The sequence below is a fragment of the Ylistrum balloti genome, unplaced genomic scaffold (genome assembly GCF_031769215.1).
Source record: "Ylistrum balloti isolate Yb309-2 unplaced genomic scaffold, AGI_CSIRO_Ybal_v1 Utg371072, whole genome shotgun sequence".
Lineage (NCBI taxonomy): Eukaryota > Metazoa > Mollusca > Bivalvia > Pectinida > Pectinidae > Ylistrum > Ylistrum balloti.
The window spans coordinates 670110-742198 of record NW_026782592.1 but is presented as its reverse complement, the minus strand read 5'-3'; the positions used below and the strand labels follow the sequence as shown (position 1 = coordinate 742198).

General features: G+C 33.9%; 4 protein-coding genes across 4 annotated transcripts in view; 1 reads left to right on the top strand and 3 right to left on the bottom strand.

The window, feature by feature from the left end:
- The window catches only part of LOC132560507 (2-amino-3-carboxymuconate-6-semialdehyde decarboxylase-like), a 12078-nt gene extending 11251 nt beyond the window's left edge, over window positions 1-827 (bottom strand). Inside the window, exon 1 of the mRNA XM_060225172.1 lies at window positions 749-827. Within this exon, the coding sequence (XP_060081155.1) occupies window positions 749-805 (57 nt within the window). The 5' untranslated portion in view covers window positions 806-827. The remainder of the gene's footprint in view (window positions 1-748) is intronic.
- A 3288-nt stretch (window positions 828-4115) lies between these two features.
- On the top strand, window positions 4116-6430 carry LOC132560511 (large ribosomal subunit protein eL27-like). Its single transcript, XM_060225178.1, has 4 exons — window positions 4116-4201; window positions 4566-4735; window positions 6050-6160; window positions 6361-6430. The coding sequence occupies exons 1-4, from the start codon at window positions 4121-4123 to the stop codon at window positions 6407-6409; spliced, it is 411 nt and encodes a 136-aa protein (XP_060081161.1). The 5' UTR covers window positions 4116-4120; the 3' UTR covers window positions 6410-6430.
- A 6745-nt stretch (window positions 6431-13175) lies between these two features.
- LOC132560512 (ATP-citrate synthase-like) lies at window positions 13176-44613 on the bottom strand. The gene is made up of 30 exons (XM_060225180.1): window positions 44464-44613; window positions 43582-43704; window positions 38541-38603; window positions 37327-37425; window positions 35953-36044; window positions 35042-35121; window positions 33765-33895; window positions 33090-33208; window positions 32506-32642; window positions 31558-31619; window positions 30827-30944; window positions 30101-30246; window positions 28161-28175; window positions 24235-24479; window positions 23495-23547; window positions 23026-23141; window positions 22517-22621; window positions 21844-21935; window positions 20225-20329; window positions 19625-19706; window positions 18829-18939; window positions 18176-18303; window positions 17945-18038; window positions 16920-17074; window positions 16213-16363; window positions 15560-15703; window positions 15108-15221; window positions 14658-14740; window positions 13888-13964; window positions 13176-13709 (listed from the first exon to the last, which is right to left on the bottom strand). The coding sequence occupies exons 1-30, from the start codon at window positions 44611-44613 to the stop codon at window positions 13591-13593; spliced, it is 3309 nt and encodes a 1102-aa protein (XP_060081163.1). The 3' UTR covers window positions 13176-13590.
- A 23178-nt stretch (window positions 44614-67791) lies between these two features.
- Window positions 67792-72089, bottom strand: part of LOC132560501 (uncharacterized) — a 13558-nt gene continuing 9260 nt past the window's right edge. Inside the window, exons 5-7 of the mRNA XM_060225165.1 lie at window positions 71893-71993; window positions 68011-68079; window positions 67792-67887 (exon numbers count right to left, since the gene is read on the bottom strand). Coding sequence (XP_060081148.1) covers window positions 67792-67887; window positions 68011-68079; window positions 71893-71993 — 266 coding nt within the window. The remainder of the gene's footprint in view (window positions 67888-68010; window positions 68080-71892; window positions 71994-72089) is intronic.

The window sequence follows — 72089 nt, the reverse complement described above, 5'->3', positions numbered from 1 at the left end:
AGAACTTTTTATTCTACTAGATTGTGGTTTTGATCACTGTAGTTTATTAAAAAAAAAAATAAAACATCCTCAAACCAAAAAACAAAACGTATCCAATGGCATTTCTGTCTCATGTATCTTGTCACCGAGATTTCTTACTGTAGTATAAAATTACTCTCTTAGAGAAGGTTTCATGTCCTTCAAAATGCTACAGGTGTGTTAGTGAAGAAGAAAATATTTGGCATACCAAACTTTTGTTGGGATTGTTTAGGAGAGATAGTGCTGGATTCATCTTTTTTAATGTTTAATGGAAAACATTGCCTTCAACCAGATTCTCCCAATATTCTTGTCTTTTTCGTTTCTGGATTTGGTGTTTCAGTTTGGATAACTTAATTTTGTCATTGTTTATATGTGTCGGTGCACTTTGTATTGAATACTTCCCCGCCGAGTTACCGTTAGACCTATTTTTCGTAAAAGTGTGATCTATGTCAGTCAAACAACTTCGAAATGTAAACTGGGAAGTTTTTCTTTATAGTTTCACCTTGCTAGCTATATTCCTATTGGTATAAGTATGGACGTAAAGTATATATATCATTATACGTCACTGATATAACTTCTCGACTTCAAGTATGTTGTACAGGATCGCATTCGGCCATGGGATCGATCAACTTTTAAAGTTCAAGTAAAATGGCCAATGACAGAAGCTGCATCGATGCATGTGTTTCAAAAAACTTCTTAAGTTTAGTATTTCCTCTAAAAATCAACAAACCTCTTTTAAGTCGGGCCAAGATTCAGGTAAAATATGAGTGTGCAAGTCGATTTTCATTGCTGCAACTGCTAGTGTCTGGAAGAGGTCGCAAGGTCAATGTGAAATATATCAACCAATAAATTTGCACGAGGCTGGAGGTGTGTCTATTATAGTCTGTTTTAAATAACCCAATCAAAGTAAATGTTTTCTAAAGCCTATTCCAAATTTGAATAAGATTTTATTAAATACTCAACAATATTACTCGTAAATATAATTCATGTCGGAAAAAGGATTAGAGCTTATATCAATTCTTTGACATGAAACACCTGCAAGTCAGTTCATTAAGGTGAGCTCTGCAAATCAAATCAAATTTCATTCCTTACGTTTTACATCTTATTGGGTGAATATAATTTTAAAATGAAATACATGATGTCAATTTAGCGATTGTACTCACCTCCAGCATCATCATCATCATCATCATCATTTACCTACATCATCATTTACCTACATAGCTACCTACATTTGTATCTGTCTGTCTGCCTTTTTTTAAATTGATGTAAATTTGATGTTTTGCGAAGAAATATCATTTGCAGTACATACAGTGTTTCTGAAGCATATCTAGTTATCTTATACTTGACAAGGGCTTCGATTTTATGTAGATGCGTGTACCTCTCTAGAGGACAGCGTGTCACTGACTGAAAGTAGCTCAATCTGACCTAAATTTGAATTTCTTTATGAAAACACTGCACTATTTCAGTCTCATTTCATCTACAATGCTTGATAGTTGATAATTCTTCAGCCGAAAATTAGAGCCTATATCATGGCCGAAGACAGAGCAAATTCGCTGATTCGGTATTGAAAGACGACTGTGGTGTAATCGACCGCCGGGCGGAACAATACATGTCTCACGCCAACGAAATATTTATGATTTATTTCTTCGAAGTGAATACAAACATAGAAATGAAGAAATGACAGAAAAAAAATCGAAGAGGAAAAATAGTGTTGTATGTTTCAACCCTAACTTCCGCCAGTACCTGATTTCAGCAGACAATCGCGCAAGTGCACATAGCCAGAGTGAAACAGACTAAAATTGATACTGTCATTTCTTAACAGTGTTTCAAAGGACAGTCATTTATAATCGACTTATTTTTCTATGTTCTATCAGAGACGTATATACGTCTCTGGTTCTACATAGGCCAATGTCTTCATCCGTCTTTCTAGTTGCTGTCGAGTTTTCAAACATTTCATCCTGGTTTTGGTTTTGGCCGACTCGGATAGTTTGCACTAATTAATATTTACAGAAATAATTTAATTTACTTTTGTTCTCCCACTTTAGACCTGTACTGTTTCATCACAAATGCGCACTTTTCGCGCGGGTTTTTACGGTAGCAAAATAAATATTTACAAACCGTTGTAAAGTTTTGTTTTTGATTCAATATCCAATAACAATGCAAGTGGTAATCTCTCGATTTGGATTTTAGCCACCTATCAGTAATTTCAGTATTATGTTGATTCATGCATCTGAACATTTTGTCCGGATTTATTTGGATATTTACAGGAGAAAGATTTTAGCTTCTATATCTATAGCAATTGGATACAATATAAATAACTTCTAATGTAAAATTGTTTAATTCAGTTAAGTATTATTCACAGTTTGTGGCGTTATTCATCCTGTTGTCTCACCTTGTTGTTTGTAGCGAAAACAAAACAGTGAGCAACATGATAGTGTAGTAAATACTACCTTTACTCTTTTTAAATTACCTGAAATCTGATCAGCATGCAGTGGAATCATGAAATGAATAATGAATAATAATAACCCACAATATAGGACAGAAAATATATACTATGGTGATTGTATATAATATTTACATATTGAAAGTAATTTCAGTGTTAATGTATTAGTTAGTCATTTATGTTATTTTTCCAATGTTCCACCGCACAATTTATCGTTCTGATCTCGCCGGTTAATTTTTCCACTTAAAACTAAAATAAGACGAAGTTATATGGCATATCGTCGAAGACATTATACGAGTCCAAAATATATATTTGGGCGGAGACCTGTGCTGGAAGATAAAGTTTAGGGTCGATCAGTTTTTGGGCGCGATAATTTTTTTTTTTATGAACTACCATCTGACTGATGGTGATTATGCACACGTTGTGTCCAGTACAATGTGCTGGTGATTAGTATCACTATACAAGTTCTTTCCGGAAAATTATAAAGAAAATGTGACAGATCAATATTGTGAGCTTATATTAAATTAAAACACATACTAACTTTGCAAATTTCTGGTGTATTTGATTAATAACACGAATGATAAATAAATGATTACCGTAAAAATAAGTAAATATCTGCATCTGCCCAGTACTCCGGCACGGTTTTTAGACTCAACCCTTTGCGCAACTGTAAAGAACTACTTCCTTTCTACTACAGCGGCCATTGCTCATAGGCAAGTGTCCAATGTGGAAATTATATCCCCCGGTTATCTCCACCATCACGATAGTAAATATATTGGAGTTCAGACAGATGTACACAGATTAAACCAAATTTCATAGATTTATACTTATTTGCCATATACTTTCGGTACATGCTGTTATAATCCACTCGAAAACAAGAAATTCGTCCATTGTATTGACGTGCAACATGACTTAAGTTGGAGTAAATTGTATTTTACGTTGATACTTTGATGACATGACAACACACACACACCTTGGGTGAGCATTAACAATCGATATGATAATTAAACACGCACAAACAGGGACTTCACACAGCTTATTGCACTCTAAACTTTGGCACTTGTGTCTGCTAGGAATGCAAGATTTGGTAGTAGTCATAACATACCTGGTACACTGTTCAACGTCATGTTGGATAATATTTATCTAGCGCTCTAGTATTAAGTTTGGTTCAAACTTTGAACTTATAGTGGTTGTGCGAACGATTGTTTAGCATAGATAATGTTAAAAACTATTGATACACAACTGGAAAAATGTTCCACACGACCCTCTCGCAGAATGTGCAGCTGGAACGGTTCGTTCGTCGTTAGAACAGCTCTTAACATTTTTTTATGCACCTTGTGAATGTTTTTCTGAAGACAACGTACAGAAGAGTGCTTACCCTTAGCATTATTTCAGCTAGATTTCGTCCATAGAATCTCGCTCAATTTTCAACTGATTTCATTCAAACTTAATCGACTTTACCATAATGTGATGGTGTTGTCTTTTATTTTGTTATTATTGTTTCGTTACCATATTTTTATTTATGATTAGAATACTAAAATGTATCTCTCATAGGTATGGGATGAGTGGTTTTCTGTCCTCCAGTGTTTTTGTATAGGATGTGTTATGGTCTGTTGCTTTTTGAATCTTGATTTTTGACTATTTTTGTTCACAGCAGCCATGGGCAAGTTCATGAAGCAAGGGAAGGTGGTGCTTGTCTTGAACGGAAGATTTGCTGGCCGTAAAGCTGTCATTGTGAAGGTGAGGTAATCGCTCGATGACAGATGGTCCCCCAAAAAATACCCTATGTATACTCTGACGACCTCTCATACATGAAAGTAGTTTCTTGATTCAATTTTGGATGAGAGAAGAAATTCTGCCCCTTGTAAAATGAAAAATATGAGATAATCTTTGTTTTTTTTTATGTGACATTTTTAGCATTCATTAATAGAATACATTAAATCGGAAAAACAGTTTTCAACATGAAGATCTTTGACGTACAATCTCTGCTGAATCAATCTGAACTACAGAGTACAATGCTAATGTCGACATGATAATATAGCATTAAAAAACCTGTTTCTTTGAACCAGTATAGTATACCAGTGAAATAACTTGCTTTTTACAGAACTACGATGATGGTACACAAGAGAAGGGTTATGGTCATGCCCTAGTAGCAGGCATTGACCGATACCCACGCAAGGTTACCCGTGACATGGGCAAGAAGAAGACCAAGGATAGGTCCAAGATGAAGACTTTCATGAGAGTATACAACTACAACCATCTTATGCCCACAAGGTATGGAGATTTAACACGATAAAGTCTTTCTGTTTTTAGTTCATCTGTCCATCCGGCATCTTTCAAGTTCTTTAAAATCCTATTCCTCCTGTAGGTATGATAAGATATTGCACAAATACATTCTGAAATATTCTTCGGTGAAAGGGAATCAGTTGTGCCCAATTGGGGAAATAAGCAAATTCCTAAAAATTCTACTTCTCAAGTATCCTTGCATGAAAGGTAACCAAGTTTGTGTCAGGATTGGTTCTCGGTTCCCAGGGTCCAGAAGGGTAGATATTGCCCAAATTTGATGTGAAGCATTCGTTGGTGAAGGGGAATCAATTTTGTTTAAACAGTTCATCTTCCCCTTTCGCAAAAAATGGAAGATGGGGCCCAATAGGGGAAATACAGCCACATAGGGCACGAGGGATGGGCCAAATTGGGGAAATGTAAATTTTAGAGAAATTCTTCTCGATACAAGGATATTGTCCAAGTTTGGAACATTGAATCTGACCCTTTGTGACCACAAGGGCAGGACCCAGTAAGGAGATGGTTTTGGGAATTATTTTGCATATTTTGAATGCCTTATTAAAAGGCCAAATTTGCCATGTGAGCAATGCATATTTTCACTCATGTACACTTATTCATAATTTGCTTCATGTTTCATTTTACTCTCTTTGTATTATATAAGGTGTAACCAGTTTTAGGCCCCCCAATCTTAAATTAGCCTTCCATGATCATGAACGAAAATTTTAAAGGTCAAATGTTGCATGTAGGCGAAAATTTCCTGGTTAGTGGTATGGTGATACTGCTATGATAATTGTGGTTTGACACTAATTTAAAGTCTTTAAGGTTGACAAAATCACATGTCGCTTGAGCAAAATAAATATTGTGTAAGTTTGGAAAACTCTGTAGATTGATATTCAATATGTTCATAATGAGACTGAAGTTGTTCACACTAAGCTTTTATCTGTGATCTGTTTTCATTTCTATGGAGAGCAATGCACGTCTCTGTACTGTTGTTTGGTCTGGAAAAGGTATATATACATACTGTGCAGTGATCAATCCATATTTGACCATCATGTTTTCAGGGTTACTTTCTCAGATTTTGGGACTGATAAAAATCTTGAGGTCTCAGAAAACGGTACATATACCAGTGCATTTTGAGACATTTGTAAAATCTCTACCTGTAAGTGTAAGTAGGTGGTATTTTTGTCAATATTTGAATTGATAGTGCAGGCTTTTAACTAGTATTGTGTAGGGTGCACAAACTAATTGATGTTAAAGACAGTCTGTGGTCAAATGAGTGATTTTTGATACTTGATATTTTTCCAGATACTCTGTTGATGTGAACTTGGACAAATCCTCTGTCAACAAAGATGCTTTCAGGGACCCAGCTCTTAAACGCAAGGCTAGGCGAGATGTCAAGGCTAAGTTTGAGGAAAGGTAAGTCTTTACAATGTGACAGCATCTTTATCTTTGATCCCAAATAAGTGTAATAAGTTCTCCTGACTGTAAAATGGCAGCCTTTCCAGTTACAATATATAGAAATGAATGTTTAAGTGGATTAGAATACATTTTTTCCAAAAACTCTATATCTTGCTTAACCTTAACTGTTACCCTGTTGTTTTTTTTTTTTTTTTCAGATACAAGACTGGAAAGAACAGATGGTTTTTCCAGAAGCTGCGATTCTAAATAAAAAAAAAATGTACAGTATTATGGTGTGGTAGTGATCATTTTACTCAATTTAATCTTCAGCTTCATCTCTTGCCCAATTGGCCAGTCGAGATGACCCGTTGCTATCATGTGTCGTGCATTGCTGTCTGTAAACCTTCCCATATATAAAAAAAACTACTACTGCTAAATGCCTGGGCGGATTTCAACTAAATTTGGTCTGAACCATCATTGTGGATGGAAAATCATTTCTTAAATCCAGGGAGTTGATTAGTCTGAACTATTAAAAATTCATTCACACCATTGAGAAAAATGTCTGGAGTTAATTTGTTACGGGTTTTTTAATTTTTCCATCTAATCAAAGCTTTAACATGGTAGCCACAGGCCATTTTGTAATAGATAGCAAAACTTTTCATGAACATAACTTACCATTGATGAGTGTTTAGGTCACCGTTGATAAAGTCAAACAAGCCGATTCCTGTATATACACCAATGTAGGTGGGAGAGAGGTGTCTAAATGAAAATGAACTAAGTAAACAACTAGAAGTTTAGTCAGTATCTGTTGAAGCAACACCGAATTATCATATTCAGACTGAAAGATGCAAATTTGTCCGAAAATCCTGGCCTCGTTAATTTTTCATACCCACTTGATTTTCCATTTACCGTGTCTTGTCCTATTTCACCATGATACTCCATATCTGAGGTTTGACTAATGTTTTTGTTGTGTATGATAGGTGTACGACAACTAGTCCAGGATTATTATAAATTCTACTAGAAGATCTAAAAAAACATAGAAATTTTGCATATTCTTCAAAGCCATTACAATATGGTTACACAACCTCAACATTCATTTCATGTACCTCAAAGGATCGCACTAATCTTTCGTCTTATCCTGAAAATGTCGCACATTGAACCTTCAATTTGCTATGAAATGTTCCAGGGATGCAGAGAACAGAAGTGATTGTAACCCCTGAAATATCAAGGATGTATTATGACATATCTCTGCATTTGCCTACCTGGAACTCTCGTCTTGTTGCATATTTCATCAAGTGAAGTAAATGCATACTTAAATGATGCTCTGTATTTCCTCTTTTGATAATATATTACAGAATTGTTGCTCCATTTTTAACATGTTTTGAATGAATGCAGTTTGATTTTCGTAAAAATGTAGGTTCCTTTTTATTATTTAAAAGATCCATATAGTTATTCACAGAGACGTTGAAAGAATATAACGGTAGATTAAAATATAAAGTTTTTTCCTGTAGTTTGAGGTAGTGTTACAATACTCTGGTATTAACGTTTGGCCAGATATATTGATATACATCTCGAGATTTAAGAATTTTCCTGGGGACTTCAGCGGCAACAATGGACCCAAAGTCGTGAGCACGAGCATGGTGGTGGATACCTCGGTTCATGGCAATTCTGGGGCTGCATATCACTATGGAGTTGATCCAGAACTATTCTTTAGGTTGTACTGGCGTCATTTTGTCACCCCCAACAATAGGTTTCAAAACATTCCGTAATCTTTTCACGCAATCAACCATTACAAAATTCCAACTCAAATTATAATCCATCTTGACAAATTCAAACATTTCATAAATCATCTTTAGCGGAATTTTATTCCCGCTTAATTACCTGGTTAGGTAATGCATAATATTATTAGGTGTGCGGTATAAAAACAAGACATTTATATGTTAATATGGGTCCCTGATAGAAGTCGTAACATGACACTGAAATGAAGTTTGACACTAGGATAAATTTTCTCTTATAATCCTAACAAGATTACTGCTCCGCTAGTCTCAAGTGTTACCTTCGACGATCAAGGGTAATCTTCGTAACTTGAAAAAAATTACAAATATCAACATAAACCTTGGATTAAGGATTGATTTGAATCATATTAACAATATCTCTTGGTGTCGCTAGTTTCTCGCAGTAATTAGGTAAGTGTCTTGGGACGCTTCATGATTACCATGCATATGCAAGTATTTCTACTGTATATCATGTGTTACGTCCCCTTAGCGCTTATAGAGTTGAAGGCACGAGAGCCCACATGTAGGATGGGGCCAGTCATGGGTGAGTGATTTTATCAAACTACACTCTGCTAATAAGAACTTAGCTGGTTTTTGTTACAGGGTCAAAGTTCAAAAACGCTATCTTGAATAGCAAACTTTAAGAATCTTCTTCTGAAGATGTACAAGGTTTAGAGTCTTGATGTTTGGTTTGTAAGATGCCTATATATGTAAATGACTATCAAAGTTAAGAAAATGAATTATCTTGATCAAATTAACAACGTACAGACAGCCATACCATAATACATCCTGTCAAAATCTTGGACAAGGATAAAAACTTGTCAGCATATCATGGCAAATGAAAACAAAAACATTCTTTTTCGTCCTAATTTTATTGTACATGCACATGTGTTTGTAATACCCTCTTTGTTTACTTACAAATACTAAGTACAAACCAGTGGTGAAGAGAAGACCCTGGTACAGAGATATTTAGACAGATCTAGTGGATATAAGACAACGACATACAGGAAATAGTTCTGGATGTAGCAGAGGACATCTTCAGTATCAAATCTACCATTTCTGGACAAAAATAAAAAGTGGGCTATAAAGATTGTTGTTAAAAAAGCTGAGATGCATGTTTTTCGGATGTTGGGACAAATTTCATACAGGGAACAAGTTAATTTAGCATTAAACAGTTATTGAACTTATGGTCCTCAGAGTAGGTGCAGGGTTGAATACAAATTTTGCTGATTTGTCAGCAATTGACTACAAGGACCATAAACATGAAGAAATTTACCGTTTAAAAGCCAATAATAACAAGAAATCTTCGACAAAACATTTATCATTGACTTTCAAGGCTAATTAGTGGAATAGACAGGTCGATCAAGTCTCCTTTGATTTTCTTTGAAACGATATCGATATAAAATTTAAATATTCATTGTATATTTGCAAAGACTTTAAGGAGTCTATGGTGGTCATGTTTTGAACATTTCCAAAAACATTGGATGGAAAAACAAAAATGAAATGAAAATTCTGAAACCATCTTGTTTGTTCATTCTAACATCACAGAGGTACTCCTACAGAAGCAATATCAATAGGCATGTTTATTTCGTCTGGTCTCCGATAGAAGCAATATCTCCTAACCTAGAGAAGAATTTACCAGGTTTAGCTTTAGATACTGCAGCAAATGTTAATATAAGGATATAATATCATGTTACTGTATAAAATTTCATATTATAAATAACATTAGAGACAGAATGTTCAGGATGACAAGATATATTGACGTGAAAAATTTACACTTGTGTCATATTATATGTTCATTCTGGAAAAAACCATTGAATTATAGGTGTTTTAAAAATCCTGTTAGGAATTTACTACTGTATACCGGAAACATCCCACTTTGAATGAGATGTATATATATATAGAAGGTTATATGAACATCGCTATACAACAAATCACAGATAATTTTCCGTTTAATATCTCATAAATAATTCATGTACATTGATTTGACAGACAAATATTTGCATAATTATCTATGATATAATTATAATCACAAATAACGAGATAAATATTAGTAGTAAGCTTTATATAGGTGTAAATGATAAAAATAGAAAGATGACAATGTTTTAAACAAGATCTGCTATGTCAACCAAAACTCTTTAATTTAAAACTATAAATGTTATCTGGGAGGTCTACTCATTAATACCTAGATTTTCTCCATTACACGTAGTTAAGATTCAATCTGAATAGCCTGAGGTACTCGGTACCTGATCCTCACGAAATTGGTTAAAACCTAATCTGGATCATGTCTCTCCTTAAAACTGACAGTGTTATTTTCATTCATTAAAGTAAATCTTTCAAATTATCCCAGTCCTAAATAGCCTACACAATCACTGACAATAGAAGATGAAGGTCAGTTTACTCTGTTCCTACAAGAGATTTACCTTTGACTGTAATCCAAAGTTCTAGGTGCCAAGGACTTAATTATTTTCACTAGTACTTTGTCAAAAATACCTCGTGTCAGTTCAAAGTTAAGGTGTGTTTTAGATTACGAACATAGTATTTGTTAGGCATAAAGATGTAAAAAAGAAAAAGAATTCCTGTTAAAACGATTTTTTCAGTTTTTTTTTAAGGAAAGTTTTATGTATAAATTGAACTTCAGTATTAGGAATTCACTCATACTGAAATGTGTGATTCCAGGTTTTTTTAACTTCAGAAAGTGATGCCTGGTAGCAATTATGGAAAATGAGAGCAGGTATATTAAAGATGTATATATAAATAATGATAATTGCACAAAAGATTATTGTCATTTATGATATGTAGGAAAAGTAGCAAAAAAAACAAAATAAAAAAAAAAAAAAAAAGTGACAAACAAAAAGGTAAATATGATATATCAGAATGTTGCATTCTATGAGATAAATAAGAAATAAAACAACAATACTGTTATCATTCTTAATCCGTTCACATCCAATCAGGTACCACAGTATATTCTAGTTCATATGTTATTTATGTCACCTTAATTCTGATGCCTCAACACCTCATCTCAATTTACTATACTCAAAATGATATAGAATCAACTGCCACATCTATTTGATAAATAATTTCTCAAAATATCTGACAAACCATATTTGTATGGCAATAAGCCCCTGGATGAACAGTAATAAGCTTGTTTATTTGTCTAAGAAGTACCAATAATACTGACACAGCTGTTACCTGACTTTGAGGTAATGTGCTAGTCTTCTGGACCTAGGGCTCAATAAATACAGACATTTGTACGAAGTAAAAATGCAATCTATTGTTCCAAACAAACAAAAATGCATGAGACATATACAGACTCTCTAAATTCACAATAATAGGTAAAATCTTTGCAAATTTCCCCAAGTAATAATTTAAAGTGGGTAGCACTCTTGACTCCTTATCAACTTTTTCTTGCACCAAAAGTTTCATGAACTTTCTTTCTTACCAAAAACAGAACATAACAATCAAAGTGTGATGACACTATAGTGAGTAGAGCATACATAGGGCTCAATAAATAGACATTTGTGCGCAGCAAAAATGCAATCTATTGTTCCAAACAAGCAAAAATGCAATCTATTGTTCCAAACAAGCAAAAATGCATGAGGCATAATGGGTGAAATCTTCGCAAATTTTCCCAAAGAAATAATTTAAAGTGGGTAGCACTCTTGACTCCTTATCAAACTTCATATATTCCACTTCATTATTGCTGTTGTACAGTTTATTTCAAATACTGAAATGTTTCCTGCAACTAAAATGAATCTCTGATACACTACTCTGATAACAAGAAGGGGATGGATTTATGACAAGACAACAATATCACGACTATTCCAGTAAAACATCTAATTTCCCTATCCAGGACTCAAGGATTTGTTTAGGGGTACTGCCCACAAAACTTAATTGATAACTTCCTTAGAAGTAATAGACAGGAAACTGTACCAGGGTTTAACTGTAGAGTCTTGAGATCAGACAGATATTTGGGATCAGGTAGATATTTTACTGGAATATAACCAAAACATGTGTTTGCATTTCTATTGAATCTATAATAAGTATATGTGGACAAATTACCGGGCTTATTGACAAATACAACGCTTGTATCTTGTTGTTATTAGCACCAAATAACATGAGACTGAAACAATGGTATTATATACTGTAATATAATATATTTGTGGGAATGAAATTTTGTGGTTTGCCAAAAATATACATTTCACAGTTGAATCTTACTCATGAAATCCACTAGCCATATCATTTTTTATTCCCTTTATAATATGGTGGGCATATAAATTTGTGTATTTAAGGTAACTGCAAATCTAAAGAAAATAAATCTCCCACAAAAATTCATGATTTTGAAGTATCTGTACAACACTTACTGAATTAAAAGGAGGTTGTGATTTGATATTTCAAGTTTTTTTTGCTTATACTTTTAATGGAACATTGTAATATCATTAAAAGAAATACTCAAATTTTGTAATCTCGGCAAAAAAAACTGATAGTCATAAATATTTCACTTCAATATAAACTTTTGATATTAACTTACAACAAGAAAGTCGGAAGAAAACAGTTGCAAAGAATGTGATTTCCAAACACTGACGAAGTTTTTATTATCAGAGATCAAAGGAAAATAACATCACAAACAAAATACATACCAGATCAACCATTTGTCACCTGACAGATCAAACGAACAATACTACATATTATACTATTGGTCTTTCTAATAACAAGATGCTATTTCAAGACACCCTGACTGATGATTCAATCTGGATTGCTTTTGTTTAAACAAAAATCTCAATAAAGGTCCCCTATATGACCTGCTTTCAGAATATACACAAAATCTTTTATAAAATTTCCACACTCTCATTTTAAAACAAAATCTTGAATGCTTTTTCATACCTTTCTCATTTGACATTAGTATTTCAACATCAATTTAAAAAGCAGCAATCTACTTTTAGCAACAGAAAAAAAGAAAAAAAAAATTGGCAGTCTTTTTTGCAGTGTTTTCCCCTCTTAAATATATATTTACAAAACAATACCATACCAGTATTTACAACAATAAGAGATTATTGTTTGTCTAGTAAAAATTAAACACTTTTAGCAACTCAATGGCAACTTAACAATTATCTATACCAGTAGGGGTGAGATAGATCTCAACATCTGGGGAAAGATTATTAAGTTGCAGAGCCTGGTGATTGGTTGCATTTGAATCTTCCCTCTGGAATTCAGAAACAATCCTATCAAAAATTTATAATTTTTTGTGGTGGCTTCAAAACAACTGAGAGTATTTCATGAATAAAAGTTGTACTCTCGAATTCTACTAAAATTCACATCAACTTTTAACGAGGTTACTTACACATTAACATATGAGTTTATGGATTCAGAAACTTGGGAAAAATTAAAATCTGAGGAAAATCAATGATTTTACATTACCTAGCCAATAACTATTCATACAATAGTAGCAGAGATTATGTTACAGGCCCTTTTAGTCTTCATCAGGAGTCCACATCATCATTTTTCAACTAATTATATCTACACCACAAGACACCATATTTCTTTGAGTACAGTATTTTAACTTGTCAAGTTTTCACTTGAATTTATTTTTGTTGCTAATAAGGTTTTCCATCTTGTTCATTCATATTAGAAAATGTTGTATTTTTTCCCCATTCATCACTGCCAATGACCTGTTTACACATTATCTGTGCGATCACCCATCAGTCCCATTGTTTCTGGCATGATGTAGGAAATGTCATCCCATGGATGGCGATATAGCCCTTGCTTTAATCGTTTCTGGTCCAGGAAGTGGCCTGAAATATTAACCAATCAGAATCAATAGGAGGACAGAGGTCTGAAATATATTATCCAATGAAAATCATAAACGAAGGAACCTTCTATATAAACCAATCAGATGGCAGTTTTAAAAAAAAAAAAAAAAAAATTTTTGTTTTTTCCATACTGAATGTTTTACCTTCTGTGGTGACTTACCAATAAATCCCATACTGCGTCCTAAAACAAATAATCCGTTGAGAGCCCCAATGTCCACAAACTCTCTCGCCTCTTCACTACAACACAAACCAACAGATGTAAACATTAAGTGTACCAAATATTGACGTAGGGCAAAAAACAAACCCCTAAACAAATGCAGTGCCCTCAATAGATTCAAGAGGGGATAAAAAAAAATCCAATTCTGTGACACATGTTCTATAAGCTGAAAAAATGATATTGAATAATGTTTACTATTGAGGTGACTGACCATTCAAAATGAGGCAATCTCATTACCTTGTAATAAGTCCAAGGTAAAACAAAAGTTTAAGATCAGGATGTAGGTTTAACAGAGGAAAGCAAGACAGACTTTATTGGAAATTCTACTAAAGAGCAGTAAATATGGGTGGGCTTATCATTGGACATGGGCTTATCATCTCATGAATAAAGTATGTTGGTTATGAATAAATAGGTCAGACAATTATTGCCTAAAATGAAAGCTAATATAATGTCTGTAATCGAATTATGATATAGATGAAATTAATCAGATATCAAAACAGGAAGACTGTATCACTCAATGACATATATTGTGATTGCATATTGGACAGGTTTTATCTTGTGATTACATAATGGTCAGGTTTTATTGGCATTTTGCAATGATTAAAGTTATTTTTGTATAAGTTTTATCTTTTCCAAAACACAGATAGACCATATTTTCATGAAAAAATCAAACTTTTACTCCAGTTTCAATGTGAGTGATACGTTAAACCTACCTGGTGAAACAGCCACAATTTGACAGTAAGTCGACAAAGGCTACCCCAATGAACCCATCAACATTAAGGATGAGATTCGGTTTCTGAAAGATAAAAAATAGATGATCAGTAAAATCATTAATTCATTAAACATTTAATTTTTTTCCAAAATAAAATTGATTTTATCAACATATAAATCTGAAGCCCCAATAAATGGGAAAACTTTCATCAACTCCAACATGTCTTAATTACCCTTTTTGCACATACTTCCTGCTAAAATTTTTACAGAATTTTTTAATTTACTTTGTTGTTTAAAATTTTCATTCAAAATAGCTTAATTGTTCTGCAAAAAAACGTCCACCATTGTTTTTCAAAACAAAATTAACACACACATTGAATTATGTACCAAAATAATGCAGGTTTTAGACACTGTAACATGATGGAAGACGGTAGAGCTGATATAAAGCAAACCTTTGATGTTGTGATTTTCTCCACTTCAATGGCATAATCCAGAAGAGGTGTGGCTGGGAAGTTCTTCTTGGCGTAGTCCTTCAGGATCACAACACGCATGTCCGGGTTGTTGATCTGACAAGAGAGATAACTTTCACTTGTGATCTCACTCTTGTTACTCTGATCTTCTCACTGATGTTAGTAACATTTAAACCCTGTCCTTTACATTACTTTTTGAGCAAGTGACTTTACTATTTTGAATTAAAAAATCTCAACATATATTTGTTTTGAGATTGACCACACTTAAATAGAGACTTTGAGCATACCTTAACTTTATCTTTACCATTTTAAACTTAAAACTGATGGCATTCTTATCTTTTGGACAGTGTAACCTCAACAATTAAGAGAAGAGATCAATGACCTACTCACTCTGTAACTTCAGTATTTGACTTTGTGCACTATGACCTACTCACCGATTTGACCCTGTGGCCGATGCCCATGATGAGTTTCCCCTCCTTTCTCATTGTGTTTACGAATTCCATGGGAATCATTTTACTGACATGTGCGTCACTGAACTGCTTTGCTGCTGCATCAAGGGCACCACCAAACCTGTCTCCCTGACAGCAAAATACAAGTCACAAGAAATGTAAACCTGTCTCCCTGACAGCAAGAAATGTAACTGATGGATTCAATTCATATGTGTAATTAAGTTATATTAATAAGTTTTTCAACTGGATAATATAATTATGGATATAACTGGATATGCTGAACAGTATATTGTTGAATATACACATTAAAACTAAAAAATATATTTCTCTGCAAAGACTGTGAAAGTTGTTGTTATTTCATTCTATCCTTACGTTATTTTTGAGGACAGAATAAAATTTCATGAAATGAATACCATGACACCAAAAATTCATAGAGAAAATATTGTCCATTTTATGACCCCTTTGAAAAATACATCCTATTTACTGTGAGCTTTTAGCAAGACTTCAAAAAAAAGAACACAAAAAACCAAAACAAAAAAAGAAACAAAGGACTGAGAGCTATTCTCTCTGTCTATAACTGTCATTCCCATCATTTTAAATAAAAACATACATTGACTTCTTCAACCTTATCAACTTACAATGGTCAGCAATCCAGAGGCAAGACAGGATACAAGATCTTTGCCTGCCCTGGCACACACAATGGTGTTGTGAGCTCCAGACACTGCTGGACCGTGGTCGGCGGTTACCATCAAGCACATCTCGATAAACTTGGTAGCATACTTGGGTAGTCTTACAATGAAAAAGGAGATTAGTACAAATTTTTTTTATCTCATTCATAACAACATGTAATTTCAAAGATTTCATTGTTTCATTCAAAGATTTTACAAGGTATATGTTTTTTTATTAAAATAATTTTTGCAGAATAAGAATTTCTTTCTATGCCCTTACTTTGAAGTCTCAAAATGCACTGAAATTCAGGAAATGATAAAAATTGACTGATCAAGGATATCTTGTTTTACAAGTGTGGGCTTGTCAGAAGACTGAAATGGTGTTATTTGTAATTCTATTTAACTGCAATAAGTATGAGTAGACTTATCATCAGGCATGGGCTTATTAGTGGATAAATACAGTAATACAATGGAACTTCTCCAAACCAACCAAACATTGTTCGTATTTGGAACTATAGAGGGATCAATGCAAATTTTTTTATATGACAAAGAGGAAACCATTCAATACATCAGCATTTTGTACAGCATCATGAGGTAATTGATTTTGAGTAGGGTCAGTTAGGGAAGTTATACTATATAAATTTATCTAGACGTGTAACAGAATCTTTGGTAACTACCTGCGTTGGAACCACAGCAGACTAAGGACACCTCCTATACCCATGTCCTCCTTGAAAATGTCGGTGATAGGTATCCCAGCATACAACAGCTCCTGGCCACGTTCGTCACAAATACTTGTCATGAAAGATGCAGGCTTCCTAATCAGTCCAAGCTCCTAAATGACAGAAAATAAAACCTGACTGACGTTATTGACATCAGAACCAGTGAACTCAATATTAGAAAATAAACAATTTATAAACCAATGAAAGTAGCATAGCTTGAATTTTGGAGTAGGAATGCCTGTATCAATGATACTTAACCTGGACCAGGTAAAGTCCATCAGGACAATAGAAGGAGTCTGTTATAAGCCATATTTAAACTGACCAAGGTGAAGGTCATAGCAACAGCAGATGAAACCTGATATCGGTGATACCTACCCTTGCCCAGATCTGATATTAGTGATACCTACCCTGGCCCAGATCTTATATTTGTGATACCTACCCTGGCCCAGATCTTATATTAGTGATACCTACCCTGGCCCAGATCTGATATTGGTGATACCTACCCTGGCCCAGATCTGATATTGGTGATACCAACCCTGGCCCAGCCCTGATATCAGTGATACCTACCCTGGCCCAGATCTGATATTGGTGATACCTAACCTGGCCCAGATCTGAAATTGGTGATACCTACCTTTGCCCAGATCTGATATTGGTGATACCTACCCTGGCCCAGATCTGGTATTAGTGATACCTACCCTGGCCCAGATCTGATATTAGTGATACCTACCCTGGCCCAGATCTGATATTGGTGATACCTACCCTGGCCCAGATCTGATATTGGTGATACCTACCCTGGCCCAGATCTGATATTGGTGATACCTACCCTGGCCCAGATCTGGTATTAGTGATACCTACCCTGGCCCAGATCTGGTATTGGTGATACCTACCCTGGCCCAGATCTGATATTGGTGATACCTACCCTGGCCCAGATCTGGTATTAGTGATACCTACCCTGGCCCAGATCTGATATTGTTGATACCTACCCTGGCCCAGGTGAAATCCATAGGAACAGTGGGTGGAGCCTGTTCTGGCTGTGGTATGATGATTCCATCCTCAACAAGACTTTCATACACTTCCCTTAAAGTGGAAAGTTTGAAAAGTACATAAACTATATAGGACAATAAGTTTTCATCGTTATAATGTCTTTGAAAGTTGAACAGTAAACTGAAGATGTGTATTTCTATGATCTTTGTTTACATTTCCTTAACACTCACTTGATGACTGTCCCCAGCTCATCAAAACTACGAGGTACAAAAGCTCCTGCTGCCTTCAAGGCTTTGTTCTTAGCATCAGCTGTCTCTGATTCAGCATTAGCACATGCTCCAGCATGGCCGAATTGGACCTGTAGATGAAAAACAATTAGAGAATCAATTCTGATTGTTGGTTTATTTAAAGGAAACTACAAGAAAAACCAAAAAAAAACCCAAAAAATGAAAACTTACCACAATGCTACATAAATGTCATCTGGTGTTATTACTAAAATACAATACTAAGTGCCAGTACATCATCAAATGGGCGTATTCCTAATATATGTTCCATATACCTGTTGTTTATGCTTCATGTTTTCACTACACATCTACATGTATGCATGCCGCATGTGTCCAATCACCTTCATATATATGTATGCTTCATATGTGTTCCATACACTTCTAAATTTTTTCAAGCCCCATGTGTTCCCTTCATTTCTATATGTATGTTTAATCACCTTCACATACGAGTGTATTCATGTGCATGCCTCATTTGTATTCTCTACATATCATATGTTCAATCACCTTGACGTATGTGAATGCATCCTGTATTCCTTACACCATCACATGTGCGCAAGCTTTGTTTCTAATTACCCGACCGCTAGACATCAAACACTCACCTCTGACGTGAACATCTTTGCACAGGTTCCTATACACCAGGCAACCACTGGCTTGTTGACGCGACCCTCTTTCATAGCATTGATCATGTGATATTCCTCTGTTCCACCAACCTACAGAAAACAAACAATACAGAGGATGATACTCAACACCAAAAACATCAATGAAATAAGAATTAATGACACAATAATGATATTCTTCATTCTGATGACTTATATTAAGATATGTTTAAGCCATTTTGCTTCGTTAATCATTTTCAAAACGAACTGCACACAAATAAGAACAAAGGAAAACATATACATCAAGTATAAGCAGTATTCCTCCAGCACATCTCATGAAATAGCCATAACAATGATAATGGACCACAGACAAAGGACGATTTGAAGAGCCCATCATCTGATGATTACATGCTAAAAACAGGATCTGATTTGATTGGTCCAAATTTAGTATGTTTATACATGTGTTATCATGGTAAGTATCAATATTTGACAATTATCTATCTATAATAACTTTGACCTTCACTATTCAACCTTGTAACACAAAATGAGCCCTGGTCGACCTTTTACAAAGATAACTTGAAATTCCTGATGAAATTAATTCACTGGTAGAGTAATGAAATCCATTTGGGATATAACAGGTTGAGACAAATATGGATTACACTGTACCCACTGCTGTAAAATAACAGGTCCAAAAACGTAAAAGTGGTATGGTCTAGAAACATGAGAATTACTTTGATAATTCAAGAGTTGTTTTTAATCATGTACTGTTAAGAATTAATGACATTGTGTCATTTCTTACCTCTCCCAAAAGGACAATCATTTTGACCTCTGGGTCATCCTGATATCGCAGTATGTGATCCATAAAGGTTGTCCCAGGATATCTGTAGGAACAAAGGAAGTTAGATTTCAATCTTGAAGTGTACAGGAAATTTAGGACAAGCTTTTTCATTCCTCAAGATAAACGTTGAATGTTGTTCAAAGCTCATAGTGCTATTATCATCATTAAGACTGGCGTAGACCCCCCTCCTTCATTAAGAGTGCATACAACTAGAATTCCAGCAAATTATAATACTTTGTTTGGAATTTATCAAGTACTATCAATCACAACCACAATAATATGAAGACAGACAAAACAATTTATTCTTATCATTCATTAAGTTTGAATAATCAATTGATAATTCAAATTTTAAAATGTGATAATTTACATAACGTTCATTTTGGTAGATTGTATTCCATGGGTTTTTCAACTGTCAGGAAACTTAACTCATTATCTTTATAATAAGCTAGTAAAATAATCTATTCCATGTAGTATAACATGTTTGTGTACTCATTTGTTTTGACATAAAATAAGATCAATATTACAAATGTGTCAAATTTCTTGACTTCACTGACCACCGACCTGTCCCCTCCAATAGCCACTCCCTCATACACGCCATTTGTGTTGAGTGCCATGATGTTGTTCAGCTCATTGGACATTCCACCAGATCGAGAGACATACGCCACACTAGAGAAGGAATACATTTGATATAACTGTCACATCATCAGGTAAAATATAACAGTTACACTCTATACCAACTACACAGTTAAATCTAAAAAATACCAAGGATTTTTTTTAAAGAAAACAATATTAAGTTGACTTATTTACTGTTTTGAGAATTTGTCATATACAAGTTTGACTTCAGAAAGACATAAGAAATATTTGTGTTCGGTTTCTTGGACATCTTCTCATGGATCTGTGTTAAAGTTACAGCAGTACCAGACCATCAATAAGCCATTGCCATGGTAACCTGACAATCAAGTCGTTATCATAGTAACCTAAGAATTAATAAGGTGTACCTGACAACTAACTGGGCATACAGTTTTATGAGTATTCCCAACTCTTAAGTCAGATGTCATTTCCTTGCTCCCCTCTCTCCCCTTCCATGTTTTTATTATTCTGTGGTGACCCAACTTCCTACGTCAGAGGTAATGTGTTGGCCCCCTTGGCTTATTGCCCTGTAATGACTCTAACTTCCGGAGTCAGAAGAAATCTGTTGAATCCTTTGGGTTTATAGTCCTATATTGACCCAACCTCCTACATCAGAAGTAATGTCTGTCTTGCCCACCAGACTTATTGTCCTGTAATGACCCCCATCTCCTGAGCCAGAATTGGTCTTATTGTCCTGTAATGACCCCCATCTCCTGAGCCAGAGGTAATGTGTTGCCCCCCGGTCTTATTGTCCTGTAATGACCCCCATCTCCTGAGCCAGAGGTAATGTGTTGCCCCACGGTCTTATTGTCCTGTAATGACCCCCATCTCCTGAGTTAGAGGCAACGTGTTGCTCCCAAGACTTCTTGTCACGTGATGACCCTCATTTCCTGAGTAAGAGGCAATATGTTGCCCCCTCCCCCCAGACTGAGTCAGAGGTAGCAGTTGGCCTCCTGTGTTATTGTCCTGTAATGACCCCAACATGGATCTTTGACTCATACTTTAATTTAGAAAGATATTTCCAGTGCAAAGTTGCAAGGGTTATCTGTTTAGTACAAGTTTGAGTACTAGGTAGATTTTCTAATGACTCAGTATGGAGTAACACAGAATGTCTAACACATGTAAGTTTCAGTTGCAATAGATGTTTTACTAATTTGAATTTAAAAAGAAAACTCACATAAACAAAATTAAGGAGAGTTATCTGAATTTCATCAGTTTAAGTTTGAAATATTTTCATTGATCAGCGTGGGAGTAAACGAATATTTAATTCAGATGAGAAATAAGAAATAAGATTTGATTCACATGTTGCAGATTGAATACTTGACCCTTCTGAATCTGAACAAGATATCGAGAAACAATATTATTATCTATATTGATGATTAAAATATTCCCCTTAACATGCCTGATCATTGGCATGGGTAAATTACTCAGATGTGTGGGAGTTAATAGAAAAGAACATTTGTGAGAATTCTGATGGCTGAGTTGCATCTTGCTAATGACGGACACTGAATAACTGGGTTGGTGAAGTATATATATCTGCCATCACTTACCTGCCTGGTCTGTACAATTTAGATGCTAAAATGTTGTCCAACATACCGCCAGTGTTACCAATCTTAAAACATCCTGGCTTCACACCACCAACCTAGGACAGGAGGCAAAGAGTTACACATGAAGGGAGATAACCCAGAACTATTGTAATTTTATTTTTTATTTTTTTGGTTAAAAAATTGAATCATGCAATTTGATAACTACCATTTTAAAAACTTGGATACAATAATATGAAAAGTTGTTCCCTTTAATGGTTTTGTTTTAAATTTAAAGGTAGCATGGTTGGATTGATTTTGAGTTAAACTTCCTGTCTAAAGCTATGGTAATTTAAGGATTGCCTCCTAGTGTATGTAAGCTAAGTACACATGCTGAGTGAATTTACTTGTGGAAGGCTGTGATATTTTCATATGATCCTTCTTGGCACAAACCAGGACATCACATTAAACTAACAACAAACAAGACATAACCATAAAGCTGAGCATTAAACAAGAACTAGTACTTTCAATTTTTATTGACTGTGGTATGTCTTAACAAAGGGAAAGAAATGTTTCTCACACTACACAAGGAAAAACACTCTACTAAAGACCTAAAGTGACCTACAATGTAACATAATGACAATATGTACTTGTCATATGATTACACACAATCACATTTAAGTGTTACAACACTACTCACTGTGGCAGGACCAATGATAGACACACCATTCTCAATCGCTTTCTTGACAAGGTTCCTTGTCAAATTCTCTGGGATTCCCTCTGCAATGATGGCTATGGTTCGAATCTAGAAATAAAATTTGTATTTCACATCACATATCATTTTCAGGGATTGTGATACAACAATTTATTAGTATCTAGTGATGATTAGTTCTACAAGATTCTCTCAAAGGCAGATTGAACTGGAGGGTAGTTAGGAGTTTCAAGGGCATTCTCCTATGCTGATCTAACCTGAGGATATTTGAGAGTTTTCATGACACTCTTAAATACAGATCTTACCATAGAGTAGTTAAGTGTTTCCATGGTGCTTTAAAACACACATCTTCCCAGAGGGTAGTTAAGTGTTTCCATGGTGCTTTAAAACACACATCTTCCCAGAGGGTAGTTAAGAGTTTCCATGGTGCTTTCAAAGGCACATCTTACCAGAGGATAGTTATGAGTTTCCATGGTATTTTCCTTGGCAGGACTTACCTGAGGGTAATTGAGAGTTTCCATTGTGCTCTCATAGGCAGATCTGAGTGATGCAAAGCTGACCAGGACATCTGCTTCTTGATGCTTTGCCATAGCATCTGCCATATTCTTGTACACTGAAAACATAAGATGTTGATATTTCTGAAAGAAGGTCAAGGTCATATACTGGAGACCCAAACTGTGATGTAAAAGATTAAACAATACCATTAGTGTGTTATGTTGTCATATTAGATTCAGTATCATGTTGACTTCTCTGATTTATCATAATCACATTTTATTCTGCTCTTTTACACAACATTATAGTCCACCATTACCTGAGTTTGATGCAACATTGTAGTCTCTATTACCTGGATTTTTACACAACATTATGGTCTTCCATTACCTGGATTTTCACACATTTCAGTCCAATTATCTGAATTTTTAAGCAGCCTTATAGTCTGCCATTACCTGGAATAAAGGTGAGTCATACCTGGTACGAGGATCTCCTTGTGTCCCCAGTAAAACTTCTGTTTGTGGTCTCCACTAAAATCCAACAGAAAAACTTGCATGTTATATTTATCAAGCTATAAGCCCAGGGGTGGACAGGTGGGGATCAACTCATCCACATTTTCTCAAAGGTTGGTTGATGGGCTTATTACAGGACAATAGTGTAGCATTTGCTTACTACTGAAAGTATAATAGATATTGGTGGACTTGTTATCAAGAATAGATTTATTCAGCAAAATAACTACAATACATAATGGGTTTTTTTCAAGATGAAAGGTACCTAATCCAGAAAAGTGTTTCCTTTCCAAAAGGTTTCTGAAATACTATAAAATGTGTTTCCTTTCCAGAACATTTCTCAAATATCATGAAATGTGTTTCCTTTCCAGAACATTTCTAAAATATCATGAAATGTGTTTCCTTTCCAGAACATTTCTCAAATATCATGAAACGTGTTTCCTTTCCAGAACATTTCTCAAATATCATGAAACGTGTTTCCTTTCCAGAACATTTCTCAAATATCATGAAACGTGTTTCCTTTCAAAAAGATTTCTTAAATGATTACGCCATGATTGTCCTGAATATTTTTTTATAGATATTTGTAGTAATTTGACTGTAGGACGTAATTAACATGCAGTGGTTTAAATCTACTGTGAAAGTCATAGAAGATCAGGGTGCATCACACTGAATTAGAGACACTGAACAGATACAAGTTGTAGAACATACGTGAATGGGTAGATCATGGCAACCACAGATGGCTCCTTACGCGAGCAGACATAATCGAAGTCCAGCATACCCTGAACAGCGCGCTGCTGCATACCCCATACAATAGCCTTCGTCTTGTATGTAAACAACGGACCTGTGTTGCTCTGCTTGGCTGATGTGTTGGTTGTATCACCTGCAGAGTCGGCTGATTTCGATGGAGATTTAGGGTCTACCACTGAACTTCTCCGACTACTGGAGGGGGACTGCTGTAAACATCAAAACATGTGAGTTTACAATCTTCATCCAAAGTTGATAAATTTGATTCTGTCAAACAAGCTTGAAACAAGCTTCTTGGCTTAGACTTGTATTTATATATATACATCCATGGAGAAACGTATTAACATGAAGGTGAATGTTCCTTCTCTCTTAACATGACAATGTAAATTTTCACACCAGAAATCAAAAAGTCTGTGAAAAAAAATCATAAGCAGTTTGGAATATGGCTTACTGAACCAAGATTTTTTTCTGAAAAAAGCACAAATATATAAAAAACAATATATGACAATTTTAATCTTATTCAAATAACACAAAAACATAAATATTCTCATTAAGTTGTCCATGTCATTAAAACAAATGGAAAGCACGCCTATTATAATGATACTTTTCTATATATTTCACAGAAAATCTGTCAAAACCTTCGTATATTCCCCTTTACTCTAACCATGAACTATGTCTATAATTAAGTCTTCTTTCATCATTTCTACAATATGACGATTGATCAGAAAACTACAACACACTATCTGTACAATATTTGACGAGATGAAATTTGCTGTCCATTTTTTATCTTTTCCTGCATGAAATTTTATATCATCTTGTTATAAACCTTGTTGATAGAATAAGGAAATTCCTTACTGAATTCGAGTATTTAAAGAAAAGAAAATAAAGCAAAAATCTAAGAGCAAATGACTTTAAAATGAATATAGAATGGTGTAGTGTTTATTCATAACATATTGTTAGTAAATTTTTTTAATAGTATGAATTTACCAAGTATGGCAGTCATACACAAAGAGATCGAAGGTGAATTTATGCTAAACACTCCACTTGCAGACACAATACTTGTCCAAACGAAATAAGGAATTCCTGTACAGCGTATAGCATTTCAGTGGACAACAGAAAAGAAACTAGAATAATTCACTTGTGATGATATGAGAGGAGCCCTTTAGAGCTACAACAACTTACAATAATTCACTTGTGATGATATGAGAGGAGCCCTTTAGAGCTACAACAACTTACAATAATTCTCTTGTGATGATATGAGAGGAGCCCTTTAGAGCTACAACTTACAATAATTCTCTTGTGATGATATGAGAGGAGCCCTTTAGAGCTACAACAACTTACAATAATTCACTTGTGATGATATGAGAGGAGCCCTTTAGAGCTACAACAATTTACAATAATTCTCTTGTGATGATAGGAGAGGAGCCCTTTAGAGCTACAACTTACAATAATTCTCTTGTGATGATATGAGAGGAGCCCTTTAGAGCTACAACAATTTACAATAATTCTCTTGTGATGATATGAGAGGAGCCCTTTAGAGCTACAACAACTTACAATAATTCTCTTGTGATGATATGAGAGGAGCCCTTTAGAGCTACAACAACTTACAATAATTCACTTGTGATGATATGAGAGGAGCCCTTTAGAGCTACAACTTACAATAATTCACTTGTGATGATATGAGAGGAGCCCTTTAGAGCTACAACAACTTACAATAATTCTCTTGTGATAATACAACTGAGCACCTTGGGGATTAAGGTTTAATCTCTGATAAGTTAATTTCCTCAGTTTCTGGTAGTGTGTTTTTCGTACAATATGGAAATCTTTAGTTCTGTGTTATATAACAAAATGGCTATCAGCATTTTTTTGAGGTTAAAAAGAGGATTTGTCAACTTTTGCTATTCTCTGAGGCCACATCCTGGTATTAACCATAAAAAAGTTTAAAAATGTATGTTGTACACCTCCAGGGAATATTTATTATATCTTAAAAATAAGGGGGGGAAATGAAAACAGGCAATATGAACAGCTTCTCATGCAGCATTTCGTGCAACACAACACCCAAAGCATACATATAAATACATATTGATCATAACAGTAATCCATTCCAGCATTGTGTCACAACGCAAGGCTCTCCCAAGACTGATGCAGTGTACTTGACTAATGGTTAATTTTATCTTTAATAATCCTGCAGTCCACCATTTTAACATTTACTGAAATAGCTTAAATTTATTAGATATTCAGTTTGTTAATTTAATAGATATAATCAGTATATTTCAATATGGTCAAACTATGTATTTTCGACTGCAGTTTTCTGTGGAGTACCTAGCTGAATAAATGAAATGATACCGTCCAAACAGTATGATACAACAATTACAACACAGACTTTATCCACAGCAGGCAGAGGAACATCCTAAGTTCTTGGAGATAGATAAAAATGATAACACACAAAGCTTCAGTAAACTCCAGAATTGATATGAAGATGGGCTGAGTTTCACTAAAATTTTTGTTGAAGCGACAAATATTACCACCCAATTTTCTTGGCAAAAAATTCACATTTCTTGTTTATTTTTTAAGTTTTTAACTTCATTACAAAGGAAATAATATTATCAGGTAAAATTGTCAATAAATTTGGAGAGGAAATATCATAGATCCTTTGTGTTTAATAAAATTCATGAAGTGTTTCATTTGAAAACATACAAAAAAAGAAGAAAAATTCTTCAATTCACTTCAGATTGGGTTTTCCTGAACTTCATTTATCTTTCCTATTGAAAATATTCCCTATGTAAGACATTGCTATCTAGATATGCTTCATTCCATGATAAGAAAAGGGTATGTGTGATTTTCTAAGTTAAGTATGATCCTTGACCCTTTAACCTTGACTGATGACCAGAGAAATCTATAAATGTATCAGATGTAGATCTTGATGTTTTGCTATGAACCAATAAACCACTTTTAAAGTCAGATGTGAATTTAATCAAATTTTGGCACATTTACAGTGGACTTAATTTAACAAGTTTTGAATTTTTTAAATATTCATTAATGATAGGGTTAGTAAACCTCCCACACTCACCCCTTTTCTTAAACCCAATATTTGTTTCTACAGTTTTGCATTTCAAGATTTACACACGTAAGGCCCCTTGCATCACTGACAAGTCCATGTATGAGGAAACAACTGATGCAATTTAATTTATTATTTAGCTCTATTGTATCTAACTCTAATTTTGTATTAACAGGTGTTGTTCTATTGTGTATCTTTTCTTTATTAAATCCATTTGTGTTTAACTACGACCTGTCCCCTGTAATATGTATTATAACAAAGAAACTGGGGTCGGCTGGGGTTATTTCTAGACATGGGCTTCTCAGTGGTAAGTTAAAGATAAATTTAAAGGCATGCCCATGTTAAAGAGCTAAAGAGTGCTATATACTAAAAGCTGATGGTATACCTGCACAACCTGCAAAACAAACAGGGTCAAAGGTTAAATGTTAATTAAATCTAATCACAATTTACATTTCAAAACATGAAATTTGAAACATACAATTTTCAATTAAAATACAATAGAATGTTGATTATTCAAATAAAAATGAATCCTTTCAATTGATGAAATTTTCTTTGAATTTCACATTCCTTTCAGAGTCAAATATTCAAATTTCAATTACGTATCATATTAAACAGCTCTGTGTAATACTACTAAACCAGGCGCCAAAACAACTATACTTCAATTTTCTAAATCATTTACAAATCTTATCATAGTGGTGTTCAAATGAATCAACATTCCATTGTAAATCTAAAGCTAAATCAGTGATCAACATTTACCAACAACATGCTGGTTTACATCTCAGTCAACATAACTGAACACTTCTTTTTTAATTTCTGGTTATTAGCCACTTACTAGTGAAGCTTTTGACTGAAACGGAGATAATAATGATATATAATATAATAGACAATCCAAAAGGAAATTAAACAATTTGCTAATGTTTGACATTCCTATTTTTTTCGTTTTTTTGCTTTGTGTGTAGTAGACAATTATTTTGTTCTAATCATGTAAAAGATTTTGTTCTTTCACATGTTTTGCATTTTCCTTCTTATTAATAAATTGTGTAAGTACTTTTTAATACGAGATGTACAGAAATACTTGTCACATTTCAAAGATTAGGAATTACTCTATTATTCATCCCTGAAACAATTCTATCATAAGAAACGCAAAATTTAGTGTTTTGCAGGGTGATACTTGCACAGCCTATAATTGCAGATTTGTCTTGTTTTTAGTTTCAAGGAAAAATTTCCAAAATAATCTGTAATACATATTTTCCTTGCTTTTTTAAAAATAAATTTCAATTTTTTTCCATGATATAATGATGTTATTTAAGCTAAGACAACAAACATATGTTTTTGGTTTTTTTTGAGTAAGCAATATCAAGAAGTTTACACACTTAATAACATTTTCACACATTGTTATTCAACCTTCTTCCCCTTATTTTGTGAACATTGGTTGTTCTAGTTCACAAAATCAAATCAGGTCCATTGTTTTTGTGGGTAGTGAAGGATGTTAGACAGTAAATCAGTTAAGTAAAAGCTGCACAGTCACACAGTCTTATACAATGTTAATTTAAGAACACTAAACATTATTTTATCAGTATTAATTCACTGAATACTACTTTATCTAAAATCCACACTGAACCTTGCCTAAATTCAATACTGAATATTACTTTGCCTAATTTAATACTATTTTCCTTAATTTAATACTCAATATTACTTTTTCTTAATACAATACTCATTATTATTTTGCCTGAAGTCATCACTAAATATCATTTTGTTAAAATTCAGCACTCAATATTATTTTGCCTTCTAAAATTGTTTTCTTGTTTTTTGAGTAATTTGAGATAAGTGTTTTCTGTTCAAATATTCCAAATTTCCTGTAAAGTTCATATGAAGGATTTTAAACAAGAGTCATATTGAATTTAATAATCATATTGAATAAGCTTTTAGTCAAGTGTTATAGATATCAGATCAATGAAAACAGGACCATGTGTAAAAGATTCCTACAAAATGATTTATATTCTGCAGAAAAAGGTGAAACTCTCCACTTAATTTTCCTCTAAGACTTATTCTGTTTCCCAGAGTAATATTTTCACTATCCAAACAACTTGTGACAGTTCATTCATCTACTAGTTATACAATTTAAGACATGGACATATGACATGACACGCAAAGTTAATGAGGAATCACCATACATATAAATATTAAACTCTATGTGCTTGTCAACACCAATATGAAATCCCTCATAATCACCTTAAACTCTATACACTATTAAAATTTCCTTCCCTGATATTGTTAAGTATATATGATGGATTTACCATATTTTCAAAATTCCGCACTGAAATATGAAGGAGACTTAAGATTTAAACCAATACTGTTTAAATCTGCATAGGTACTTTGCCAATTGAGCCCTTTGTCAGCAGCATACATATTAACCATCCCCAAAGAAATTATCAGTTTTATGGAAGTTTTTGAAGGATTCTACTAATTTCAAATTAAAACTGTACCAGAGTTGTCTACAGAAAAACTAGATATAACAAAGATTTAGAAATAAAATAACACAATAACATCTCACATGATCATTTTTAGGAAGAAGTGTGCAGTCTCTGCTTGATAAAGGAAAGTGACATTTATGAAAAATCACAAATACAGTTTTCAATCGCTGTACATGATAAAGACTTTGATGAAGATATTGCTCAATCACACCACCTCTCATTTAATCTAGACTCATTATATGACCAAAAGAATAACTAGCTGTCTATTTTTAATGCTGTTGTTATGGTAACTACATACCCCGCCAGTAGGTAAGAGAAAGTTGGCTGTGGTCTGCATAGGTTTTGGGTTATCTGGGATTTCTCGTTTCCCTAATGCCATACTGACAATGGATGTCATATGAGTTTCTGGTCCAAACACGTGGATTTTCACTCCTAGAGTGTTACCTGGAGGTAAAATATACAGAAACATTATATAGAGATGGCAATGATATGAAAATGTGATAAAGCAGAAATTTTCCCAACTCCAATTCATCTAAGTGTTAATATCTGACAACATTCTATATAAAGTAAGACTACACTTTACTTACAACCCTGAAACACAAAAATATAAATGGCATAAAATTTCATTAATTTCTCTTCAGAAAAATAGAATCAAACAGTTCATGACGAGAGTAATAACAACAATTTCTGGCGAAAAAAGACAGGAAGGACACAAGTAATACTGTATATACCAACCATCCCCACCATGAACTGGTAAGGGTAAAATTGAAGTCATAAAGGAACATTATCATATTCATATTGTCATAATGTGAGTAAAAGATCACGCTACATTATACTCTTACTACTGATCAATATAAGGCAAATATCCTGAAACACAAAAATATAAATGGCATAAAATTTCATTAATTTCTCTTCAGAAAAATAGAATCAAACAGTTCATGATGATAAATATTTAACCAGAAATCCTTTAAGAAATCCTATACAGCCGATGCATAACCTAGCATCATCACAACTTCACCCTTACCTAATTCTCTCATGATCCTCAGACCCTCTTGGTAATTGGGCCCCGCTCTCCTTACATAGATACTGGTGTTTGTTTCAATCAGCTGTTGTTGAAACTCGCGTAATGCTCTCACAATTCCCTGAAAATGAATTTTTCACTCTCCTTAATCAACATATGATCACATACAGCTGTCCATGACATTACAGTACAGTCTCTGGTTACTTTTCAGGTAAGTGTTATCTCCCCTTAACATCTATGATAATTTGGTGATATTTAAGTCACATCCCAAACTTGGAATTAAGTCTGTACATATGTATATATGTATAATAAACCGTTATAAAAATTGATGCATTCACTTAAAGCAAATTAATATGGTGTTACTTTTTGTTGTTTTTGCCTTTTATTTTTTTTATTTTTCTGTTTTTTTTTTTTTTAAATTCAATTTTTTTTTTAAAATTTGAACACCCTACAACCATCTCTGCTGTTAGAATGTATGTAGCTCTATTCACAAGAAATAAAACAAAGAAAGGGTAACAACTGAATAGAGAAAATCTTTAAAATGACTTGTAGTGTTTCAATGGTGTTAGTGAACAATTCCTAACATGGACAGGATATCCTGAAAATTTCTCAATCTGCTAAGGTCTCACTCATCATAGTCAGTTCTACCAGTCATAAAGTAGAATGTAAAAGATTTATTTTTCTTCTGTCAATCTACAATGACTGAAATTCTCAGGACTGATTTGGTAAACTACCTTAAAGGTGGCTGCAACGTTTGTAAAATTTGCGATCCCTCCTCCGACAATCAGGATCTTACCTGGAAAATAGCACAATAACAATCAGCAATAAATGTTTACTACAACAATAGCTTTAGTCTGTATACTGTTTACAATAAATTTCATGGGTAAGAATATTAATGATTAGGTGTAACAACAGTACAATTAACAGAGGAAAGTAGGGCTTACATGGATGGAAACAGGAAAAGGTTGTAATGTTGTTTGTGTTTCTGAAGAAGCCGAGAAACAAACAGATTTAGTGTGGTTGTAGTTATGTTCATGGTTAAGAAACTTTACCCTAATCATTGTGGATGATTTGTTTAGTGAAATAGTCACCAGCTAATGCAAGGCAGCCCCTGCCTCTCCCCTACCACCACCACGAACACCACCACCACAATCACCTTGGCTGTTTTTAGGGTGATAATCTTGCCATACAAACATGTTTATTTAGATCATATTTATCGAATACCAATATAATGACCATCCTCGACACTTCAGGGGTTATGATCACTTTCGCTCTCTGCACCCCTGGAACATTTCGTGGCAAAATCAAAGGCACAAGCAAAGTAATTTGTTTGGTTTCAGAAGTAAAAACCGACCAATCACAGGTTAATATGCTCCTTTTGAAGATTACAAAGGAGCAATGCCCAACTTAAAGGCCATTACAATATACCATTATGTGACTTTGAGATTCATTTGATGTACATCAATGGATCAAACAACCACATAGTCTTTTTGTCTTGTCCATAAGGTATTACACATGGAACAATTATTCCATGAAATGTTTCAGGGGTGCAGAGAGCAAAAGTGATTGTAACCCCTGGAGTATTGAGGATGTATAGTGACATCTCTAATCCATCTGCCATTGTTCCAGGTGTAATCCTTTACGTTGATCCACTCACTTGAACTATTAAACTTCAAACTTACCATCAGGATGTGTTTCTTGTGTCATCAAGCCAAGAATTGTTTTTGCATACTCGTAAGTCTGTTGCTCACTAGGTGCACCAGAATATTCACCATAGTTTGCTAGCTCTGGAGCTCCCCCAAGGTCACATATGGTGTCTCTGGAAATGAAGGTAAAAAATGAAGTACACATTTGTATAAGAATTTGTATATGTTCCTTATTTTTAACATTTACATTAACATACTTACCACTGATTAAATTCTGACATCAAGGAAGCAACACAAGTGTAATGCATCGTTCATTAAACAAGAGGCCCAAAGGGCCTGTATTGATCAGTAGGTTTAGTTTGCTGAAATTGATTAGTTTGAAATAAAAGAAAAGTATCTAAAACACTTGTTTCTATCTCTATTATTTGACCCCACCTCTCTGCCCCAAGGAGGTTAGCTGTGTTGTTTACTGAAAAAGGTTCCTTTCACCCAAGGATGCTTCAGATCAAATCTGGACAATATTGAATGACTCCGACAGAAGAAAGATTTTAACGAATTTGCTCTTTTTCCCTTATTTGAACCCATCTCTCCTGTTTCCGAAATAATAAGTGGTGACATACGCGAATATGACAGAAGCTCCACCACCAGCGACCATTGTCCATATACGACCATTTTTGTTGAGGATTGTCAGCTTCAGAGAAGCACCACTCTTGGCATCAAGGTCGGCAATATACGCTTCCTGTTAGAATTAACAAACACAAATAAAAAAGATATTTCAGGAATATCGGAAAACAAACTAAAAGTAGACATCTGATATAACACTGATAAAACAACCCAGCTGGTCTCAAGTTCTCCATCAATCTCGTAAATTGTAACATGACACTGGAAAGGGTTTTATTTTTGAGGGGTTATATTTTCAATCTTTTTTTTCCTGAATAAGAAAGAATAATGAAAACAGACACTATTAAAATAAAATTGACAGAGAAATTTTTGTTTAATCATTTTCTGTGAAAAATATCCCTGTTTAACTTTTGTCAAAAACAAGAAAATTTAAACTATCACTCTTGTTGGCCTAGATGAAAATGTGTAAACTATTGGGAGGAAACCAGAGTACCCAGGGAAAAACTCACAAACTTTACAGTAATTGGTTATTTCTTGTGACCGTGAATTTGTATTACAACAAAATTGAATTCTAAGCCCAGAGGCTCTTTGATATCATTGGCTTCTCAAAAGTATCAATACTTTCTTGTAGGGTTGTGAATACTGAGAAGGTACTTATGGAGGAAGAAACTTACTTCAGGAAGTGCATCCCTACCAAATGGTGGTGGGAAGGACATCTCTCCCCACTTAGCTTTACACAAGTACTCAGCACACTGGTCAATCTTCGCAGCAAGGTCCAGTATGTAAATCTTCCCTTCCGTAAACACTGTGATAGACAACATTACAAAGAAATCAAAATTTCATAAATTTATTAGAATTACTGACAAAACAAAACAAGATATGCTTATGAAACACTGGGCCCCTGGTTGCAATAAAATTCTGAAGTGGAACATTATAACTGTACTGTGTAAGGTATGTGCTAATTGCATGCACACTTTGTGAAACACTTTTGTCTTCATTGCAGTATTGATTTCAGTTTTATTTTGGTAGTTATGGCCAATGTTAAAACTTTTCAAATGTAGGTCAAAAGTCACTGTGAAGGTCACATGGTCAAAAATTTTGGCACCATTGGAAAGGTCTTGTCACAAGGAGCACACATGCCAAACATGAAAGCCATACGGGTAAGGTTAAAGTTGACAACAAACAAACAGACAGACATACAAACAGACAGCACAAAAACAATTGCCCCCTATCTTTTGACCAATGGGCATAAAAAGAAAAAAAATCTTTTTCAGATATCTTGAGAATCATGATCTTTATTTTTGTTACCCTATTTGGTTACAGACCCTCTAGGTTATATATATCACTTACATGCAAAGATTGCCTTTTACAGTGGAATCTTAACAAGTTACAATTCCACAAAAACTTATGCAACAGATTAGACAGAAATTAATATAAGCTTCTACAGGTAATCTAGATTCCATACTTTTATACAATAAGTGATTATTTCCAGAAATTAATTTCTATTGTTTCACAATAAGCCTTGATACAATTTATAATTACAATTACATTAATTAAACCAAATTACCAAATTTTCACAAATATATTTCTTCTAACATCACATATCAATGAGGATTTGAATGGGTAAATAAACCCATGGCTACTATATTCTTGTTTATTAAACAGATATCTCAATGGTTATCTTTTCTCATGAAGGAGTTTGAAACTATAATCGGAATGAAGACATAATAAAATCAACCCTCAACAGCTTCCCAACTGGAATCACTACACCTTGATTTTCTTGTGACTGTCAACATGGCAATTTAAAAGTCAAAACAATCAGATAACAATATCAAAATTGTTCACTGACCAATTTAGTTCTACATGTTCAAATTAAAATTCTTATTATTCCTACACAAATTCTGCTTTAAGGATGTTTGAGGATGTTTTCCATTGAGGAGTGGCTACTTACCGAGTGGGTTGATTTCCAAGTAGGTAAAATGTATGTCTCTGTAAGCCTCATACAGGGCCATAAGGAATGATGTGAGGGTGCTGTAGCAGACAAGTATTCCAGGGTTAACACCAGAAAAAACACATCAGGGCAGTTATAACAAAAATACAGCATCTATTCAATAACTAGACATTAATAACAGTTCAAATCCATCCTCGACTAATGTGCCATAAAAGATGACCTATGACCTTAGCGTGTGAAGCTGCCATTCTTAGACTCATTTTGTAAATCACATGTAAACCACATATCAAATAGAAACAAAGTCTTATCAATAAGCATTTTTAGGCTAAACATACTCAGTACGTATATAATAGCCTATTGCGACGGCCTTTCAGACAAAATTTACCGATCCTGGCCTTCTCATTGGCTGAAATATCGAAAACAGTAAGAGCCCTCTAGCAGAAATTTTCTGCGTAAATAATGCCGCAATCTTTCAAATCGCTATTTTAGTTTTTTTTTTAAATAATAATACGATTACTATATTAATAGTTGTATTCCAAGCCTAAGTGAAGGATGACAGTCAATCATAGCTTCCTGATATTAATTCGTTAAGATGGCAATTTTCAAAATAACAATATAATTGTTTTATCTATGATTTTGACGAGGTACAAATGTTCAGAAGTAAAAACAAAAACACAAGTAATATTGCCATAATTGGAAAAATTGAAATCACATCTATGCATCTTTAGCTTGATGAAAATTGGACCTGAAATAACTAATTTTTTTTTTTTCTATCTTTTCACAATAAAACAATATCTCTAATTCAATATATTCTGAGATTCCCTCTTTTATCACATTGCTTTTAATATCACATCTGTTTTTATTTTACTTAAACAATGGCATGAAGAGGAAACAAAATGTCCTTGACCTACCTGTGTGCTGCTGCTGGAACATTTACAAGAAGATTAGAGGTAATTGCTTCTGCAGTCAAATTCTCCCCAACTGACACGTCCAATTTGACAGCCTAAAGCAAAACAGCAAATACAGCAGATTGTGAATGCAATGCGTAGGAATGACAATTTTGACACCCAATAAAATAACTGAAAAACATGTTTTTTTGTCTGAAATACAGAAGTTGAGTAAAATTACTTCAGAACCCAGAACTAGATACTTATAACCTTTGAACTCGAATTGAAACTAAATATCTCCATAAAAAGGGCAACAGATTCTTCAATCAAACATTTTTGTTTTTTCTATCGTTTTCTTAATTTCTAGTTCTGTTTAAATGAGAAAGTAAATTGATGTCATAAAAATTACATATTTATATTTATATTCAAACATGTTTTATTCTTCAAATGTTATCAATCAATTTAAGAGAGATATTTCTAAGGTTAACCAGTGCAGAACTCTTCTGTACAAGGAGATACGTATGATAAGGCAGTATACATCATTAAAGTTGTGATTGAAAAAAACAAACTGAAAGAAAATCTGCCTTCATTCTAGTCTGTTATACCCATCAGGAGAAAAACATGCAATGTTTATTGATCTGGAGGCTTAGACGTAGCTATTCCATAGCATCCCTACAACCCCAGCACAGATTTAAAAGGCTTTGTACAGTTTTGATACATACATCGACAAAACACATGTTACATCACAGGATCCAAAAGTTCAAAGTGTTGTTCACTTGATACAATACTCAAACCAAAAAAAAAAATATTATGATGCTATTATCATTTGAGAATGAAAACAAATTTGAAGTGAAATTCTAGGACAATGTAAAAATTTAATATCATAAATAAAGAAAAAATAATTTCTCGAGATTTCTTTCATGGTAAACACGACCATAAAACCAACTCAAGTTGACGAGTCCTGAAATCAGAATAGTACTATTTTGGTGCTACTTAAGGCAAAACCAGTTTCTTCTACAGGCAGATCTGAAGAGCTAGGGATCTATTACATACAGCTCTATCATAATATTGTATCTTTCATTTAAGTGTTTGTTTTATATAAAAGGTGATTCATATTGTAAAATTTTATCTGAAACTGTTAATTTATGGCAAACATGTTTTCTAACTTATTTGCAAAAATAAACATGTTGCATTTCAATTTCTGGGGCTCAAATATTCATCAAATATTTCCCCATTAGTTAGTAATTCACAGGGTAATTGAGGACTGTTCAGATGATTGACAGAGAGAAAATTAGCTGACGATGATACATTCTGGGGTTTGACATGCATCTTAAGAAATTCTTTCTGAAAAACACCCCTCACAAAAAAAAAAAAAATTTTGCAACTTTAAATACTTACCTTGGCATCGACATCACCAATGTCGACACCCCCTTCGTGGTGGAACAGGATGCTATCTGCATGTCTGTGGGAGTATATACACACGTAGAACTCTTCATCCTAGGAAAAAACAAAATCTTGTAGGAATTCTGTCAAGTATTTACATTTATGTTTATAGGTCATATGAAAAATATTGAAATGGTATCTTTTTGATAAAGATGATCTTGTACAATGTACGTCACCAAAATATTCTTGGACATAGTATGGTAAATATTTATTTTTGTGTGTTTTTATTTTCAGTGAATTTGTGGTTACACTCTTGATCAATGAATTTACACATCCATGAAATGATAAACAAATAAAAATGGACAGAGATCATAGTACTTGTGGATTTTGTGATCAAGATTTATCCACAAAATTAAGTGCCAACAAAAATATATATCTTTGTAAAACCACGAAATTCAAATTCCACAAAAATTAATTTTATGAGTTTTCTATCAGTAAAACATTTCAGCATTAATGTGTACTTCTACTGTCAGCTCATGGTATAAAACAAAATGATTATAGTGTATTAACACAAAAAATACAAAATATTATCAAGAATGAGAGTATGCAAAGGAAACATGTTTGAAACTTTCTATAAAACACAATTAGAAATTGAAATCAGTCTTAATGTGTACTTCTGCTGTCAGCTCATGGTATAAAACAAAACGATTATAGTGTATTAACACAAAAAATACAAAATATTATCAAGAATGAGAGTATGCAAAGGAAACATGTTTGAAACTTTCTATAAAACACAATTAGAAAAAATTCTTAATGTGTACTTCTGCTGTCAGCTCATGGTATAAAACAAAACGATTATAGTGTATTAACACAAAAAATACAAAATATTATCAAGAATGAGAGTATGCAAAGGAAACATGTTTGAAACTTTCTATAAAACACAATTAGAAATTGAAATCAGTCTTTATGTGTACTTCTGCTGTCATGTTATAGTGTATTAACACAAAAAATACAAAATATTATCAAGAATGAGAGTATGCAAAGGAAACATGTTTGAAACTTTCTATAAAACACAATTAGAAAATTGAAATCAGTCTTAATGTTTACTTGAAAATTCCTTGAACCCAGTACCTGAACTTTTGTAATCTGACACTAAACTTTAAATGAAATGGTCATCTTTTATATCTGTGTTGATAATCAAGTGTTTTGAATCAACAAAGTATGTATACCTGTGTGTGTGTGATAAATGGTTCAATGACAAAGTTCCTCAGCTTACCACGAGCAGCTCCAATCTGTAAGATAGAAGGTCGACCATTAAATCATGTCTTAACTGTGTCAGGGTTGGAAACTACTGATGTCCTCACAGGGATATAGCGATGCTGATGTCCTCACAGGGATAAAGGGATGCTGATGTCCTCACAAAGATGTAGGGATGCTACGATAAGGTTGTACTTAATACCCAAAACAGTCAAAGCTCTTAAGCAATAACTAATCACATGAGAGATTTTGATCAGTCTTGTAATGTCAAGGTCAAGTTCACCATAACTATTTTTTTTATAAAACCTTTGTCAATGAATTAGTGGTTTCATTACATGGTCCAGTTCAAATGAATATCTATAAAGGACCATAATATCGGTCAAGTTCAAGTTTCAGGGTTCTGGGGTAAGGTCTAGCTGACCGTTATTATCATTCCTTGAGGGAGTTTTTTATCAAACTTAACGGTCTTCCTCTGGACTATAATATCTGAGAGGAGTAGGACTCGTGGTGACGAGGGCAAAGTTATCATTACAACCCTAATTAGATCCTTGTCATCAGTCTAGGTGCTTCATTCCTTCAGGAATTTTATCAAACTGCACATACTTTATAAAGGATTATAATAACTGTCAATTCTAAGTTTCAGCATTGTAGGATGAAGATCAAGGTCACTGTTAATATGTCTGGAAAACCTCCTAAAAAAAATTTAAAAATTAAACTTTTTAAAATTAACTTTTAATACCAAAGTATCAAAGTTTTCTTCTTGTTAAACGAAACAAAGATTGATGTCTGTTAGGTCTGTTGTTGTGATACCAAAAATACACAACACTCTAATGGAAAATAACGCTACTTCAGTGCAGACTCCCACTTGTCTCTTGATCCATTACTGCTGTTGTAACACAAATACAAGTCTCCCCAGTACCACTGAGTGGGGCTCTTGGGAACTGCTGTCAATATTTCTCAATCAGACCACACTAATGGGAAAGAATTGCCTGAACACCATATGAACAAGACGGTGTGATTGATTGAAATTGTTTTTAGCGATGCATTATTATGGATCATTTGAACCGTTCTACACAAATTGACGATAACCACTTCATGTACACTCCTATGATGTCAAAGTCATGTATTTGTCTTCCTAAACTGAATCATAACTTCACTGAAGTCACTTTCACAATATTTGTTCAATCCTACCGTTTGCTTCAGTTGGGAAAATAAATCGCCAAATGAGGTGAAATTAAGATTAAATTGAATTTTCAATAAAAAGATCTGTTTTAGAAGTAAACAAAAGTTTATATTAGAAAATAACATTTACCGCATAGCTGGTAATTTTTAATTAATTAAAATTTTGCGATATGGATGTAAAACAGATTTTATTTCCGGAATCATATTACTGTACCGCGAAAAAGCAAAATATTGTCACCACAAAAATAACTGGTAATAAAGTATTCTATATTTTACAGATAATAAGAAGTCCATATTGTCCTATTAACATGATCTGAAATGTAGAATACTAGCAGATAAAAACATGGTTGATTGAGTTGCTAATCTTGATAATCAATTTGTATTTCTGATACCTATATATTGCTTACTGCAACAATATGGGAATGTGCTGGACAGCTAGGCTTATTACCGAATACAAGATCAATCAGTTCAGAGGTCTCAATACAATAGTAGGTAATTACAAGCTCTCGACTCCCCCCGTTTCCAATGCCCAGGGAAGCAGTATTTGACTGCCACATCAATATCGCACGACAAACTTATTATGGGGTTGTGAGATCAGCTTGATACAATCGATAGAGTTCTAGCTTAACTATGGTGCAGGCCACAAAATCTTACCAAGCATTACTGAGAAAATAGTTACATTTTAGATGTAAAGAAAACACATATAGCTCACTTCACCAGAGAGCCTACAAGACACCTCCATATGTAAACAAGAGTTCCTATAGGGATCTTGGCCCCCACCATTAACTGATCTTCATTTGTTCATTAAAAGTTGGATCTTTTCCATTCTTTTCTCTTCTCTCCTGTTTTTGTTCTTAATAATACAAATTTTAAGCATTCCTCTGAATAAATAGCAATAACAATATTTACCTGCAAAATCCTGTCAGCCATTTTATTTTTTTGATTAGTCTAAAAGTCTAATGGTACAACTTGGGACCATGGGGAACTCACATATGAATTTTGAGAGAGATCCATCCTGTACTTTTCTAGAAGAAGTGAAAAGAAACTATTTCCTCTTTGCTTATTTTTCCCCCTGATCATTCCTAAAATCAAATGGGCACCACTAGGGATGAGGAACCTCCATATGTAACCTGAGAAAGATCCATTAAGTACTACTGAAGATATAGCAATAACAAACTTTCCTTGTTGGAATCAAAGATAATTATCTGTCAGCCTTTTTCTTTTTCTGATCACTCCCACATTAAAATGGAAACAATCAGGGACCAATGAAAAACTAAATATGAAATTTGAAAAATACCAATCCAGTACAACTTGAGAAATAGCGATAACAAACTATAATAGATAAAATCAAAGATGACTGTCTGTCAGCCATTTTTTTTTCTGATCAGTCCAAAATCAATCAGGCACAATTAGAGATTGACGGAACCTCCATATGAAATCTGCGAAAGATCCATCCATTACTTCCCAAAAACTAGCTATAATAATAATTGTTCATGGACAGACAGACCGACCACAGACATAGGGCAATTTAAATAGCCCACCATCAACATTGGTTAACCTGCAGGCTTTACACAGGAAATTACAGTACATAAAGTCTTCTGATTTTTTAGAAGATTCTATTCTCTAAGGCAAGGTATATACTTGCTTCCTTGACTCCATGTACCCATAAGTGGATGATAATTATCAGTCATCAGATCTAAAACCGCTACAGCATTCACCTGTATATCACAGTCCTCATTAAAACCTAATCATTGTGACACCGTGATATTGGGTCGATATTCAACATGACTTTAATACCTAGCTTAAGAAACTAAAGACTTGTCTTTATCAATAATTAATGATTCAGTGTCTTGATCAGTAAGTCAACAAACAAGATCAAACAAGATCTTACATGAAATTCAATAATTCTAAAAATGCTGTTTATATTTCCTGATAACAGACCATATACGATGCAAGACCACATACTATACAAGACCACATACCCCAATAAAACACCATTTACCTGATGCAAGACTTCATACCCCAAAAGACCATATACCTTCATACAAGACCATATACCCACATACAAGACCATATACCTTCATACAAGACCATATACCCACATACAAGACCATATACCCTCATACAAGACCATATACCCACATACAAGACCATATACCCACATACAAGACCATGTACCCACATACAAGACCATATACCCACATACAAGAAGAAATATACTCTAATACAACATACACCGATACAAGACCACTAATATGATAATGCAAAGGTATGTGCATTGTATACAGCAAAAACTAAAATATAACATTATAGATTCAAAAGACCATGTGACAGATAAATCAATAAAGATATATACAATGATAAATTGATAAACCAATATATACCTGATACATTCATAAAGGGCCAAGTACACTGATAAATTGATAAACCAATATATACCTGATACATTCATAAAGGGCCAAGTACACTGATAAATTGATAAACCAATATATACCTGATACATTCATAAAGGGCCAAGTACCCAGCTGATAAATTGATAAACCAATATATACCTGATACATTCATAAAGAAGTTAAAGGAAACAATTTTAACTTAATTTGTCATGAATGTGAGTTATGTGATAAAAAAAACCTCACATTAATGTATAAGTCAGAATAATTTTAAAAACTTATCCAATTGTTTAATTTGACTTCCTTAAAACCTCCTGTCATACAACATAACTCAATACTCAATCAATCCTCCCCTATCTATTAACAGAGAGGCGACATCTGTCCCCGGTAACAGCTGTCATCTGATATAATATCTAACAATCTACTTCTGTACATATTGTATGTATTTTGCCTGATTTCAATTAATACATTTAAAATTTTTGCAGAAAAGAAAGAAAGCAATTGCTGAAGCCAGGTTTCCAATCATTACTGTAAGCCAGGAAATTTCTGTCAATATTTTTTTTTTGTCCATGAACAGGGCGGGAGAATTAAAGATGAGTATACAACTCTGTTACACTTATATAACCCATTTATATAATCCTCACCGCGTAAAATAGTTTTGAGGTAAAAATATTCCAGTATACAATATATTCTATTTTTGTCAAAAAGTGGATGCCAACATATTTCTGAATTGTACTAAACCTAGTACATGAAAAATTATGCGCAACAATTATAAAATAAGAGGAATTCTATAGGCCAGTTATTTCCTTCTCCAAAATATAACTAATCTTAACATTCATATCATAAATATAAGATTACATGGACAGGGTCTCCTAGTAGTTATTGGCAGACACCTTACTGAACAACATATGGGAGGCACATTGTATGCCATCTCAAGCAATGGAACTAAAGTGTCCTACCAAAGGAAAAATCCAGCTTAGTAAGCAGACACAAGTCTATTTCTCAGTTTCATGGAGAAAATGAGTAATGAGCTTGGAACCAAGCACCTCAGATCTTCATTCGCAGGTGTGTATGCCAGGGTAATCATGGCCTCCTTGATGTGGGACTCAGTAGGGGATTAGTGAGTGAAGATACATGTAGCAGGGATGAGTGGGATGAGAGTTGCAACTATGATGATCCAATTCTAGCAATCAATATGACATAAGGTCTGCCACGCCCCCTCCCTACATGTACATGTCTATAGATATTCATATGACTAGGAAATACAAACATACCAACAAAGAACAAAAATATTGTTGAAATTTTCATCATCAGTGATTGGATTATTCAAACTTAATAAAATATGAATGATGAAGTCAGGCTAAGATAGGAAACATGGTCACAATTTTAGGAAATTTGTGGTGATCTGTTTCCTTATACTCAGATTTTATTTAGGATTTACCTGGAAATCCTTGCCCAGTTTGTGACTCAGCCATTCCTTTGCACCGTCTAGGTCTGTGCCTGCTTTAATTAGTCCCAGCTTCCCACGACGTTTAATCAGCTGGTCTGGTTTAACCACAAGTTTCTGTAAATAGTACAATATAGGTTGAGAGAATTGAAAGTACAATAGAAAATTCTGAATCTCGATATGTCAAAACAGAAAATACACCATATCATATTTAGAAAAAAAAATGGAAATTTTGTATACAAATATTACTGAAAAATAATATATATATTTTAAATCATTGAAGTCAGTTGATGACTGATCATGATCATAAAGACTGATTTTGTTGTCAAAATCTGCTAAAACAACATTTATATGGTGGGATACTCATGTCAGCTGTCAAAAAATAAAAATAAAACCAGAGGGACCAGAAAAATTTCTGCAGATGATAGATATCTTTGTATGTTATAATTATATCTGTAAAAGTCTATCAGAATTTTGATAATAACTGGAGTTACCATACCATATACTGTCTACAGAGAATGACAGACATTGTGAATCCTGTTTACTACGAAAATTACCTCCCCAACTTAAAAACAAGCAGTTTGGTATACTTGGGTAAGCAAACAGCTGCATATTGTAAATGTCAGTTAATCCTATCACAAGTATGGTTAATAGTAGTTCATGAACAACATTAATTGTATTCCATCAAACAAAGATACAATATATGCACATAATAAAGGGCCATAACTCTATATAAACTGAAAATAATTTAACACAAACTTATTTTGAGTGATGACAGTTTTGCAAATTTGGTCATTGTACATTGATAGCAAGTTAAGCTGAAGCAGCCTTTGGTATGAAAATATCTTGAACTACAATTTGGAAAATCCTACTTACCTCAGTCAACAGCCAGGGATGTTCTTGTGTCAGTACACTCCATGTGACATCTTCAGTTACCGTGGCAACACGGTTACCTACTGCTGTGTCCTTCAGGAACTTGTTAAGTAGTTCTTTGCCCTTGGCTTCATAAATAGCTTTGGCTGACATCCTTCATCAACTGTAGACAGGAGAAATAGTCCATAGAAATACAAGCATTAAGGTGAATTGTGCAATCTATTTACAGCATGAATTCAACATAATAGGCACACCAGTCTTTACAAGTATCATACCTCCCAACCATTTTTCAGGAACAGAAAATTGGTGTTGACCTTTGCATCTCAGTTCTGCTAATGTGTCTTTTACCTTTTAAATCTTTGCTTCCCTTGTACAAAATATCAGTTTCACATCCATCTTGTGATTTGAACTGGGAGTCACAGTCACTAGGTCAAATATTGTAGCATACTTGCTCTCTGAGATATGACACAATGTCTGATGTCTGTTCAATCTCTTTGAACTTGATAAGAATGATTTTAATATGTATTTGTAAATGATGTTTTTTCATGTTTCTTATTACATTTCCACATCTTTTATGCAATTTCATACAAAAACAGTCCGGGGCAGGTATTTATCATATTGTTATGCACCACAACATCTACAAATAACATACAGTAAAACGTTCATAGGTTAAATAATGCTTCAAATATTACTACCACTTAAAATGAAGACCACAACTGAAATTGTTGGTTAAGGGTAAAGAGTTAAGGGTAAAGAGTCATGGTAATGAGATAAGGGTAAAAAGTTAGAGGTAAAGTGTTAAGGATAATGAGTTAAGTGTTAAGTGTTAAGGAAAAGAGTTAAGGGAAATAGTTAAGGGTAATGAGTTAAGGGTAATGAGTGAAGGATAAAGAGTTAAAGGTAATGAGTGAAGGATAAAGAGTTAAAGGTAAAGTGTTAAGGAAAAGAGTTAAGGGAAATAGTTAAGGGTAATGAGTTAAGGGTAAATGGTTAAGGGTAATGAGTTAAGGGTAAATGGTTAAGGGTAATGAGTTAAGGGTAAATGGTTAAGGGTAATGAGTTAAGGGTAAATGGTTAAGGGACAAACTCAAAATGGGAATCAATCACAGCAAACTTGGGATAAGATCATTCTTTATATGTATGTCAATTAGTTTTGAGCAAAATGTGGACTTCTTCTGAACCAAAAGTCCACAGTTTTGGTGAAACAAGCAGACCTACCAACAAAGAAGTATAAACTTATAATAAGTTTGTTGGGATTTATTGATATGCTTAGTTTGTCCCTTAACTCTAATTGTCCTGCAAAAGGAACCAAACAAACCCTTATCAAAGTAACATCATTAGCTCTACCCTTATACCTGTGACATTGTTTTTTATAACAATGACTTTCAGGTATGTGAGATAACATGATACCATTGAACTTCAGTAGCTGTGATGTCCTACAATTGTCATGGCAGATTCACACTGTATGTACGATATTACACTTTGTAGATATTCAACTGTCAACTTACAAATCCTGATAAACTAAATGGTGTCAAATTAGTACACATGTACCTACCAGGTACAGTTTTATCTTCATCAAACTCAATAAAGATCAAGTTTCCTGATCAGGTATATTTTTGTGTATACTTTTTTCTTTCTGTAATATTAAAAAAATTAGAACACATTTTATAAAGGCTTTAATACATTAAAAATGTTTCCAGTATTGTTCATTTTCAACATATTTCAAAAGTAATGAAATAACGAAGTAATGATTATTTTCAAATATTTTTTGGCTTTTATGCATCATTAAATATATCAGTGAAATATATTACACAATATCTAGAAAAAAAATTAGAAGTGAAAGAATTAACACTTGTGAAGTGTAATCCCTATTAGTCTGTATATATACTAATGTCTATTGACTATTGGAGGTTGGTAGGTGGAGCTAATCACACACTTACAATACTAACACTATATTATCAAGTGTTTTCAAAGTCAAGTTAACTTGCATACACAAGTTAAGATGTACGCACTTTGAATTTTACATATTATCAGCAGCCCAAGGTCACTAAGTGCATGAATCACTAATGTACACCAGTAATCACAGACTTAAGGTCATTCAAGGTGAAGATTATGTTTACTGTTTTCCTCTGTTTGATAATCATAAATATCTCTTCAGATTCAAAGCCTCTGTTTCAAGTAAGGGTTGCTTTGATTGTTTGTACAAATGTTTGACATCCCAATAACTTATCAACATGTACTCCTAACAATAAATAAACATGAAGTGGAGTTCTTTCCCAGAACCAGCATGACTCGACGGTTGATATGAACGCCCATTATGTATACACTTACAATGCGAGAAGACTACCTAAACTGCCCCTTTCTCTTTGTAGATCTTGACGACTCCCGCAATTTTCCAAAAATTCTGAAACTTAATTTTGCATTTTTATGAAAATTATGAGAATTAACTATTGTCAAAATTACTTAAAATTAAAATATTTTTCTAAGTGACATTAAATACATCACATTAAGTTCCAGTAGGGCCTTGTTATTTCAAACTTTTAGGCATCATTTGATTTGAAATATTTCAGCGATCCTGGCCATTCTTCATACCTAACATTCAAAGTCGCTCAAATCGAATACTCAGATAATTAGAAGTTTTCCTACAGATCTGCCACCTTCGAGACAGTGAGGTTTGACTGTAAACATCTTTATGAAACAGATATGATGTGAAGGAAAATAGTGTAAGAAATGCAAAAAACAATTCCTAGAAATAACGATCTACTTGTGTGTTTGGGAAAAAAAAATTGATCAAGAAGAATTGTTAAGCTATTAATTAAATGTATGTTTATTTAGTTGAAAATACTTACAGAAAATGAAGATCACTTATCTTGAAGATAAACAATCCAATACTTTCCAGATCAATTAATATTCCAATAACCCGAACAAACAATCAGAAGAGGACAGATATTAAGACAGACAGTTAGGTGAGAAAGAACAACAAAATTGCTGACACTTGCTTAAGTCCTGAAGGTGTTGATATTACAGCATTACAGTTGTTATTTGGCTAAATCCGATGTGTGTAAAGCAGGAAGATTAATAACTTTCCCTGCTACCGACTGTTAGTGAGAGTCATTGATTTTCCCCATAGACTTCGTATCGCGTCTCATTGGCCTAATATAACGCACAGACCTTAAGCATTGGAGCAACCACGACAAAATCAATAGGGATGTCAACTGGAAAAGAATCCTGTATCTTCAAACAAGAGCTACAACTTGTACCGGAAATGCCCGTGCTCACTTAGCTTCATACATCAATCATGTGTATGTTTTAAAATCATATTCCGTCTTTAAACATCCTTACAAAATGATTCTAGGACCTTTTGGTTCGGAATGCTTGGCGAGAGATTTTGTCTTGTTTAATGCTCAAATAGTAAAGGACATCCATTGAAATAAAAATAATCTTCCTCTTTGGTTTCATTGAACGAAACAATCTTATGATACTTTGCTTCTAAATGAGAGTGAATGCCGATAGATTTCCTCAGTAAATCAATGCACATGTAATTGAAATCCTTATCTTACAACAGTGAACAGTGGCATTTGTATCCATTCAAATATTGATAATCTGAACCTACAAAATCATTTGAACAGAAAATTACCATGTTTGCAAACAAAGCAACAACATATGTGATAACGCTGATCAATTCATCCTGACAGAGAGAAGACAAACTAAACCATGCAGAGTATATATATAATCCTGAAAGCATTTTAATATCATAAATCTTCCACACACAGGGAAATGGAATCATACAGATTTCTAATCCTGTTGTGCACACTAAGGACCTGAAATCATTACTCTTTCTAATCTTTTCGTGCACAGGGAATGAAAATCATACAGATTTCTAATACTTTCATGCACAAGGGCCTGCCAAATGGCCTTTAGTTTTCCTAAATCCATTATGTTAATTAAATCTATATGTAAATCTAGTCCCTGTCCTTGAAACATTTGTCCTTTCCATTTGCTAATAATTAATTAATTTTGTCTATTTTTTAACATAAATAACCCTTTCGCATTTGCTCAAGTCAATCTTCTCTCCCATTTGTAGACAATAATTTGATTCTCATCTGTTAAGAAATGGAGGAATTCTTCATCACATTGACACCGACATGTTTTTCTTGTGTGACATGCCATTTGTCATTTACAAATTTGTATTTTTTTCCCCAGTAATATAAGTTGCTTGTGTGATTCAGTTTGCTTGTAGTACTTCGCTCATATTCAGAACAACATTCTGGTGTTCAAAGTCTGTAAGTTATGTCTCTTTATAACACAATAATGAAAAAATGATTCTTGAAAATGACAATATTGAATTAATAATTTATCCTGGACAAGAATAAATTGAATTTGTAAATCAAATCCAGAAAACCTGGACAAACTGACAATTCCTGATCAGCTGGTTAAATGGAATCTGGACAGCTGTTATCTCAGATGTACATCTTTCTCTGTGATTTTTCTATCAATAATGTCATTGATTACCAATCGTGCTTTAATTATTGCCGATAAAGATCAATAATCTGGATATCCCACAAAGGGTTACTGACCCACCCCGTGTCACCATAACGGGTCAAATTCAGTTACCATGGTAACCTGTAGTTACATATATATGTAAGTACTAGTTGTTGTCAATATAACCATTTCTATGTCACTATGTCGCTTGTCAAATAGTTGTTGTATTATTAATAGTCTGTTCATTGTAACAAGGCATAAAATCATGTGCATAGTATTATATTGTATATACACAATTAGTGCTTCAGGGCTAATGTCTAGCTATCAAGCAGCTGTACATGTCCAGTACATGTTATAGACTGATAATCAAATATCAACATTGACAGCAGATGGACTTAAAATACCATTTCTATATCATGGCTATATATATCATGCACTGCCATACAGATCAGAGAATTTTCAATTAAAAACAATAAGAAAACTAGACATGGTAACCGGGGGGTGTTATATCAGATGTAAGATATACCAGTATGCAGACAATATTTCAATAAGTTAAAAAAATTCATACAATCTGTAAAATTGTTCTTATCAAGTACTGAAAAATCTTAAATTTTCACGGGGAATTTATTATCATTGTTTTTATGGGCCGTCCTGATCCATGAATTTATATGTTCACAGATTTTAGAAATAAGTATGAAGTAGATTTATTGAGCTATATTGCAGCACAAATTCAAGTTTGAATGAAATAGCAATTTTCTGAAAAATCACAGAAAAAAAAATCATCATCATCATCATCATCATCATCATCATCATCATCATCATCATCATCATTCCTTAGTAAACGTTGATGAGATATTTATGATGTGAGGACAATGTTACATCTAATGTAAGGTAGATGCTATAAATTATCAAAGATCAAGAAAACCAGCAGCCTTACACAGATGTATTATATCATTTATATAAGCCAAGAGCATGTTCTTATCTCTCTTTCTATGATGAGAGTCAGAAGGTGTGGATGGATGATTAGGAAAATCTCAGGTGGTGAAGACATATAATGCACAACAGTATCTGGTAGAAGTGGAAAATGCAACTTTGCACAGAAATTTGACAGGAAAATGAAAAAGAACATGATATCTTTTTAAATCAATGTCAACTTTTCTCTCTCAAGGAGAAAGAAATTGACAGTTCTTAAAATCATTTTAACTCTGTCCAGAGAGAAATCAATGTTTAGTGGCCTGTTACAGCGAGCAAGTATGTTGTACATATATCAGTGAGGGTGCTCAATGGACAACAAGTTTCTGTAGTTGATAGTGAGAATGATCCACTCGACAGATTCAGGATAGTGGGAAATTGGGAAAATGAACAAATAGAAAGATAGTATTGGGAAAACGTACAAAAAAATTTAGATAGAAATGGATGAACAAAACGATAGAAAGGCTATGTTAGTTGAATATACTTTCATTGGTTTGTCAACCACAGCAGTGGTTTGATAGTAGAGAAAACTGAACTAATAGATACTGTTGCTTCTGGGATCTTTATGAGAACCATTGTGATGTAATATACCAGTTGTTGCTGAAGACAGGTGTGTTTGTACACTTGTATACAGGTGTGAGGCTATAGATTAGCTATCCGTTAAGTTTTACAATATGTCTGATTACCAGTGGTATCTGGAATCAATATGAACTTGTGTTGACTGATCGGTACAGCCTGTTCAGCAGGGTGGGGAGGCTGGTTTACTGACTAAACGACAATGTTTCAAGATGTTCACCAAATTATGGGTTCCTTAAATCCTTAAAAGGCATAATTGAATGCAGAAATAAGATTATCAATCAATCCTTAAGAGGAATAATACATCTACGCATTAAAACAGCAATTAGTGACAAATTGTACGGTTTTTCAATGTTTACAATCACATTTGTGTTTCCTTAATTCATTTGAACATGTACCAAATACAGTCAACTTGTAATATGTTCAAAACTTTGTTGGATGTATCCTTCTGTGTAGTATGATAAAGTTCACTTCATCATTATGGTATTTTGACCCCACAGTAGAAATGCCCATGGTGAAGAGAATCACAGTTCATTTCATGAAGGTTGGCTAAAACAGAATATCCTCAAAAAAGTTCACTCTATCGTATCGTTCTCATAATTACTGAAATTTTCGCAGAAAGACACAGAATAAGACAGGGAGAAAAAATATAAATGTGGTAGAAAATTGTGCGACCACAGACTTAGATCTAAGTCAGTGATTGTGGCTGAATATGAAATGATACTTTAGTGGCTTTAAAGTTAACAACAAGTTCAGAATCAGTGCCAAGATGGATACAATACGGTACACATAAATTTGCAATTTATGTATACCCTGTACACATACTTATAGCTTACAAATAACAATAAAATTAAAGTGGCTCTATGATTGCATCAATCAGGCCTCGAGGGATGGAAAGTCAATCACCATATATTGACTACACATGTACATTATGTAACCAGTAATTCTCAAGATAAAACTGAAAGTTCGTTTGAAATATGGTTATACTGGTATTGTTCCAAAAGATATTAGTCATTCAATTTCAAATATTCTGCACTCTACCTAATCTAGAACTATTCTAATCATTTCTAGCATCCACTTCTTGACATAGTTTTAAACAAATAAATATTCTAGATTTTTTTTACCGATCCTGAATTGTATGAATGTAACATATTACTCTGAATGAATTAGTATAAGTATTTTTTTAATTCATTGTCTACATAAAATGTATGTAATTCGAACACTTAACTAAGAGAGACTTAATTAATCAGCTTTACAACTGTAACTTCGAGGTCCCAGAAAGTAGGTCTACAGTTGTTACAATTAAGGAGTCACCTTAGATAGAATTAATCAACGTGTTCACAAGTCTACCTGTACAGGTAATAGACAGCTAACTATACGATGTATAGAGAAATATCCTAGCAAACATGTTATTGAATCATTGACAGTCATTCTACATACATATCCACCTGTGTTATTTATCCTAGAAATGTACTGTTACACTTAAGGCCAAGAGTAATTAAAAAAATGTTTATCAAAAACTTTCCTAAGTTTTTAGTACCACTTGATGGAAATAAGAGCTAAACTCCTTCTTTCTTGACCAGTAAAAGTAATTGATAGGTATCAATCACTTTTACTGGTCAAGAAGGAAGTAAGTAAAATATTTTACTGTAAAAACCAATGTATGCTGAGAAAATCTACATGGTTTTGCAGCCTTCAATTAGCCATATATAAAAACAACAATATCTGAGTAAGCTCAAATGAAACCAAGATATTTTCATTTCTCTTGATGTTGCTTTCTTGTTTGGTTTTTCTTTTTATTTGGAGGGGGAGGAAGGAAGGGGGAGGGGCGGGGCAATAAGGATACAATTTATTGACAATTTTTTATAATTTTACCTTTTGATTAAGATTAAATGACAATCTGACATCATGGTTTTTTCCCCATCAGTCAGCATAATTTTAATGACTCAAAAAATGGCAGCCACTTTTCTATCACAATAACACTACAATATTTCCCTTCAATTAAGCCTAGGGGATCAACATTCTTATTCAAAGTCCAGAGAGGGGACTATTATGAGATGATCAAATGGAATGTTAGAGTGTTTTCTACTGTTTGATCCCTATCCAAGTATGTTCCGTTGTTACTGTGTAAATTTGAAAATTATTTTTTTATAAAACATTTGTCTTTCCTGTCTAAATGTCAATTACTCAGTCTAAACCAGATAGTCCAACAGTTCTAGTCCAATTATGTAAACTAGCCTTGGGTCTGTATCACTTGTTTTTTCTCCCTGTGTGATCATTTTAAATCCCGGATCATTATATTTTGCTTAAAAGAGTTGGTTATACAAATACGTCCACTGAAATATTCTTCAGTGTCATTATCTTGCACTGCACAATCAGCAAAATGGTAGCTATTGACAATAAGGCAATTCAAATAACTATTCATTTAAAATTATTAGTGAAGAAAGGATGACGTAATCATTTCAGTGATGTCATAATATAGGACAATGAAACTAATTGCTTGATGTAGTTGGCCTTATTGTGTTAATGTATACAATAGGGAACTAAGATATATTTAAAACAGGAAATAGAACAATGGAAGTAATAGCTTATTTTAGTCGGCCTTATAGTGTTGGTGAATATTGTTACACTTACCACTATAAACCATCCAGGTCACTAAATGTAGTACCATGTTTCATTTGTGATATAATTTCATCAGAAAGGCTTTTATTCATCGATGTTACAGTTATAACAATATATGTGTACTGTCCTTTCAGTTTAATCCCATTTAGTGGTTGATTAGTCATTCACTAAGTCTGTTACATATATTCAAAGTCAGATAAACTAAAAATCCTTTCATAAATATTTTTCATTGCATGAATTTAATCATTTCAGTAAGTCATGAAATCCAGCTTTTTAGATTTCTCTAGATCAAATTTGAGCATGTTGTCCGACATGAATTAAAACCAAACATCAGATTCTTAACAGTTATAATTGGAACCCATGAAAGGTAATACCATACAAATTATATCGTTTATGTCTCTTACTCAAGACTTGTATTATTTTCCACATATGTGTATCTACCCCTTTTCCTAATGGGAACTTGTTTGTAATTTTATCAGGGCATTTGGATGTCATTCGGCTTCTGGGCAGACTTACTATAGTACCTAACAACTATAACATTTTATTTTTACACACAACCCCTAGTTTACAGAATAACACGAAAAACACCCACCAGCTGCAGTATTACTGTGAAATTCTTTATCTTTTACTTTACTTACACTAAACAGACAACAAACATTCCACATAATACTTCCTTGTTACATGACACAAATATTTTTATGTCTAAGTCTATCTTTATTAAAGATTTAGAAAAACTCTAAACAGTGACCAATCAAAAATTTCTGAAATTTCTGTCAGGATCCAGGTGTGCTTTGTTTACTAATCACAAAGAGATTCTGATTTCTTTTCTTCTTTCATGTGCTATTTTCAATTCAGATTTTAAATGATAATGATATGTCAGGAGTAGGTGAATGGGACGTCGTCCTATTGTTATCGTTAAAAATTTACATGTATTACATATGCAGCAGGTGCTTATTACAGGTACCTCATGTAACATATATATTGCTGTACACTTCACAACAAATTCTCCTCTGTCAATGTCTTCAATTAACCCACATATATCTTGCTGTTCAACATACTTCACAACAAATTTTCCGCTGTAAATGTCTTGAAATAAGCCCACCTATATCTGTGGATATTAAGTACATTTGACAACAAATTTTCCACTGTAGATGTCTTGAAATAAACCATACTATATCAGTTGATATTAAGTACATTTGACAACAAATTTTCTGCTGTAAATATCTTGAAATAAGCCATACTATATCTGTGGATAGTAAGTACATCTGACAACAAATTTTCTGCTGTAAATATTTTGAAATAAGCCCTAATATATCTGTGATTGTTCTGGACACTTGACCACAAAGTCTCCATTGTAAATGTATTGTAATAAGCCGATGTGCTGAATTTGAGTCAAAGATAATTGATTGGTCCCATGAGATATTGTATCCTATATAGACGCCTTTTGTTTCTAACTTTTAGTAACACTATCTGTATTTCATATACACAAATGTCTCTCCAAAAAGCATGAAGAAACAGTGTTGATGAGTTCACATGTATTCCCAAACGCATGAAAATTTTCAAAAAATTGTTTTAGTTGATACCCAATAGGAATATTTGCAATAGTCAGAATTTTGGGGTTATATCTGTCACAAGTGATATACAAAATTATACATACAAATACATACTTACAAAAAACAGATGCAGGAAGTTGATATAAGCTACAGTCTAGCTATCAAAAAGATATGGCAGACATCTAACTAGTGATGAGGAAAATCGTCAAAGATATTATCACAACACTTTAAAATTGAAATGGGTCAATAATCTACCTGTAGTATGTATTATGGTTGAGAGTTAGAGAAAATATTTTGTATTTCTGGAGCTGGAACTAATAAAGTCTCACTTTGAGAAACTTCCGAAGTTAGTGATCTTTCGACTTTAATAGTGTGTGTTGTCTTAGCTGGTAGCTTTCTTGTTAGTTTTTGAGACAAATTATAACTTAAGTATCTTTATACAGTTTCATGTAGTTTATGTCACCTGATACGGTAAAATCAGCTGACAGTGTAAACATTGAAGCTACGATAATGTCAACAATGTCATAAAAACTTCTACCCAAAAGAAAAATCCATCCACCCCCTTTACCTCTCACATGTGCAGGCACCTCCACCCAAACCCATTAAGTACAGGTAAACAGTAGTGAATAAATGTTAAACAGAGCTGTTGTGGAAAATGTCCTAACGTGTACCTTCAGTCTGTAGATAAGGTCAAACTATAAGATATTTTTTATCTTTAAGTCTGTTGATAATGTCAAACTTCAAAACACTCTTTATCCTTAAGTCTGTTGATAAAGTCAAAATTTAAGTTACTCTTTGCCCTTAAGTCTGTTGATAAAGTCAAAATTTAAGTTAGTTTTATCTTTAAGTCTGTTGATAATGTCAAACTTTAAAACAATCTTTATCCTTAAGTCTGTTGATAAAGCAAAATTTAAGTTAGTTTTACCTTTAAGTCTGTTGATAATGTCAAACTTTAAGGTAGTCTTTATCTATAAGTCTGTTGATAAGATCAAACTTTAAGTTAGTCTTTAACTTTAAGTCTGTTGATAAAGACAGTCAAATTGATGTCAATACAAACTGAAAAAAATAATTGCTTTTAAGAACTAATATTATGTATATTATTATGATTTTTAAAGTATTAAATCTGCTCAAAAGACAAACTGTGATCAGAGACGAATCTTTTATCTTTATCCAACGGTTTTCATTTCTACATAATTATACAGCAGTCTTATGCTTGTTGGGCATCATAAATTCAAAACGAAATGTGAAGATATTGTTATCATGAGTTTTCGTTGTGACAAAATTTTGTGGTATTAGATCATATGTCCAGCCATGTTGAATCAATGAAAGGATCAGCATATTATCCTTCTATAAACTATCACTTAACTACAACATCTATTGAGTTGTTGTCCTTAGTTAATCAATATTATATCATAGCAGACCTGTAATAAGGCCACTCTTCAGTCATATTGACAGGTGATGATTTGGCCTATGGTCATACTGCATAATAAAAGCAGTAATATATACATGTATACAAACAACACTACAAGAACGATCAGAAAATACCAACATGTGAACCTAATCCATATCCAAGCAAAAATTCAATCAAACTAGGGCAAAATATGAACAAAAGAAAGATTTACAGAGAGATTCCTCAAAGAGTACAAAGAGAATAAGACCATGTGTTACAGAAGGGTAAGCATATTCTGCTTCATTGAAGATGTACACATGCCATGTATATCTTGGTCAGTCCAAGTAAGTTAAGTCTTATAGGGATTAGATTAAAAGGACTGAACTAGTCTGTCACAGAAAGAGTGAAATTTCAATGAGAAACGTGTGACATGAAGAGTTCCTTAACGGTCAATCAATCAGTTATAGAAATTAAGTTTTCTATGATATATGTACAGGTATTGTGCAAATATAGTGGCAATATCAAATTTTGCTTGTTTTGTTTTTCTTTGTATATAAGAACAAATCATTGTTCTAAAGAAATCCAGTTGAATGTATTTTCCTTATTGCAAATGTTTATTCCCCCCCCCCCCCACCTCAAAGAAAAAAGAAATCCTGTGGCCAGTGAGCTCGTTGGTGAGTTCAACTACTGAAAATTAATTGATTTGAATATTAGTAATTTCCAATGAGTTAGGCCCCTTTGTTAAAAATATATATCTTACTACTTTTATTTGGCTACAAATGTACCACGTTTGCATTGAAAACATGAAATGATTCTGTAGGTATTACATATTACGTTGCTGTAGAATCATCACACCTGATCAATCAAGCATGATTCGACATTTACATACACGATCATTATTCAAACCACAACACGTACGATCCCAAATATCGTATGATCGATTAAGTAGGTAGAAAATTCTATCTGCACCGCCCGGCAGTTCCACGAACACTAACTATTTACCAACTTTATTGATGTCAAAATAATTAACAACAATAATATCTATTTCAGGATTGTAAGTAAAAAAAATATACTTACGAAGTGTACCAACAGCTTCTAATGTATATATATATTCCTTCTCAAAGCCACCTAAGTCACGCTGTCACGTCCGTCACCAACACTTGGCTTAGTGCAAGTAAACAGATCTTCTGATGTGGTGGTTCGTCTTGGCTTGACCCGGAAGTGAATATGTGCAGAAATCCGATCGGAACTCATCGGGTTTGTAGAAAGTGAAAGTACAAAATTAAAAAGTGTAAAGAGGTGCACAGGGCGTTTTCATTTATCGTTTTTTCTAGAGTAAGTCCAGGGTAGGTAGACCTACTGATCTTATCTTTTCTCTTCTGGCGGGGTAAGCCCTGTTCAAAACTTGTATATGCAGGCACGCCCAAATATGCCTAAATTATTTCACTCGAACATGAAAATAATCTAAATTTAAACCAACACTTATTCGCTTGAAATGAATTGGCGGAGATATAAAAAATGATATTTTTAGCCGTGGTTTGAACACCATGACTTTAGATCTGTAGTGTTTCTTTACGACTGCTAACATCAGTACAGTAATGACTCAAAATATATGACAGTGAGATCATGCATCACAACTGATGGTTTTACAAACATAATGCCCATTTAGCATATAGATTATATATTAAGAGACAATATGTCTGATGTACATATCTTATGCCGATATGGCAAAAACTAGAAATTGACAGGATACATGCTACTAAGGCTTAATTTAATTTGTGATGCAACATTTATGAAAGAATATTTCAGAAATCGCAATATTAAAGTTCTACAAGTGTAAAAAGATAATTTAAAAAAAAAATGCATAAAAATAATAAGTGACTTGACTTTGGCAGTTAGCAAAGGTAGTACAAGCAAATGTTTCATGCATACATTTTCAGCTTCATATGCTACAACTACATATCAAGCCATCCCAAAAGTCTTCTAAAGACAGGAAAGTAATCGACCATCATGGTCTCATTAGGTAGACTTCCACACCTTGGCCACCTCAAATTAAAATTATTTTTTCCATACCTAGTTGTCTTGGCTTGCTGAATGGTAGTAGTGAGGTTCTGCCTGATATTATAATTTGAGATTTTAAAATTCACAAAGTTAGATATATATTGAGGACTGATACCATGTGAAATTAAAAAAAAAACTTCCATTGCCATACTTTTTAAAATATCTCTAAAATGATATGTAGAGGAGTAGTAAAATCATTCTCTGTCAATCTGACTGCCCTTTCCCGTATATTTTCTAACTTCCTGGTGTTTTCATACTACGGAAGTAGTAAAAAAATTAAATGAAATAAAAGATTTAAAAAATAGTAATTTTGCACTTCTTGGTTAGGTAACATCCAAATTCGTTTTAAGAAAAAAAGTTGCTATGAAGCTTTTCTGCAAATGTTAGAAATGTATCAATCAAAATTCAAATCAGAGTCGATGTCAACACGCAGAACTTTCACATTAGATTTCACGACTGCCAATGTTCAAAGAAGGAATAATTTCATTTATTTTCTTGCCTAAACATATAGCGTGAAATTTATCTGGATTCACCTGCATTCCATTACAATAAAGCCAGTTTACTAAGTTCTGACTCTCTTTTTCCAGTGTATTAGACTGGCTGACATTATCGTTAGAGAGGGTGCTGTCATCTGTATAATTGTACAGGTTGCATTTTTCAATATAATAAAAAGATATCACTGATGAAAATATTAAAAAGCAGTGGGTCAACTATTGACCCTTGGGGCACTCCCTTTGTCAACAACTCCCAGTCAATGGCATTGGGCCCCAGACAAGTCCGCTGGAGTCTATCGCTAAAATAACTGCAGACAATATGTGCTAATGAACACTCAAGTCCATGTGCCCAAAGTTTTTCCATAAACAGCTCATGGGGAAGGCAGTTAAAGGCCTTGGACAGATCCAGGAGGATTGCTTCGTCATATTTGGTGTTGTCCACAGCCTTACGCCAATACTACAGGAGTCGCAGCAGAGTGGTCTGGCAGCCAAAGCTCTTCCTGAGAGCTGCCACAAAATGATTAAAAATTAGATTAAAATTTAGTGTTACTAACATCAGTGAGAAAATCTCAAAGTAGCATTGGTGAGATCACAAGAAGTAAGAGTTATCTCTCTTGTCAGATCAACAACCTAGAAATGCGTGTTGTGATCCTGAAGGACTATGCCAAGAAGAATATCCCAGCCATGCCTCTTCTAGATTATGCCTGTCCAGGATTCTATTATATGTTATATAACATTGTAATCTAAGTATGTTTTATCAATAAGATTACTAATAGTAATGTTGTTGTCATGTTTAGTGTTTAATTCTTATTATGCACAATTAATTGTCCAGTTTGTTTTGCTTTTAAGTCCTGTCATGTGTCATTGTCGATGTTGTCAATTGTAAAGTGCCATGTGCTGGTGTTTGTTTTGTATATTGTGATCTTCGACCTTCAACCTTAACCTGTCATGTGACCCTCACGCGTTCCTCACACCTGGCCATCCTGAACATGCAGAGCTGGAACAGATCTGCCTAGACCACTCTCTGAAATTGAACATCACTTGCAACAAGGTTACCAATGTTGAGAGCTTTTTGAAACATTTATAAATTGTGAAACCCCTGTTATCTTGATAGAGGGTTTTAAAAGTGACCACATTATAAACCCGAGAAAAGAAGAACATTCTCTGCATTTTTCCATCACCACAAAATCCCACCTGGTTTCACTGACACTGAACATGGGGTCATTATTTATTTCAATGCCTCCGTTAAGATTCAAACCCAGGACCCCTGACTTACAAGTCTGATGTTCATCCGACTGAGCTGAAGACAAGTTCTCTCTAGTCTCTGGGTATATTGCGGCTGGTATTTACCGGAGTTACATGCCACTGAAGTGGAGAAAATCACAACATCAAAGGTTTGCTTTATATGAATTCTATCATCTTCCATCATGTTACAAACATTATTCAAAACCTGCATTATTTTGGTATCTATGATTAAAATGATTTTATTTTAGTATTTTAGAAGAATGAAATTAAGTGTTTAAATAATTAATAATTTTATCGATAACCTATATTTTTTTTCAGAATCCGAATCTCATCCTTAATGTTGATTAGTTCATTGGGATGGCCTTTGTCAACTTAATATCAACTTGTGGCTGTTTCACCAGATAAGTTTTTGGTATCATTCATATTGACACTAGAGTTTTGTTTATTTCAGGAGTTTTGTTTATCGGTATTTTTGAAATTATTAAACTTCTTAAAAAATTACTAGAATCATTGCAAGATAAAACCTGTCCAATATGTAATCACAAGATATGTTATCGATGGACAGGAGCTGCGCAGTCGTATACATTGTTGGATATTACTTTTACAACTTGTAGAATAAGTGTCACATAATTGGATTTTTTATCTCGTTTTGAATCTGTTGAGGGCACTGCATTTGTTTAGGGGTTTGTTTTTAGCCCTACGTCAATATTTGGTACACTTAATGTTTACATCTGTTGGTGTTGTTTTGTAGTGAAGAGGCGAGAGAGCTTGTGGACATTGGTGCTCTCAACGGATTATTTCTCTCAGGATACAGTATGGGATTTATTGGTAACTGTTCTGGATCAGAATGAACTAAGTTTGTTACACGGGATCAAGAATGTATGAAGTCTATTCCAATGAAATCAGACAGCTCCAAGTCACCATCCAATTGGTCTAGTTCTTCATGTGTTATGATAATAGTACCTGCAAAAGCTGTCAACCGCAACATAAACTTTGTGTTGGGGAATTCCCCAGCTAATGTTCAGGTATTTGAAATTCATAAGACAGTTACCAGTATGGATAATTAGCGACAGATAACCCACGGGCAATGCACCAGAGTGGGCTATCTGCAGAATTCAATTCTTAAAGCAGTTATTTTGGTGAGTGCAGGCAATCTAAGGTAGTTGACAATACACAAGAAAATACAGTATGCAAATGGTAAAGTTGCCACAATACAAGTCCTAGATTTTGACAGGATGTATTATGGTATGGCTGTCTGTATGTTGTAAAGTTGGTCAAGATAATTCATTTTCTTAACTTTGTAGTCAATTACATATATAGGCATCTTACAAACCAAACATCAAGACTCTAAACCTGTAAAACTTAAGCAGAAGATTGTTAAAATTTGCTATTCAAAATAGCTTTTTTGAAATTTGACCATGTAGCAAAAACCAGATTTGGACATTTCACACAATACTTTCATTGCTTTTGATAACAACTATTTGCAGTATGCTACTGACCAAATATCATATGGGTCTCTTGGTTATTAAAGGGAAGTTGTTTTCACATTTTAAGACATTTGACCTTGAAAATTGGTCATCATTCATTTTACAATTTTGATAGTCATTTACCGAGGAATTAAACATATGACATACCAATACAACTTTGTAGGACTGCAGAAGATGACTTTTAGCTCACCAGCCCCAAATTGCCAAGTGAGCTAGAATGACTTCTCAATAAGCAATATGCAAAATGTCATGATACTTGGCTGGTAGGTCGCTGGAATTAAGCCCAACAACATTTGGGAAAGGAAATGACCTTGAACTATATTCAAGGTCATAGAGGTAAAATTTTTAAAATTTTTAAACATCTTCTAATTAGCCAAAGGCTTAGGGCATGATATTTGGATTGTAAGTCTCTCTGATGAAACTTGACATTGTCTGTGGAAAGAAATAACCTTGACCCATACTCAAGGTCACAGAAATCAAATTTGTAAAATCTTAAAACGACTTCTTCTGATTAACCAAAAGGCCTAGAAATGTGATATTTCGCTAGTAAGTATCTCTGACCCATGGTAAAATTTGCTAAAACTTTTAACAATTTCTTCTAATTAACCAGGTCTGAAAGCATGATATTTGACAGGTACATGTATATCGGTGAGATAAAGTCTGAAAAAGTTTGCAAAGAAAATGACCTTGAATCATATTCTTTTAAAAGACTTCTTCTGGTGAACCAAAAGTCCAAGAAGCAGAATGTCTGGCAAAAAGGCGTTTTTAAGTAAAATCTCAACATATTTTGAGAAAGGAAAGTGTTGTTTACCTTTAGCCCAGGTCATAATTGCTACTGTGAATAAGAAAGTGTTCAAAGTTTGTGTAGGGGAAATTGGTTAAAACTGTTGGATTTGAATGTCAATGGTGCAGGCGTGTGTGTATTTGTGATGACAGTTGCTTGTAGAATAGAAATTCTGACACTACATACAGCAGTGCTAGTACACTCTTCTATTCTGTTGACATTACCAACCTGAAGACCTGGACATTGAATACTAAGGTATACATTAAGAAGGAGTATCATTTCAAAGTAAACTATTGTGTAACCTCTCCGTTTGGAGCCCCCACATCGGTGTCCTTAGGGGTCAATTCAACATTCTAAATCTAGGAATTAATATTGGGTGGTCGGGTGACGCAGTGGTAACGCACTCGCCTTTCACCTAGCTGACCGGGGTTCGATTCCCGGAATGGATGTGAAAAGGAAAGGGGTCACCTGCCCGACCACATGGGTTTCCCCCGGGTACTCCAGTTTCCTCCCACAAGAAGACCCCAACAAGAGTGATTAGTATAAGTTGACATAACTTGTTTCGTAATTGTTGTAAAATAAATAAAGTTTATATTATTATTTATATTAAATCTAGGAATTAATTACCAACACCAAAGGATGTTACCGACAGTATTTGAATGAATGAACTTTGGTGTTATATATTCATATCTTCAAAATTATGCACATTTATTATGTAGTTTTTTTTTCATTCCTTCACTGCATTAAATCAAACTATTGCTCTCTTATGTAACATGTTTGTTCTGCAATATCAAAATATATAACAATACGAAAACTGTTTGTAACACTTGGATATGTATAACAGATTATCGGCTTATTATTAGAACCTAAACTGCTTTTGTTTCTGATTTTGCTGAAAGATAACTAGAAAAGCATGTATAATGTCACTCTAAATTTAATGATATAATAATGACCAACATCAATAAGATTTGTTTCTAAACACAAACAACAAGAAAACCAAGTATTACAATATATTCATCAAAACCATACATAAAGTTGTGTTTCCTGTTACAAAATAATTAGCTTAGATAAGCGAGAATAAAATAATTTTCTACAGTTTTGAAATCTACAACCATAATAGTAACAATTACAATGACCAACATCAACAAATTTGTCTACATTTCCAAACACAAATAGTATGAAAACCCAGTATTGTGAATGTGTCTCGTCAACATCAAAACCTAACCGCAGCAGGTCTGCAGCTGTTTTAGGTCCCAATAGATGTGACAGTGTCACAGTTTCAACTATTTAATTTTCCATTTCAAAAGCATTGTTTTAATTATCATACAAGTGTTATTTAATCTCCGTTTATCTGTTGATTTACAATATAGATCACACTTAAATCTTTCATAGACTGCCCACTTTTTCAGCTCCCTTACTAATATACTCCTGTATATCTATTCTAATTGTTCACAACTCTTCAAGCTTATTCCAAGTTTGTTATTATAAAACCACACAATATCTACAGTAATTAATATATGGCCAGACAAATGCTATAAAATGTTTAAGGGTGGCAGGTAAAAAGTTAGGGTCAGTCAGGTAGCAGGAAACACAACTATGTTTTATTTTGACCAAAAGGTAAATCTGTTCCATCTTCATTGTATTATGTCATTTGTTTTCAAGAGTAATTGTGATAAGGAAACAATGGAATTGCCAAAGCAAACTAATGACATAACAATCAATTCTTAATCACATTAGACAATAACTCAGCGTCATAAAAAGATGGAATTAGGTCATATCTTACAATCACTCATTTTCCTTCTAACAAATCAAAGGAAAAAGTATTTTTTGACTGATCATCCTGTATTCTAGTTACTATACATGTTATGTAATTTTGTTTATAAGACTTAGAAATAATCCATCTGATTCTTTATCCTCAGGACCTGCTGTTGAACTTTTTCCACAGCCTTGTTCAACTCTTGATCAGTAGCCCCCAATACTTTTACATAACCAGTTTGTTGTGTCATCACCTGAAATTTGAACCCAGTCTCTGCCATCATTTGATGGAAGTTGTGTCCTCCTCGTCCAATTAACATACCACAAATCTTATGATGAACAGCTGCATCTGGATCAGTTAACACCTTTCCATTGCATGCTAATAAATCATTCTTTATTTTTTGGACCTCCTGTTGAACGGTTTCCACTGCTTTATTCACCATTTCAGCACTTGGCCCAGATATTATTATTTGATTATTTTCGGGGACAACCAATTTGAAATCAAGTCCATTTTCCGATTTAAGTCGCTGGATAAACTTTCCTTCTTTTCCAATGATCATTCCACAAATTCTGCTATGAATATTGGCATCCTCATCCGTGAACACCTTTCCCTCAAAGGCAGAATTCAAAACCAGCTCATCCCTTATCTTTTGGACCTCCTGTTGAATATTTTTAACTGCTTCATTCATCATTTCAGCATCAGGCCCAGATACAATTATATGACCACACGTTTTGACGTTCAAATCAAAATTGAGTCCAGTTTCTGATTTAAGTTGCTGGATATTCTTTCCTTCTTTTCCAATCAACAGTCCACAAATTCTGCTATGAATATTGGCATCCTCATCTGTGAGCACCTTTCCCTCGAAGGCAGAATTCAAAGCAATCTCATCCTTTATTTTTTGGACCTCCTGTTGAATTCTCTTCACTGCTTCATCCAACATTTCAGCATCATGTCCAGATACAATTATATGACCACATGTTTCGGTGGTCAAATCAACATTGAACCCAGTTTCTGATTGAAGCTGCTGAATGTTCTTTCCATCTCTTCCAATGAGCATTCTACAAATTTTGTTATGGATACCGGCATCCTCATCTGTGAACACCTTTTCCTTGAAGGCAAAATTCAAAGCCATCTCCTCCTTTATTCTTTTGACTTCCTGTTGAACTTTTTCTACTGCTTTATTCACCCCTTCAGCATCTGGCCCAGATACTAACACATGATTACTTTCTAGGACAGTCAATCTAAAATCGAATCCTATTTCGGACTTCAGTTGCTGGATGTTCTTCCCTTCTTTTCCAATGATCATTCTACAAATTCTGTTATGAATATAGGCATCCTCATCTATAAATAACTTTTCCTCAAAGGCAGAATTGATCTCATCCCTTATTCTTTGGACCTCCTGTTGAATTAATTTTACTGCCTTATTCAACACTTCAGTATCGGGCCCTGATACTACGACATGATTACTTCCGGGGGCGACCAATCTAAAATCGAGTCCACTTTCTGATTGAAGTTGCTGGATTTTGAATCCTCCTTTTCCAATAAGCCTTCCACAAATTTGCTTATGCATAACCGCATTCCCATCTGTGGATACCACTTCACTGAATGTATTCAATGGGTCCTGTTCTTCTGTTAGCCTATCGTCTAACTGTCTTGCTGCTATTGTCTCAATTCTTTGGATTTCCCTTCTCACCTTTTCTGATGCACTCTCCATTTCCTCTGCATCGGTCCCAAACAGGAGTATACAGTCATGTTTCGCTTCAATACTGAATCCAGGTCCACAGCTCGACTCAAGCTTTCGTATGTTGTCTCCTCTTTTACCTATGAATAGACCGCGAGGAAAGTTCTGATCTGAAATGGCGATTTTTTGAGTGAGCACGGACACAGGCTTGTCAGTTTCGTCGTTAATATCTATTTTCCGTATTGATGATAGAGACAGACAGCGTTGCAAATGCTGATTTTGCATCAACTTAACATTTCTAGCAGCACTCAAGCTTGCAATCCCATGATGGCTTGTAAGAAGGCGATAAGAAAGCCTTCTGCTATACACCCTTGCGAAGTTCGAAATGAAGGTCGCCATCTTAACATGTGCTTGCGTACCGCTTGAAACCCGGAAATCTAATGTGGACTTGAGACGTAGTTGCGTATTTTATTTGCGTATTAGATCTACTTTCATTTTAGCGAGGGTTGCACAGACAGGAAGAACCACTTCGATTTTCCATGCTGTTAATTTGCGGTTTATGTGAGATAGAAAGTGAACATCGCCACATGTACATCGATATAGTTAATTGTGAACGAAATTCAGTAGACTTACACAAGTCCGTCAAACAGATTCTTAAGGTCGATAACTTGACTACAAACACCTCAGGGGTGCATCTGTGGACAACTGATGAACATTTTCAGGTAATTTGGATGATCAAAGGCTATTTTGACGACTGAATTATTTCAATGAAGTTGGATTGAACTAAAAGATTGTTTAAATTAGATCCAAGTGAAACTGTCTTGGAATGCTAACAAACAGCTCGTTGACAACGGGCATATGAAGTAGTGGACAGCTGTAGTAATGCTACATGTACATACAGTTGAGAATTGCCAAAATGTAAACTATTAATTCAAATTGCACTTAAGTGAAATTCTGTTTGCGAAAAAAAGAAGTTTTATTACCTTAAGGCGAAAGAATTTCACTAAAGCGAAATATATTTAATGTACATTTCACGTTAAGGGGAATCGGGATTAAAAGTTAAAACGGCTTGCCATACATGCCAAATATGCAAGCCTTACATCTTACATGGCAATAGTTACGGGCAAGGTTAAAATTGACAATGGACAAACAGTCAGTACAAAAACAATATGCTCCCAAAGTTTTCGATCCGGGGCATAAAAGAAGCCAATATGTTAGCGAGATGTTGTTTAAAACCAAAACCAATTAAACTGAGGCAAAGTCAAAGATTGTGTAAAAATCACACCAGTGAAGTGTACCTTTTGATACAGAGCTATGTACAGTAGTGCTAAATAATGAATTTATCAGATGTTGCGTCCTTCTATGAATCATCAATGAGAGTAAGGGCTTAAAATTTAAATGTAGGAGGTGACTGAGGAAAATCCAAAGTGATCGAGAAAAAAAAATGTCAGAATGAAGTGGGGAGGTGAAATAGCCACATAATGGAATAAATCATGTTATTTTCATATATTTATTTCACAAGCAAATTCATGCACAATTTCTGAACTGTGCCACAGTGCGAATTAATTCAAACGCGACAAGCAGGTTACGGCAAATCTGGGGGACTAAGAGTCGACCAGCACCGTTTTCCACCTGCAACCTTGAACATTATGCGAAAGGCACATAACTCAATAGCACCTTTTAATACAAATTTAGAATCGAATAGAGTACAGTCAAATAATGAATTCAAATGCATCATACAGCTGTCTCGTCCTTCTAGAACTTGTCAGCGATGCTAAGAGCATCGTTTATTCAACTTAGGAGGCGACTGAGAAAAATATCAAAGTGACAAAATATAATAACATCAAAATTAGGATCCATTAGGTACTTTTTAATGACTTGATTCAAATTTTATATTTCATAAAGGAGAATCGAGTTGGTAACATAGTAACAGCCTCAAGAATTTGGTGGACACGCGGTGTTACAATAGTCAACAGAACAGCAGAAGTGACAGCGACTCGGCGACTTGTTCTTTCTTGGCGTATTAGTGTCCCGTCCTAATACTTCGTGGGGCTGTGGACATGTCTGATGATCAAAAGAAGAAATTCCTTTTGGTTACACAAACTTGATTACAATAACTTTATTACAACTACTTGTTATGTTATCATGAAACGATTTCCCCAGGTAATAAAAAAAATGTATAGGATATATCTCCTTACAATTGTATGCTGTTATTGGTTTTGTGTGGTTTATACACTTTCCAGCTTTGAGAGTTGTTGTTTAATATTTTTCTTCGGTTTAAAGTTTATCTGTAGGCCAGTGACCTGCTTCAAAGGATTGGTTCTCTATGATATAAAAAGAGGTTCACTTAAGTTAGACCTGGAGCAATAATTAGAATGATATTCATTTGTTCTATGGTAAAAGTATGCCGTAAGTGACTACTGAAAACATATGTAGCTATATCTTACATTTTTTGCGGCACACGCAGTCGTGAAGATCGAGCCACTGTCTGTTAATGATTCTGTAATGCTGCAAACCTGCAATAACAAAGAAGATGATTACAATATACAATTATCAAAACCGATAAAAAGACAGCGAAAGAATACAGAGAGAAATAGTTGAATGAGTACTGTACCCATGTAAACAGGACAAGAATATGATATTGTGAACTGGAAATGTTACCATTATCTTCGTCAACGACTCCCACTATGTAAATAGAGGTAAATCCAAGCAATGCCATGTTCTCAAGATGAGAACCAAGTCAAAGATAATGAAACATTTAGATATATTTACAAGTCCGAACACATACTACTTCACCGATCACAGGGTAATAGATTTTTATAGATGAGGCGTGATGGCTACTAGAAAATTACCCGGTGTCTTCATCGACTTGCGCCATTCAAAACATATGACCCAAGTTGTATTTTTTCATCAGCTGTGGATGTCTTTGACAGAGAACAAGACCTAACATGCATTTAGTCTAAGAAAGTGGAAATGTTCCTACCTAGAAAGGGAAACTGCATAACATGATAAAAAGCTGTTGATGTTGTACATTGGTAGCAGCAATTGATTTAAAATACTGAGATAAGAGTTGGCGTGTACTTTATTTCCTGTGCTTGGGATTTGTTGTGAACAACAATTCTTATTGATGAAAAGCGAGGTACTCTTATATATCTGATAGCGAAGGACTTAGCAAGGTCTATTTATGATAGTATATGTTTATCAAGATTGTTCTTTACTAGTAATAATAACTTTATATTTTCTACATAATCATCCTATCGACATATCAGGTAAACCGCCGTAGTCTCAAACACACCATACAGGTAAGGTAATGAAAAAAATACCTGAGTATCGAAATTCATAGTTTTATCAAGACCATGACCTTGCAACTATTGCAGGAGAATATTTATGAGCGAATACAAAAACTTAACAACTGAGTAAAAGAGAATGGATTATACCTGCCAAGGAACTGTTTATAAAAAAATTGATTATACTGACCCAAAAACGAATTACGAGAGAATAGAATATTCACCAAACACCTTATTCCGAGAGAATGGATTATATCTGCCAAACAACTAATTACGAGAGAATGGATTATACTCACCAAATAATCTTTACCAAAATACGAAATTATGTGTTAAAAATGGAAATGAGTTATCCGACATGTTTGTTTCTAGTGTCGGTTTAAAACAGGTCGAAAATTTGTCACCATTTTTATTTTCTCTGTACTTGAATGATCTTGAATTATTTCTTTATGAAAACAATGTAAATTGGCTTCACCATCTTGATAGCCTTAGCCGTGAGCACATTAGTATTTATCTAAAAGTATGTATTATTCTATAAGCTGATGACACTGTCATCCTTGCAGAATCTCCTGAAGGACTACAATTTGCCTTGAACAGTTTTAAAAGATCTTGTAATCAATGGAAGTTAACAGTCAATACCGATAAAACAAAGATTACAATATGTTCCAAACAGAAATATAAGGGAAATGTTACATTTAGTCTTTATGGCAAAGAGCTAGAAATTACAGAATCTTTTTCTTATCTTGGCGTATTGTTTAATTATAACGGAACATTTGTAAATGCCAAACATAGATTATGTGATCAAGCTCCAAAGCTTTATATGCTGTTTATCGTAAGATAAGAAACATATCATTACCAGTAAACCTACAATTTAAGATGTTCGATACTCTAGTTTTGCCAATATTGCTTTACTCATGTGAGATATGGGGCTTTGAAAATGTAAATATAATAGAAAGAGTACATCTTCAGTTCTGTAAACGTTTGCTGAATGTAAGGAAAAGCACTGCCTCCTTTATGGTGTATGGAGAAACAGAGCGTTTCCCTGTGTTATCTGATATAAAACTCAGAACAATTTTATTTTGGCCTAAATTGATAACATGTAATGAAAAACTGTCCAGTACATTGTATAACTTGATGTTCAGACTACGTGAAAATAATGTTGTTATATTTAAATGGATTTCTTTTGTACAGAATATACTTAATGAATCAGGCTTAAGTTATGTATGGACCTTACAAAGAGAGTATCTACCTTGTTTACCAGAGCTAAAAGTTATTCTGAAACAGAATTTACATGATCAATTCATTCAAAAGTAGTATAGTCATATAAATAATGCTTCAAGGGGAAATGTGTATGCCTTAAACAAAATGAATTTCGATTGTGAAACCTATTTGTTGAAAATGGGTCCTAAAATTAGGAAATTACTTTGTAAATTGAGAACTTCCAACATGCGCTTGCCAGTAGAAACTGGTAGGTGGACAGGTATAAGAACAGAGGACAGGTTATGCGTAGGTGATGAATATCATTATTTATTTTTGTGTGAAAATCCAGCCATACAAAATAATAGGAGAAAGTTCATACCTAATTATTATACTATTCACCATGATATGACAGAGTTCAAAGGGTTACTGACTATATGTAATGTAAACAGGCTCAGAGGATTGTGGTTTTTTGCAGGCTCTTGAGGGGATCTTGAAGGCGATATAATTATCTGGTTGTATCGGCTTGGATTATCTCCCCTTGATTAGGCGAGAACAGCCTATCAGCTGAGTCTGTAGTATCCCGTCTGTAAGCTTACAATTAGCTGCACCGTTGTACTCCTGCCATGTAACATATAAATGTAACGAATTGTGACCTCTTGTTTCACACTTCAGTGTGACTGAGCGAAATAAAATCTCTAATCTCTCCAAACAACTGATTTAGAGAGAATGGATTATACTCACCAAACAACTGATTTAGAGAGAATAGATTATACTCACCAAACAACTAATTTAGAGAGAATAGATTATACTCATCGAACAACTAATTTAGAGAGAATAGATTATACTCACCAAACAACTAATTTAGAGAGAATAGATTATACTCATCGAACAACTAATTTAGAGAGAATGGATTATACTCACCAAACAACTGATTTAGAGAGAATAGATTATACTCACCAAACAACTAATTTAGAGAGAATAGATTATACTCATCGAACAACTAATTTAGAGAGAACCAAACAACTAATTTAGAGAGAATTATACTCATCGAACAACTAATTTAGAGAGAATAGATTATACTCACCAAACAACTAATTTAGAGAGAATGGATTATACTCATCGAACAACTAATTTAGAGAGAATGGATTATACTCACCAAACAACTGATTTAGAGAGAATAGATTATACTCACCAAACAACTAATTTAGAGAGAATGGATTATACTCATCGAACAACTAATTTAGAGAGAATAGATTATACTCATCGAACAACTAATTTAGAGAGAATAGATTATACTCATCGAACAACTAATTTAGAGAGAATGGATTATACTCATCGAACAACTAATTTAGAGAGAATACTCATCGAACAACTAATTTAGAGAGAATAGATTATACTCATCGAACAACTAATTTAGAGAGAATAGATTATACTCATCGAACAACTAATTTAGAGAGAATAGATTATACTCATCGAACAACTAATTTAGAGAGAATGGATTATACTCACCAAACAACTAATTTAGAGAGAATAGATTGTACTTACCAAACAACTTATTGAGAGAGAATGGATTACTCACCAAAGTTTTCAAAAATGTTTGAAGCTTGTAAGCGGGATGTTTGGTGAACGATTTATTGACCAATATTAGGTGAATTGACATCTAAGTTGTTGTGACCTTCAGAAGAACTCACAGTACCGTTCTAACAGTAAATCATCTGTTGGATTTCATTTACTAACAGAAACAAATTGAAGTAGTATTGTATTTATAATTGCTAGAAATAGTTAACATATGTTACCATATCATCGTTGGTCACCTTAGCGAACTCTAAGCAAACACTACATCACCTGGTCCGAGCTGCATGACGCGAGAGTCCGACAATCGCTTGGTGACGTCATTTTCTCACACTGGAAACATAATGGCCCACGGGTAGCACGTGACGGTGGTCCTAGTAATAGAAGGTAGTCTAACGTACTTAATGCTTAGTTCTTATAAACTACTTTCAATAATTGGTATTTTTTCCCGTCATGCTACTTTGATAATG

Bases quoted from the DNA above. Each gene is read 5' to 3' on its own strand.
- LOC132560511 (XM_060225178.1), top strand. From the start codon at position 4,121: ATGGGCAAGTTCATGAAGCAAGGGAAGGTGGTGCTTGTCTTGAACGGA. The intron at 4,736-6,049 runs GTATGGAGATTT...ATATTTTTCCAG, and splicing joins AACCATCTTATGCCCACAAG to ATACTCTGTTGATGTGAACT. The intron at 6,161-6,360 runs GTAAGTCTTTAC...TTTTTTTTTCAG, and splicing joins AAGGCTAAGTTTGAGGAAAG to ATACAAGACTGGAAAGAACA.
- LOC132560512 (XM_060225180.1), bottom strand. From the start codon at position 44,613: ATGTCAGCCAAAGCTATTTATGAAGCCAAGGGCAAAGAACTACTTAAC. The intron at 18,940-19,624 runs GTAAGAAATGAC...TGTTTTCTGTAG, and splicing joins TGATTGTCCTTTTGGGAGAG to GTTGGTGGAACAGAGGAATA. The intron at 15,222-15,559 runs GTGAGTAGGTCA...CTCTCTTGTCAG, and splicing joins TCGGCCACAGGGTCAAATCG to ATCAACAACCCGGACATGCG.